Source organism: Elaeis guineensis, chromosome 14, assembly GCF_000442705.2.
Source record: "Elaeis guineensis isolate ETL-2024a chromosome 14, EG11, whole genome shotgun sequence".
NCBI classification, from domain to species: Eukaryota; Viridiplantae; Streptophyta; class Magnoliopsida; order Arecales; family Arecaceae; genus Elaeis; species Elaeis guineensis.
In genome coordinates, this window is record NC_026006.2 from 17,433,371 (window position 1) to 17,505,459 (window position 72,089).

Sequence of the window (72,089 nt, forward strand, 5' to 3'; positions counted from 1 at the left end):
AGGACAACCAACGCATGTAGCATACAACAACTTATACTTAATATCGCTATCATCCTAATAATAGCATATCATTTGGTCGCGAACCAGTTTAAGGACTACGTGATAAATCCTCCTCTATCGATCAAAGTAGTTCTAAGGACTTCATCACAATATAGAAGTTCGTTAGAAGATATAACTTTATGATAAAAGATATCAAATAATTTTTATTATTTATCAATTCATATACATTTATAATGAGCACAATCGTCAAATGATTGGCTTTAAGACATAATTTCCAACAACTCCCACCTGGACTAAAGTCAATCAGTATAGTATCATATATCCATCTTTGATTTATCATATCAAAACTCCTAGATACTGAGACTTTAGTAAATGGGTTGGTCAAGTTCTCCTTTCTGTCAACGTCACCTTAACAAATTTTCTGAATAAGGCGGTAGCAATGCAGAATGCTTGGTAAGCTAATGGGACTTCGACTCTTTGACATGAGCTATGGCTCCATGCTGTGCAATATAGCAGGACCATCATCGAAGGATGCCACTCCTAGCTTGCCAATGAACCTGTACAATCACATAGCTTTCTTGCAAGCATCGAATGCTGTAATACATTCTACCTCGTAATTTGAATTTGGCTATATTTTTCTGCTTGGAACCTTTCTAGCAGATTGCTCCATTATTTAAGGTAAGAATATATTCTGATACATTCTTACTATTATTATATCTAACTAAAAATTGGAGTCATACTCTAAGTTTTAAGTCAGATTCTCCATAACCGAATCACCGATCCTTAGTATTTCTCAAATACTTAAGGATGACCTTCTAGTGTTCTCATCCAGATCTTGCAAGTATCCACTCACTATCCTAGTGAATATATCATATCTGATCTCATACATGGTGTACATGATAGAATAAATTCTACTCATAAACACCCTATATATGTTGAACTGAAAAAACTTAAGCAGCCTCTTAAATCTATCTCTATAAATCTTCATCAGTAGGATGAGAGATGTTTTTCTCAAAGTCATTTATGGAGAATAATAATAACAACGAAACCTTTATTCCCTGTAATGTAAGAAATGTCATTCTCGATTAAGAGAATTTTATTCACATATAAGATAAGAAATACACTCATAGAATTATTAACCCATTTGTATTTGCAGGATTCTCTTCATTCTCAACGAAGCCATGCATTTTGATCACTTATCAAAATGTACATTTCAACTCCAAAATATTTAGCATTGTTACAAGAGAAAATATCTCATTATGGTCAATACCATAATGTTGACAATATCCTTAAGTAACCAGACGAACTTTGTAGATCTCCACCTTCTTATCTGTGCTACTCTGATCCTATTGGAGATCTACTTACACTCTATAGGCATTATCCCTTCGAGTGGATCAATGAGTGTCCATACACCGTTGACCTTCATGCACTCCATTTCGGACCTATGGCTCCAAGCCATTAATCAGAGTCGAACTTCTGCATGACATCCATGTAGGTGATCAAATCTTTATTGTTCTCATCGAGTTCAACAGGACTACATTTCGAAACTAGATACGAAAGTATCTATCCGACAGATGTGGTACTCTACCAGATCTCCTTAATGGTGCCTCTACAATGGGTTTCAAGTTTGATTTGATCAAATTTGATTCTATGGGTTCACTAGATTACGTCGGTTCTTCTACCTATCGAACTTCATAAGTTCGATAGTAAAGACATCAGTACCTTCATCAAGGTACTTTTTTTTTGAAAGAAATACCGAACAACACTTGTTCTTTAGTATGGTAAAAGTTATATCCCCTAGATCCTTTAGGATTATCCTACAAAATAAAATATATATAGGACTGGGATCCAAGCTAATTGATCTGTAAATACTCGACATAAACTAAACACTCCCAAACCCTAAGGTAAGAAAATATCGGCTTATGCCTAATCCATATCTCATATGGAGTCTTTGCGATTGATTAGTTCAAAATCTAGTTCAGAACATGATAAATAGTCTTAAGAACATAATCTTAAAAAGAGACTGACAGACTTTTAAACTCCATCATGGATCGAACTATGTCTAACAAAATCGATTCCAACAAGAGAGAATCCTATTCTTTTCTAGATATGTTAAAACTTACTAGAAATGCATTCTCCTCTTTGGTTTGATCGAAAAATTTCAATGCTCTTTCAAGTTTGCTTCTTTACCTTATTATAAAATTATTTAAATATTTTAAATAATCTAAATTTATGATAAATATGTTCGTAGATCCAATACATCAGTATGTATTAGATTTAGAACATCATTGGCTCATTCATCTTTTCCAGTAAAAAGTAACTTGATCATCTTACTAAAGAGATAAGATTAACAGATTGACAATGATTTACAATCATTGACTTCGAGAATTATCTCCTGTTGATCCTATTCTTGTTTAATGATCGAGTCTAAATTATCAAAGATAGGCTTTCATGACATTATCTACTTTAAGAAATTTGTTTGATTGTGTACAATACACTAACAAGCTGTGACTATTCATAAATATCATTTCTTAATTTTTCACATAATTTTGACATCATTCATAATGATATTACAAAATTATTAGATAGTAGTGACAATCACTAAAATGATTTTGTTGGAATTGAAAATAAGCTTGATGATTCCTAAAATCAGGATTGGAATATGACTTCCAACTCCAATGTTCAGGAACCTCTTGTTGTTTTCAAATTTTTCTATAAACCTGAAGTCATTGCAACAGATATCCAATATCTAGGTAGTAGTATCATAGATAGAGAAATCACAATGTGTTATCATATAAGTACCTTGTTCAGCAATCCTTTGCTGATTTCTTAGCTTATTCGGGGCAAAGGACTCTGCCAGACTAGGTTAATTTTAGACTCTTTTGTCAGTTCATATTCATTAGCCCAAGCACGACTCTTTGCACCTTCTTTTTCTTTTTCTTTCTTAAAAAATTATTGCCACACTGAAGACATATCTTTAGAGGTGCGAAAGAACTCCTTCAATATTTGAAAGATTTTCTTCCACTGCGCATCATCGAATTTACAACTAAATTTATATTTTTTGCTGCTCTCAAAAATATCACATGGTGATATGATCATTTGGCCACTTCTGATCAGTACCTTTGATCGCATCATATGTATTGGATGTGAGAACTTCAGGTGCTGGATCCATAATCATATGTAGGATCATTTCATGCTCTAGAACTATTCCAACATTCGATACCAATTATCAAAGTTGGATCCTATAAATCAGTCACTATCCAACAGTGAATGGACATCTAGCAATAGACATCTAGCCATAACTGATAGGTTTATGAATTGATTAAGCCAAAAGACTTGGACTTTAGTCTAAAGGTTCTCTCACTATTTTAGTCGAATTGGTAGCATCTACTTTCAATCCGAGAAATTACCTTAATTCTTTAGCAGATACTAAAATCTACATAGACTGCATACAAGCTCGAGGTTGGCTCGATCAACCCATATGCATCTATGGGTAGGTTTCCAACCAATTATTTCTTCAAATAATTTTTAGTAATTAATTTTATCTCAAATTTTATTTTAATAGGCGATGGGCCTCCACTGAAAGTTTTGATTAGGTCAAACAATTAACATGAACCTACTCAGTATTTCTAACAATGAATGATCAAGTTCGAGGATGGCTCAATCAATCCAACCATCATCAGATAGTACAATAGAGTTATTATATGATAAATAATAATTCCATCATTCAGAGAGAACATTAAACAGATGTGCCTGCAATGTCAATTAGAAATAATGAACCCATTATCATTCACCTTAATGGAAGGCTATAATTTAGTTATCCCCATAATTAGCTCATTTTATAGATCTAATAATTTGAAAGATTTGATAATTAGTTTCAAGAAGAGATGAGAAAAGATCAACCAGTAAACTACAATCCTCCCACTGACTTCACTAAGTCATTGAATTGGATCAGAGTCATACTAGTTGAAATGGTACTTAGATCAATCACACTGATCAACCTTAATGGTATGGGTCAACTTGAATCACTTAGCATTCTAATCAAGACATAATTCATCAAATTAGTCAGGTAAATGAGATCGGTAGGAGGATCTGCTAAGCTGGCCTTAGACACCATCGAAATGGCCAAATAAGCTGCTCCTAATTAAAAACCATCGATCGAAATGTCAAACTTATCTTAGATACTAATTGGTTAATTAGTTTCAATTTGACCAATCTAATGATTTGAGTTCAACCACTGAGCCATAATTAAGGTCTATTTGATCTAATCAAAGATATGGACTTGACCATCTACAACTATTGTATTAGTTCTAAAATTATTCTGATTTAATCTAATTCAATATTTAGTTAGATTTAATCAATTTCTTTAGTTAGTCCATTAACTCTTTGATTCTAACCTTAGATCTAATCCAATTAAGAGGATCTGATTTAAGCTAACCCATGCCCCATGCTTTATGCAATGTCATTAGATCTTAATTACAATTCTAGATCTAATCAATCCAATACTTAATTCTTAATTAAATTTTTGCATCAACTTAATTTTAGATTTAGGTTTGAAATAATTTCAATCTTTTTATTTTGTAAATAATTTATAATAAATATTATGCAAAAATTTTTTATTCTAAAACTAGATTGACTCAATCAATATTGAGCCGGCTACATAAAGAGACTGAGTTAACTCAGTTCAAAATTAGATCAGCTCAGTAATTATGTGACATGATTCAAGAAGTTTCAGATCTCAAAATTCTTGTATAACAATAAAATCAATCATAACACTTTTAGATCATATCTAAAATTTTTATGATTCGAGATTTTATTTTCTCATAATTAAAATAATTTTAATCACATAGATTAGATATCTTATTTTTCATACAACTTTATATCACATACAACAAACCTAGAGTTTCAAGATCTAGGATTTTGCAGAAAAGTAAGTTCTTTCTTTCACATTCTTCTTCATGGGATCTAATCACATGACATCCCTACATGCCATTAGAGCACCCCATCGAATGAAAAAAGAGGGCTTTCAAACTCTTCTTATTCCTATGACTGGACGATCTGGTGATCAACCCAATCCAAGTACTTATTAATCGGATCATCTAATCTAATCACATATCATATATGTATGAATTTAGATCTAATATAAATTATATCAGATTTGATTATAATTTTAGATCATATCTAAATCAGATCATAAACATCACATGCATGACATAAAATCAAATTTTATCAAGGATCAGCACAAACTAGGACAATCTTTTCACTATAAGGGGTAAACCTTACTGTAGGACAACCTTATATCAATTTGTGTGATCTATTATTAATTAAATTTATATCTAAATATCATATATCAGATTTAAATAAAATTAAATTTTAGATTTAATATGCACATAAATTATGTCATAATGAATCTAGGCTCTGATACCACTTTTGAGATGCGTAGGCGATTTCATGCATGTATTTTAAATTTTTTTTGAAAAAATTATAGTAGAAGATAACTAAATTAATCAAATTAATTTAATATATATATGATCTAATCATCAAATTAATCTATTCTAAAATTTATGACATGTTATGTTGCATATAAAATCTGAAAGATACTGAAGATAAAATCAGCATGCATGCATGTGAGCAGTAGATCACATCTACTTCTAATATGAGTTCAGAACTCGATACCTGAGTGCAGATTGACGATCACCACTATTGAGAGACATGGTGAAGAAGATCTTTACTGATTACTTATAGCCGTACATGCGTTCGATCTCTACGAAAAATCTACTTGAAGTCCTGATCTGATCGATCTTCTTGGGAGTGCTAGCTCGTACGAAGACCTTCTTCTTGGCTGATCTGGATCTTTTTTTTAAATCTTTAAAATTATTTTAAAGATTAAAGATAAACTTTTAGAGGAGATTAAGAGATAAAAGAAAGATGGAGAAGAAAATAATTTTTTTCTAATTTATTCTCTCTTTCCAAACCCTTGGAACCAAAAATTTAAAATTTAGATTTTTACGCACACCCCAAGATAGAGGACCCTCTTTTCTATTTTTTACACCATGAATCATGCCCAAACATCCACCATATGAAGAGCTCTTTTTTGATATCTCACACATATAAAAGAAACCACAAAAACCCCTTTTATAGGCATGTAAGGAGGTAGGGTGAAGAGTCCTAGTGATCCTGGACTCTTACAAGATTCTACCTCCTTTCATAATTTCACATCCCAAAACATACCAAAAAAATATGGGATGCCCCTTCTCACTCTTTAAAATATCACACATATAAGGAAAAAAAAATTTATTGACATGGAGAGGTTGATCTGGATGAGAACAGATTCTTCTGATAAAGAATATTTTAAAATCTAATTTTAGAATATTTTTTTTATCAAAACTAAATCAGATTTGGATGTGAGATAGAGAAGGAAAAAGACTCTTTGGTGTGAAAGAAACTCACACAAAATAATTTTGTGCAAGGAGATATATGGCATGCAAATTGGATTGGTGCAAGGGAGAAGAGTCCTATTCCAATAAGGACTCTTAATTTCTTTATTTGAATCCAAACCAAATCACATCTGATTTAGCCTAAATAAAATATATAAAATCTAATCCAATTAGGTTCATAAATTTTTAATCAAATCTCAATCAAATTAAAAATTGATTGAATTAAAGTTCTAATCAAATCAGGGATAATTCTTCCTTAACGATTAAGTCATCTCATAACCTAATCGGGTCAAGCCTAATTGAATCGAATTCAATTAGATTTTATTTAATCCTCTTTACTCAATCAAATTGATCTTATCAGTAATCTAATTATTAATTAAGTTTTTATTAATTCACTAACACTTAGTGAATTAATTTATTATAACTTTTACATAAGGTTAACCATCAATCGAATTGATGATTAAGTCCTTGAACGATTCTCAATCATTGATTAGCTACATGATCAGTCAGAAATTTCTTTTGAGTGTGACCCCATAAGTTCAAACCTAAGTTGGTAGCACAGGAATACCTTTCTGAATCAATTGATGTAACCATCTAGCAATAATGACCCGACGTCCGGATAGGTCGAATGACGGCGAAGTAACATTCAAGAACATATTGGCGTATGGTTATCGTATAATTCATCCTTTTGACCCTAATGCTCGAGGATGACCTAAGATTTAATTGTCAATCCTAAATAAGTATCCACATTGTATTTCAATCTTTTTTAAATCTATTACATGGATTACTCGGATCCAGATTTTGCTAAATTGAAATACACTGATGCATGTCTTCTACTAATTCGAAGAGGTCAATTCTATCTTAACTCATGCACCGACTTGACAAGTACTTGACACATCAAAAAAAATTTTATTACTCAATTAAAAACTCATTCAATCTGGCACCAAAGTATAGTGAGTTGCTTGTAAGTCACCATGGTGATCTCAAGTCGAAGGGACACTTATACCCATACCCTTCGTGAGCTACCCTTGACAGCAGAATGCTCCACAATTGGTCACATTCAGTGATAATGTATCCCTACATCTCACTTGAATGCTATACCAATATCTCCATACTATTTGATTATGAGGACAACCAACACATATGGCACACAACAACCTACACTTGATATCGCTATTATCCTAGTAATAGCGTATCGTTTGGTCGCAAACTAGTTTAAAGACTATACGATAAATTCTTCTTTATCGATCAAAATAGTCCTAAGAACTTTATCACAATATAAGAGTTCGTTAGAAGATGTAATCTTGTAATAAAAAATATCAAATAATTTTTATTATTTATCAATTCATTTATATTTATAATTAGCACAATCGTCAAACGATGGCTTTAGGATATAATTTCCAACATGGACTTGAGCATTGCCATAGGAGAGAATATCTCATCATAGTTAATATCATAATGTTGACGATATCTATTGACAATTAGACAAACTTTATATGTCTCTATCTTAACTATTCGCTTCTCTTTTTCTTTTGAAAACCCATTTGCACCTTATGGGTTTAATCCCTTCGGGTGGTTCAACAAGTGTCCATACACATTAATCTACATAGACTCCATTTTGAATTTCATAGCATTTAGCTATTTTTCAAAGTCAGGCCTTTACATAGCATCCATATAGGTAATTAGATCCTCGTCGTTCTCATCTAGTTTGATATTATTGGAAAATATGTCCCAAAGCCAATTGATAGCTTGTTGATAATTGTGCTTATTTTTGTATATAAATTTTTATTAATAAAAATTATTTAATATTTTTATTACAAATTATCCATCTTTGAACTTCTATGTTGTAATGAAGTTCTTAGGACTATAATTGATCGACAAAAGAGGATTTATCATTTAGTCCTTAAAAGTGCTCGTGACCAAAAGATATATTATTAATATGACCATAGTAATATCGAGTATAGGTCATTCTATGCCATATAAGTTGATTGTCCTCTTAATCAAAGCATATAGAGATACTGTTATGACATACAGATAGAATATAGGAGTACATTCATATCGAACGTGACCATATGTCGAGCACTCTGCTGTCAAGAGTAGCTCATGAAGGGTATGGGTATATGTATCCCTCCGACCTGAGATCACCATAGTGACTTATAAATAACTCACTGTACTTCATATCAGACCATCTGAGTTTCTAATTTAGTGATGAAAGAATACTGGATGCAATCAAGTACTTATCAAATCAGTGTGTGAGTCAAGATGGAATTGACCTCTCTGAATTAATAGGAGATATGCATCAGTGTATTTCAATTTAGTAAAACCTTGATCAAGATAATCCATGAGATAGATTTGAAAGATTGAAATATAATCTGATCGACTAAATTAGGATTGACAGTTGTTGGTGCAAAAATTTGCCTGCATAGGAGAAGCTGGAGTCGAGGGAATCGCGGTCGCCGTCGGGACCTGCAAAAGAAGTCTAAACCAGAGTTGGGGTTGCTCCGGCAAGATCCTCCGATGCTCAAGTCAGTTCTCTGCCTCAACAAGAATGGAGTACTCAAACAAAAATTTTAGCAGAGTTTTGAGATAGAAATTAGAGCTTAGAGAATAACGTATCTGGGGTCCCTTTTTATAGGCAGAGGGAGCAACAGACTGATGGCGACGTTTGTAACCGCCTAGTAGTGGGCTGCTCGGAGCCAGGAAGAGTTTATTATGAAGAGTAATGGGGGGAGTCGTGGCTGTCACCATGGCTCGCCACGTGGAGTCAGTTGCGGAGAGTGGAGCGGCGTCCGTTGTCGCGATTCGTCAGGGAGTGGTGGAGCTGCGCAGAATCCATCGTAGGAGATGGAGCAGAATCGTGGACATTATTGTGGCCAGCCAGGGAGTGATGGAGCCATGCGAAATCTGTTGCAGGAAGTGGAGCAGAGTCATGGCCGTTACTGCAGCCAGCCAGGGAGTCTAGGCCTGTCGGTCGAAGCTCGGTTGACGCACCTGGCGGAGAGAGGCAGCTATCCCTCTGAAAGGAGCTCGAATGTTGCTGGTGGGCCATTTACCATTGGGTGCCTTGAGCGTTAGCACTATAGGCAAGGGCTATTTGCTGTAGGAGCCCAGTCAGAGGCTTTCTATAGATGAAGTTCGATTTCTGTAGGAGTTCGGACGAAGGCTTCCTGCAGTCAGAGTTGGGGATGAAGTCTGGCTCCCGTAGGAGTCCGGACGAAGTCTTCTAGTAGAAGTCGGGGACAAAGTCCGGCTCCCGTAGGAGTCCAGACGAAGTCTTCCAATAGAAGTCGGGGATGAAGTCTGGCTTCCGTAGGAGTCCGGACGAAGTCTTTCAGTAGTCGAAATCAGAGATGAAGTTCGGCTCCTGTAGGAGTCCGGATGAAGTCTTCCAGTAGTCGAAGTCGGGGATGAAGTCTGGCTCCCATAGGAGTCCGGACGAAGTCTTCCAGTAGAAGTCGGGGATGAAGTCCGACTCCCGTAGGAGTTCGGATGAAGTCTTCCAGTAGAAGTCGGGGACGAAGTTCGGCTCCCGTAGGAGTCCGGACGAAGTCTTTCAGTAGTCGAAGTCGAGGACGAAGTCTGGCTCCTGTAGGAGTCCGGATGAAGTCTTCCAGTAGAAGTCGGGGACGAAGTCCGGCTCCCGTAGGAGTCCGGACGAAGTCTTCCAGTAGAAGTTGGAGACGAAGTCCGGCTCCTGTAGGAGTCCGGACAAAGTCTTCCAGTAGAAGTCGGGGATGAAGTCTGGCTCCCGTAGGAGTTCGGATGAAGTTCACCTGCAGTTGAAGTCGGGGATGAAGTCCGGCTCCCGTAGGAGTCCGTCTATCATGAATAATCTGATCGACGCTGGTGGGGGTTTATCCATCAGCAGAATTCAGGAATGCTGCAGAGGCTCGACCGCCAGAGAGGTTTAGAAAGATGCCGCCGAAGGTCGGAAGTTGGCAGAATCCCCAGAGGGTCACTCCTGGTGAACTTCGGCTGTTAGAGTATTTTGTACCCAACACCAGTCCCCCTACTTTCGAGTTTGAGTTTTGAATGGAGGAAGTATAAAGAAATTTCACAGCCGAAGTTGTCCCCTTGAATCCTGTGCACGATTGCCCTCAGATATTTTGGTATTTAATGCACGCATGCCGGAGCCTTTTTCCAATCGGGGTGATCCGAAGGGTCCATTTGGAATTCCCACCGGAGCGTAGTCCCAAGCGCCACACCATAATGGTCCTGCCAGCGGTTAGCCCTACGCCGTGGTGAGTGGGACATGTGGCGGGCACTGGTGGACTTAGGGATATCTACCACCATAACTGTGCCAGGCCCCGTCGCTTATTTAAGCCCCCCTCCTTCCCTCCAAGGGCTTCACTCCACTTGAGAATCGACACCTCTCTTCTGCCTGAGAGTTTAGCCACCCCCATCGGCGCCCTTTTTGACTCCAAGCGCTCTTCGCACCAGTTTTTACCATCCCCACCGGCTCCCTGCCGCCTTCAGCCTTCCGAGCCCCTTCGGGGGGTTCTCCCACCAAGGCTTCTGCCCCGGAGGCCAACCTCGAGAGGATGCCACGGACCAAGAAGAGTATGAGGGGAAAAACAGTGGCCTGCGAATTCTCTGGCTGTCGAACTATCACTGAGGGTTCCCATCGCCTCAAAGGGGGCTCGAGGGAGAATTCCTTCAACAATAGAGATTTAATAATGGGGACAACCAGTGAGCGCATTCCGCCCGAGAATTTTGGAGTAGTTGAACGGGGTGACACCGGTCAAGGGGGCGGAGTTGTCGTCACAAGCTGTGGTGGGATTTTTGATGTCGTCGGGGCTGAGGGACCAGAAGCGGTCGGTGCTGATGGTGGGGTAGTAGAACTTGTTGCGGGGACGGTGGAAGTAGCACATGCCAACCTTGTCGGAGTACCTAGGATGGTGGTTGTCGTGGAGCACACGGTGGTGGTGCATGGCTCCGGTGCCATCGCAGCCTTCGGGGTGCCTCCGGTTCTTCTTGATGTAGGTCGTCGTCGCCGCTGCCGTTGCCGTCGCTGCCCCTTGAATTCTATCCCCTCCTTTTCCCCCTAGGGCTGGGGTTTCGACGATGGAGCGGAATGAGGCGGGGGGAGAGAGCTAAGGGATTTATCACACGCACTGAAAAATACTGCCGAGAAGGATGGAATCGGAAGGAGAAGTTGGGAGCTTGAAGTGGTCTCCAACGTGTTCCTTTTGAGCCTTGTAGTAATTTTTTTTTTTGACATCATTCGGAGGTCGCTGGTCGTTGCCGCGTCGGCTCACTTTTCCAGCCATCCTTCTTCTTCAGCCTTAATGGCTCTGTAATGCATATTTAATAAATAACATGAGAAAGGAATCTTCCGCTACCTCTTTTACTCATGTGTTGAATTGTCGCTTGCCGAGCTTCTTTCGACTTTTGCCTTGCTTGAGATTGATGCCATTCGGAGGTACCCGATTGCCGTCACATTGACCCATCCTTTCATCCATGGCCGCAGATTTGTCCGGGGCCGCTCGGGTTTGACGCCCCCTCTCAGAGTTCGAGCTCGGAGGTTCGAGCTTCTCGTCACCCTGAGGAAGTCGTCTTATCTTGGGCTTGCGTTGAGGGCTTTCTTGAAGGCTGGGGTTTTTGATAAGAACCCTAATCCTTGCTGGGATGAGGTTCCCTGCATCTTTGATGCCGTTTGTTTTTCATTCATCGCTGACGTAGTCTGTCGCTTTCCTTTTTAACTCCCCTCCCCTTTCTCCTTTTTCTTTTTCGAGTGGGGGTTTTCCCTCTGATCTTGGTGGGGTTGCGGGAGCACGAAGGGGCCGCTGGGAAGGTCCCCTTTTTTCCATCCGGTCTTGAATGATCAGACCTTAATTGGTGTCAGGACAGGGTTCTTCCCTTATTTCTGATGTAATTGGTTTTAGCTCAGGTTAGGACGAGGTCCTCCTCTTATCGCTAACGGGGCTATGGGGGCACATATGGGCATTGTGGGGCCTCTCCCCCCATTCGGTCTAAGTGTGACCGGGTCCTCGACCTTGCTCAAGTTAGGATGAGGTTCTCCTCTTGTCCCTAACAGGGCTATGGGGGCACATATGGACGCTGTTTGGCCTCTCCCCCCATCCGATCTAAGGAGAACCAGGCCTTCGACTTTGCTCAAGTTAGGGCGAGGTTCTCTTCCTGTCCCTAATATGGCTGTGGGGGCACATATGGGCGCTGTTTGGCCTCTCCCCCCATCCGGTCTAAGGAGAATCGGGCTTTCGACTTTGCTCAAGTTAGGGCGAGGTTCTCCTCCTGTCCCTAATAGGGCTGTGGGGGCACATATGGGCGTTGCTTGGCCTCTCCCTCCATCCGATCTAAGGAGAATCAGGCCTTCGACTTTGCTCAAGTTAGGACGAGGTTCTCCTCCTGTCCCTAACAGGGCTGTGGGGGCACATATGGACGTTGCTTGGCCTCTCCCCCCATCCAGTCTAAGGAGAACCGGGCCTTCGACTTTGCTCAAGTTAGGGCGAGGTTCTCCTCCTGTCCCTAACATAGCTGTGGGGGCACATATGAGCATTGCAGGGCCTCTCCCCCCATCCGGTCTAAGGAGAACCGGACCTTCGATTTTGTCGAGATGAAGTTCTCCTCCTGCTTCTGACACGGTTTGTTTTGACTGTCCTATCGATATAGGCTTGTGCCAAGAGAGGAGACATGTAAATATGCAACTTTTATTTAAAATAAAGTTATCGGTAATACATTCGTAAGTTTTTCGAGCTCCATGGTCATGGGAGGTCTGCTCCTCTGAGCTCCTTGAGATAATAAGTTCTGGGCTAGACTACTTTTTTGACTTCGTACGGGCTTTCCCAATTTGGGGCGAGCTTCCCTCGATCCTGAGGTTGCGAGACAGTGGCTCGTCGAAGCACTAGATCTCCTGCTCTAAAGACTTTATTCTTGACCCGAAAATTGTAATAGCATGTGACTTTCTGTCTGTAGGCTGCCATCCGAACTTGAGCTACCTCTCACTTTTCTTTCAGTAAGTCGAGGTTGGCTTTAAGACCTTGCGAATTGTGATGTTCGTTGAACGCTACGACTCGTGACGATGGGAGTTTAAGCTCAATTGGGATAACAGCCTCCGTTCCGAAGGCTAGAGCGAAGGGGGTCTCCCCCGTGGGCAGTCTTTGGGTAGTTCGGTACGTCCACAGCACATGATAAAATTCGTCTGCCCAAGTTCCCTTCGCCTTTTCGAGCCTTGTCTTGATCCCTTGCAGCAGGGTTCTGTTGGTCACTTCAGCTTCATCGTTCGTCTGAGGATGGGCTACTGATGTAAAGTTGTGGGAAATGTTTAGATCTTCATAGAATTCGACGAATCTTACTCCCGCGAACTGCCACCCATTATCAGTGATTAGGGTTCTTGGCAGGCCGAACCTGCAAACGATTGACTTCCAGACGAAATCTTGCACTTTAGCTTCTGTGATTTTCGCCAGTGGTTCGGCTTCGACCCACTTGGTGAAGTAGTCAATCACTACCAGGAGGAACTTCCTCTACACCGATGCCACGGGAAAGGGTCCAAGGATATCCATCCCCCATTGCGCAAAAGGCCATGGGGCACTCAAGGGTGTAAGCTCAGTGGCAGGCTGTCTCTGGATGTTGGCATATCTCTGACATCGGTCACACTTTCTGACGTATTCAATCGAGTCATGATGCATTATCGGTCAGTAATATCCTTGGCGGAGCAACTTGTGGGATAAAGATATAGCCCCCAGATGACTTCCGTAGATTCCTTCATGCACCTCCCACAAGGCATATTCAGCTTCCGAAGGCCGGAGGTATTTTAGAAGGGGCAAAGAGTATGATCTCTTGTACAACTTGTCCTCATAAAGGATGTATCGGGAGGCTTGATTTCTAAGCTTTCGAGCTTCTTTTGCATCATGAGGGAGAACTCCGTCCCTGAGATATGCCATCAGTGGGTCGATCCAACTGGGCTCGTGATCAATTTCCATCACGGGCCATGATTCTTCCATACTTGGGCACTTCAAAACTTCAAAGAGGACACCCTTAGGCAATTCAGCCGGAGCCAGTGTAGCCAGCTTGGAGAGAAGATCGGCCCTGGTATTTTCCATTCTTGGAATCTGCCTAATGTGGAAGCTACTAAAGGTGGGGATGAGCTCCTTTATTTTTTCAAGATACTTAGCCGTGCTGTCCTCCCGCGCTTCGTAGTTTTCGTTGACTTGTCCCACTATCAATTGGGAGTCGCTGTGAACTTGGAGCCGATCTACTCCCAATTCTTTGGCGATCCTCAACCCTGCGATCAGAGCTTCATATTCAGCTCCATTATTTATTGTGGGGAACTCAAAACGCAGAGCGTACTCTGTGACGATCCCCTCTGGACTGATCAAGACTAGGCCCGCGCCTGCGCCCGACATGTTGGAAGACCCATCCACGTAGAGGGCCCAAAAGCAACCAGGGAGGTCGGCCTCTTCTTCAGGGGAGTTCGATCGGGGCTCGGGGTCGTCCATTTCACCCTGTTCCGGTTCGGCCTCCTCCGAGATAGTGCACTCTACTATAAAATCTGCCAATATCTGGGCTTTTACCACCGATCTGGGTAGATAGTTGATGTCGAATTCGGTGATCTCAATCGTCCATTTCGCCATCCTCCCGGAGGCATCTGCCCGGTGCAGAATCACCTTGATCGGCTGGTCGGTGAGTAACGTTACGGTGTGCCCTTGGAAGTAGGGTCAGAGCCTCCGGGCTGCAATCAACAGGGCATAAGTTAGTTTCTCTAATTTAGTATACTTGGTTTCGGCGTCTCTCAATGCGCGACTGACGTAGTAGATAGACCGTTGAATTTTTGCCTCTTCCTTAACAAGGACTGCTGCGAGAGCCATAGGGGAGACCGTCAGGTACAAAAATAGCTCCTCTCCAGGCTCGGGCTTCGCCAACAACGGAGGCGAGCCGAGGTAGCTTCTTAGCTCTTCGAATGCCTGTTGGCACTCAGGGGTCCAACAGAAGTTCTTCGGCCGCTTGAGGGTTTGGAAGAAGGGTAAGCATTGTTCGGCCGACCTCGCGACGAAGCAATTCAGGGCTGCTACCCTCCCTGTAAGGCGTTGAACCTCTTTTATCGACTTCGGGGTGGCCATTTCTTGGATGGTGCAAATTTTCTCTGGATTGGCTTCAATCCCACACCCCGACACCATGAAGCCTAGGAACTTCCTCGAGGTCACTCCGAAAGCATATTTGGTCAGGTTCAGCTTCATCTTATATTTCTGGAGGGCGTCGAAGGTCTCCTCGAGGTCGGCGACGTGGTTCATGAAAGATTTGCTTTTCACGAGCATGTCGTCCACGTAGACCTCCATGTTGCAGCCGATCTGCTCCTTGAAGATTTTGTTCACCAGCCGCTGATAGGTCGCACCTGCATTTTTGAGGCCAAAAGGCATGACCCTGTAATAGTAAAGGCCACGGTTAGTAATGAAAGCGGTCTTTTCTTCATCTTCCGACGCCATCCTGATTTGGTTATAGCCAGAGAATGCATCCATGAAGGTGAGAAGCTCATGGCCCGAGGTCGCATCCACCAGTTGATCAATTCTGGGCAGAGGGTAGCTATTCTTTGGGCAGGCTTTATTCAGCTTTTTGAAGTCTATACACATCCTCCACTTGTCGTTTGCCTTTTTGACTAGGACAACGTTGGAAATCCAGTCGGGATAATTGACTTCCCTAATGAACCCAGCTTTCAGGAGTTTATCCACTTCCTCGGCTATCGCTTTCTACCTCTCCGGTGCATGACCTTGGATTTTTTCTTTCGTCAGTCGATGCTTTGGATCGACGGCCAGACAGTGCTCCATGACTTCCGTGTCAATCCCCGACATGTCTGTTGGGACCCAAGTGAAAATATCTGCATTTTTTCATAGAAAATCGATGAGATCTGCCCGCACCTCTTCCCCCAGGTTGGAGCCGATCTTCACCACATGCTCCACATTCCCGTCGTTCAAAGGGATTGAAACCAGTTCTTCGATTGGGCCACCCCTCTCCTCAGTGAGGTCGTCGCGGGCGTCCAGCCCATCAACTGGGCAGAGGTCGGATTGGTCACTTCCTTGCAAGGCTATGTTGTAGCAGTGTCTGGCCAGGGCCTGGTCCCCCCTGACCTCTCCGACCCCCTGGTTGGTAGGAAATTTTAATTTCAAGTGGTAGGTTGACACGACGGCCCGAAGAGTGTTGAGGCCAGATCGACCGAGGATCGCATTGTAGGCCGACGGTGCCTTCACCATCAGAAAATTCATCAGAGCCCTGGATTGTCTTGGATATCGACCCGCAGCTACAGTCAAAGTTATTACTCCCTCCACCGGGACAGCATTGCCGGTAAACCCTACTAGAGGGGAGCTAATCGGCCCCAAATAGCCATCAAGGGTGGATATTCTTGAGAAGACATCATAAAATAAAATGTCGGCCGAACTTTCATTATCGACAAGGATGCGGCGGACATCGTAATTAGCTATATTCAAGGAAACTACAACCGCATCGTTATGAGAAAATTGAACTCCCCGAGCATCTTCTTTAGTGAAAGTTATGGATTCCTCAATCTTTTGCCGCTTGGGAGGTCCGGCCAATACGTCGGTCGCTCTCCGTCGGGATTCTTCTGAGATGGTGTCGGTGAAATCCGTCGGAGGTCGATTGTCTAACCGCTCCATGCTGGCGGCCATTGTCGGAGGAGGAGGAGCCTGAAAAATTGGAGGCGAGGCCGGAGCCTGAGATCTGACCGCGGAGGCCGTGGGTCATCGTGTGGATGCTTCGCGGGAAGGTATCGGGCGAAGATCTAGTGGGGGAAGGAGGAGAGGATGTCGAAAAAGATGATCGGAGGTGGTCCCATTGAGCACTCCTTTAAGAACAAGGGTACTGCAAAGACACGGCCCTCCTTCTAGCGCCAATCTTGTTGGTGCAAAAATCCGCCTGCGTCGGAGAAGCTGGAGTCGAAGGAATCGCGGTCGCCGCCGGGACCTACAAAAGAAGTCTAAACCAGAGTTGGGGTTGCTCCGACAAGACCCTCCGATGCTCAAGTCAATTCTCTGCCTCAACAAGAATGGAGTGCTTGAACAAAAATTTTAGTAAAGTTTTGAGATAGAAATTAGAGCTTAGAGAATAACGTATCTGGGGTCCCTTTTTATAGGCAGAGGGAGCAACGAACTAATGGCGACGTTTGTAACCGCCTAGTAGTGGACCGCTCGGGGCCAGGAAGAGTTTATTATGAAGAGTAATAGGGGGAGTCATGGCTGTCACCATGGCTCGCCACGTGGAGTCAGTTGCAGAGAGTGGAGCGGCGTCCGTTGTCACGATTCATCATGGAGTGGTGGAGCCACGCAGAATCCATCGCAAGAGGTGGAGCAGAATCGTGGCCATTATTGCGGCCAGCCAGGGAGTGATGGAGCCGCACAAAATCTGTTGTAGAAAGTGGTGCAGAGTCGTGGCCGTTACTGTAGCCAGCCAGGGAGTCCATGCGTGTCGGCCAAAGCTCGGTTGATGCGCCTAGCGGAGAGAGGCGGCTATCCCTCTGAAAAGAGCTTGGATGTTGCTGGCGGGCCGTTTACCATTAGGTGCCTTGAGCGTTAGCACTATAGGCAAGGGCTATTTGCTGTAGGAGCCCAGTCAGAGGCTTTCTATAGACGAAGTTCGATTTTTGCAGGAGTCCGGACGAAGGCTTCCTGCAGTCGGAGTCGGGGATGAAGTCCGACTCTCGTAGGAGTCCGGACAAAGTCTTCCAGTAGAAGTTGGGGACGAAGTCTGGCTCCCGTAGGAGTCCGAACGAAGTCTTCCAATAGAAGTCGGGGATGAAGTCCGGCTCCCGTAGGAGTCCGGACGAAGTCTTCCAGTAGAAGTCGGGGATGAAGTCCGACTCCCATAGGAGTCCGGACGAAGTCTTCCAGTAGAAGTCGGGGACGAACTCTGGCTCCCGTAGGAGTCCGGATGAAGTCTTCCAGTAGTCAAAGTCGGGGATGAAGTCCGGCTCCCGTAGGAGTCCGGACGAAGTCTTCCAGTAGTCGAAGTCGGGGATGAAGTCTGGCTCCCGTAGAAGTCCGGACGAAGTCTTCCAGTAGAAGTCGGGGATGAAGTCCGGCTCCCATAGGAGTCCGGGCGAAGTCTTCCAGTAGAAGTCGGGGATGAAGTCCGACTCCCGTAGGAGTCCGGATGAAGTCTTTCAGTAGTCGAAGTCGGGGATGAAGTTCGGCTCCCGTAGGAGTCCGGACGAAGTCTTCCAGTAGTCGAAGTCGGGGACAAAGTCCGGCTCCCATAGGAGTCTGGACGAAGTCTTCCAGTAGAAGTCGAGGATGAAGTCCGGCTCCCGTAGGAGTCCAGACGAAGTCTTCCAGTAGAAGTCAGGGACGAAGTCCGGCTCCCATAGGAGTCCGGACGAAGTCTTCCAGTAGAAGTCGGGGACGAAGTCCGGCTCCCGTAGAAGTCCGGACGAAGTCTTCCAGTAGAAGTCAGGGATGAAGTTCGGCTCCCGTAGGAGTCCAGACGAAGTTCACCTACAGTTGAAGTCGGGGACGAAGTCTGGCTCCCGTAGGAGTTCGTCTGTCATGAAGAATCTGGTCAACGCTGGTGTGGGTTTATCCATCGGCAGAACTCGAGAATGCTGTGGAGGCTCGACCGCCAGAGAGGTTCGAAAAGATGCCACCGAAGGTCGGAAGTTGGCAGAATCTCCGGAGGGTCACTCCTGATGCGAACTTCGGCTGTTGGGGTATTTTGTACCCAACAACAGTTAAATCCTAGGTCATCTTGAGCATTAGGGTCAAAGGGATGAATTATATGATAACCATACGCTAGTAGGTTCTAGAATGTTTCTTTGCAATACTTCAATCTATCCGATCATTGGGTCACCATTATTAGATGATTACATCGATTGGTATAGTAAGTTGTTCCTATGCTATCAGCTTAGGTTTAAACCTATGAGGTCACATGTATTAAAAAATTTGATCAGATCTGATGGCTGAAGAGTCCAATTAGATTGTAACTCTGGTGAGGAGTCCTACTGGGATTGAAACTCTAAAGGATAGTCCCACTGGGACTGAGACTCTACTATCAATAGAGAATTAATTAGTAATTGACTCAATTTGATTAAGTAAAGAGCTTTGGATCAGATCTAATTGAATTAGATTTAGTTCGAGTCAGATTGAGTTTGATATGATCAATCCTGATTACAAAAAAAAATTGATCTTGATTCGATCAGGGTTTAGAATCAGTCAATTTCTATTTAAGTTAGAAATTTATTGAGATATTGTACATGATCGAACAGATTGAGAAACTAAGCAAGGTCGGCTTCTCTTTGCATGAATAGCTGGAGAAGGATGCGATCATGAACTCCCTATCCAAATCTTATCTATCATTTCTCAGTCATTTTAGAATGACAAAGCCTGTAGTCAACTACCACGGTCTGTTGGGATTGTTATAAACTTTTGAGAAAGATCACCAACTCCATAAGGAGACGGTGAATGTAGTGGGAGGATCTTCTTCGGGTAGTCGTCATCCCTTTAAGAAAGAGAAAAAGAAGAAAAATAAAAAGATGTAAAGTGCTAGGAGTCAGACCCAGAAGCTCAAGTTTAAGGTCAATCAGAGTCAGGAAGAGTGCTTCTACTGCAAGAAGAAAGATCACTGAAAGAGAAATTGTCCTCAGTATAAAGCTTTCCTTGACTTGAACAGACTAAAGAAGAAGCAACAATCGATTGCTGGACAAGATACTTATGTGATAACACCTTGTAACTTCTCTCTTTTTGATACAATGACCTGGATATTGGATACCGGAAGTCTCATTAATATTTGCAATTCATTGCAGGATCTTCAAGTCAGTGAGAGATTTGGAGACGGTGAGAGATTTTTGAATATTGGAGATAAAAGATCAGTTTCAATTCTAGCTTTAGAAATTATTAAGCTTGTATTCGAGTCTCATTCTATTGTTCTTAATGAATGTCATTATTGTCTTAGTTTTTTTCTGAATGTTATTTCTATAGGCCTTTTGGCCAAATCGAATTATGAAATATTGATAAAAAAAAATTATAATATCATTTTGAATGGTGTTACAATATTGCATGGATAGTTGAATAGTAGAATCTATGTTGTATCTAGACCTAATGTAATGTACATATTAAATAAATGTCCTAGGATTGTTGATGTCACAGATGCCTACTTTTGATATTGTAGGTTAGGTCATATCAATAAAAAGAGGATGAACAGGTTAACTCAAGAAGGGATTTTTGATAAAGACGATTATAAATTGTTACCTACCTGTAAGTCTTGTTTACTTGAAAAGATGACCAAGTCACCTTTTAATGGAAAAGATGAATGAGCCAGTGATGTTCTGGGTCTAGTACATACTGATGTATGTGGACCCATAAGCACAAGTGCCAGAAGAGAGTATCACTATTTTATTACGTTCATAGATGACCTATTGAGATATTGGTACGTCTACTTGATGAAACACAAGTCTGAATCATTTGAAATGTTCAAACGGTTCTGTAATGAAATAGAAAAATAAACTGAAAAGGATATTAAAACTTTTCGATCAGATCAAGGAGCAGAATATCTTTCTAGTGAATTTCTGACATATCTTGAGGAGAATGGAATTCTTTCTCAATGGATACCTCCTGGAACACCACAACATAATGGTGTATTAGAAAAAAAAATCGAATCCTGTTGGACATGGTTCGATCCATGATGGACTTTTCTACTCTACCGATATCTTTTTGGGGATATGCACTCGAGTCGGCCTATTATGTGCTTAATAGAATTTCTAGTAAGTCTGTAAGTAAAACATCATATGAGATATGGACTGGTTGTAAGCCAACACTCTCCATCTTAGGATTTGGGGATATTCAGCTTATGTCAAATGTTTGAAAATAGACAAACTTGAAGTCAAGGATGATAGATATAATTTTATTAGGTATCCCAAGAAAACTAAGGGGTATTACTTCTACTTTGCTAATGAACAAAAGATATTTTCAGTCTTAGGATAGTCTTTTGAAAATAGAATTATTTAGAAAAGGGATTAATGCCTCTAAGGTTGAACTTGAAAAAGTTCAATAGGTAGAACTGATACAATCTAGTGAACCCACAGAATCAAATTTGATGATGTCAAACCTCGAACCTATTATAGAAGCACCATTAAGGAGATACGATAGAGTATCGCATCGATCGAATAGATATTATGGTTTCTTGATCTGGGACAGAGATCTTGTTGAACTCGATGAGGACAATGAGGATCTGATCACCTATATGGATGCAATGCAGAGGTCCAACTCTAATAAATGGCTTGAAGCTATGAAATTTGAAATGGAGTTCATGAAGGTCAATGATGTGTGGATATTAGTTGACCCACCTGAAGGGATTAAACCCATAGGATGTAAGTGGATCTTCAAAAGGAAGAGGGGCGCAGACGGAAAGGTAGAGACCTATAAAATCTATTTGGTTGCCAAGGGTTATTGTCAGTATTATAGTATTAACTATGATGAGATATTTTCTCTTATGATAATGCTCAAATCTATTCAGATTATGCTTACGATAGTGGTATACATGGACTATGAAATCTGACAAGTGGATGTGAAAATAATTTTTCTAAATGGAGAGCTGTATGAGGAGGTGTATATGATACAATCTGAAGATTTTACATCCTTAGATGAGTCCAAGGTGTGCAAGCTTCAAAGATGCATCTATGGATTAAAGCAGGCATCTAGGAGTTGGAACATACATTTTGATAAGGTTATCAGAATGTATGGTTTCATTAGGAATGGAGAAGAACCCTACATTTATAAATGGATAAATGACTCTGTGGTTGTATTCCTTATTCTATATGTGGATGATATTCTCTTAATCGAGAATGACATCCCTATATTACAAGGGATAAAAGTCTGGTTATCATCTTAGTTCTCGATGAAGGACTTGGGAGAAGCATTCTACATCCTTAGGATGAAGATCTATAGAAATAGATCGAAAAAGTTACTTAAATTATCCCAGTTCACGTACATTGATATCGTGCTGAAGTAGTTCAGCATGGAGAATTTCAAGAAAGGCTATCTTCTGATAGGCCATGGGATTTCTCTCTTGAAAAAAGATTATCCGATAACTTCTTGAGAGAGAGAGAGCGTATGAGTAGAATTTCATATGCTTCGGTAGTAGATTCTATAATGTATGCCATGATATGTACGAGACTAGATGTGACATACTCACTAGAGATAGTGAGCAGATACCAGTCTGATCCAGGAGAGAACCACTGGAAGGTCGTAAAGACCATCTTTAAGTATTTGAAAAATACTAAGGACCAATGGCTTGTATATGATGAAACTAACTTGAAACTAGTGAGGTTTACAGACTTCAGCTTTCAGTCAGATCATGATGATAGCAAGAGTTTGTCGGATTATATTTTTATCCTGAATGATGGAGCGATCTGCTAGAAAAGTTCCAAGCAGCATACCGTGGCTGACTCCATTTGTGAAGTGAAGTATATCACAGCATTCGATGCTGTGAAGGAAGCTATATGGTTATGGAAGTTCATCGACGAGCTCAGAGTGGCATCCTCTATTGATGGTCCATCTTGTTATACTATGACAACACTGAAGCCATTGCTCAAGCCAAGGAGCTGAGACCCATCAACGTGCTAAGCATATTCTGTGCCACTATCACCTTATACGGTAGATCATAGATCGAGATGACGTCGACCTTCAGAAGATCGATGGAAAAAAAATCTGGTTGACCCATTTACTAAAGCTTTCGGGATCAAGGAGTTCGATGATCACAAATCGAAGATGGATATACGATACTATACTGATTGGCTTTAGTCTAAGTGAGAGTTGTTGGAAAATATATTTCAAAATTAATTATTAGCTTGTTTGACGATTGTGCTCATTTTTGTATATAAATTTTCATTAATAAAAGTTATTTGATATTTTCATTACAAATTGTTCATCTTTGAACTCCTGTATTGTAATGAATGAAAGAAGAGTACCTTATAAGTCAAATGCAAATATGTTATGATGAAATTTTTCTTTATAATTTTTCAACTCATGTAATGATATTTATTATTTGATAATAAAATGAGGTATTGATTCATCATTTTAACTACATCTTATTATGTCTAAGATTATGATGAACTCCAAAGATTAAGATAATGGTTTTAGGAGACATAAATGGGTCATGCTAGTGAGACCTAAAATCCTAAAATCTTAATTTTAAATATTTTTGATTATAAGAGCATTGAGTCGGAGATCAATATTCTGGATAGATTGGGACATCCTATGTATGCTCGATAGAGAGGATGGTGGATCTCACTAGCCACTTGTGTATATGAGACACTAATACAAGGATGTGGGTGCTCCTTTGGAAATGAGTTCACTAAATTGACTCGATGAAAGTGATCCTTAGATGGTTCTCTAAGTGAAAGTTATGCAAGTAATTTTTAGACCTGAGATCATCATGGAACCTTATGCACATGAACTCATATTTTTGTTCATACCCAAGCATGGCATTAAGATATATATGGGGTATTCTGGATATGGTGAAGTGTGTATGAAGGTTGTGAGTAGGTCAACATGAAATTGATTACTCTTAGTAAGAGGAGATCGCATCCTATGTATTATTATTCCTAGATGACTCAGAAAAAATCTTTTGGCTAAAAGCAGGAAGGAGATTAGAAAGAGTTTTTAATGCTTCATCATTGGAGTCATCATTGGTTAATTGAGAATCAATATGAATATATGTTTGAGTTTGATATAATTTCATACTTATGAACATATTCAGGATGTAAGGATGATCGAAGGATTGAATTACACGGTAACTTACCACTGAAAGATATATTTGATATTTTTAATAAATTTTATATCTTCTGGATAGTCATGATATGTTGCTAGACATCAATCTTGACTTGTAAGTTTGATCGAATTAAAAAGTTTAATTTGATAGCCAATTGATAAGAGTCCTTTTGCTTGAAGGAACTCTTATCTCTGATAATCAGATCTGATAAGACTTTTTTATGGGGTGTGCCCCTCTTTTTTGGCATCCCTCTGGTGGTTATAAAAAGACCTAGGCTCTGGGTATCCGAGGCATTTAGATCAAGTTTTCATTTTCTCTTCCGTAGCTCTCCCTTCTTTCTTACAATCCATCTTAGTTTTAGGACAAAACTTTGAGATTTAAGAAAGCCTTATCTAGTCCTAACAAAAATTGGAAATATTCTAAAAAAGAGGAATCAAAAGTCCAGAAGAAGTTCTAAGAGAGTTGAGTCAGGTTCTTGAAAAAATATGACCGGTACGAGGCTAGTCGAGTTCTAGGGGCTAGAACTCTTGAAACAAGATGAAGGAGGAGTGCTGTCATTAGTTCAATTTTCGTATGGATTACTGTTGGAGGGCGAACATTTGGACATCTTATGAAAATTGGATTAGCGCTACAGGTATTCTTCTTATCTTAGTTTACATTTATTGTACTTTGATTGATATAGTCAAGAGTTTCTAAGCATTAGAATTTTCGGTGCATCAGGTGTTTTGAATAAAAATTTTAAACACCTGATCCTTCCACTGCACCATCGAAACCTAACAGTGGTATCAGAGCCTACCTTGATCTATATAATCAAAGGTTAAATTATTATCTTGATTGTGATCAAGCATGAATTTTTGGTTTGGTTCAAGTTGGGTCAAGGGTTGAACCCAATTGAACATCCAAACTCTAGCATGTCTTAGAGATATATTTTAAATATAAAATACATGATGTATGTATAGAATCTTTCTTAGTAACTTAGTACTCTAATTGAGGTTCATCACTAAACCATCTGATCATAAGTGCAGGTAGGGTTCAAAGATCCTTTCTTCTTCTTTCATGGGGTACTCTTATGGCGTGTAGGGGTGCCACTGTAATGTCTCAAAAAGAAGAATAGTGAAAAGAGTCTTCTATATTCATGCATGTTATTAAGTACTTCATATGCATAAGATGCTATGTTATAATCATGTTGTATGATTATGATTTCATATCTTAGAGATATGATTAGATGCTATGATTAGTTGTGATGATTGTTAAGATACAACTATAATAGAGCATCATTATGATTGATTGAATTAGGATGTGCATGAGACCATTAAAGCCCTCATAAAGATCATATTAAGTCATAGTATTGTGAACCAGTAGCTGATCTATTTTTTGATTTGATTAATCAATTGGTATCTAAGGAGTGTTTCAAGTACGATGGTTATTTAATTGATTCTATTTGCTGGCCTGATCAATTTTTATTGGTGTCTAAAAAAAATAACGGAGAGACCCCCACCAATCTGAATATTTTTTTAGCCAATTGGATTAGTTCAAATCTTGAATGAAGATTGCTCAGTGTTTTGAACACTACATATATCTTCCTTCATGCCAAGTCAATATTCTATCAAAAACCATAGTAGGTTTGTTATGATATCCACAAAGCTTGCTATGGAGATTGATGTGGATTTGTCTTAGTGCATATTTTATGCTTTACAGTATATTTTGGATATGTTATCTTATTGTGATATCCACAAGAACAGTATTTTTCAGATATGGCTGTATAAAAATGAAGGGTCTAACTTAACTACAAAATACTTTAGTTTGTTATGATATCCACAAGACTATGAGTATTTTTAAAGATAAAGTTTATGTTGAGAATTGTATGAGATACAATTGGATAGATTTTCTACCTTTGAACTCATTGAGGTTTGTTCAAGGCTTCATTGAGGGATTAAGATCTCAATCCCAATAAAAAATCAGATTATGATTTCTCATTTGCCATAGGAGAGGGCTATGGTATCTGATAAAATAATGAGAGATATAACTAGTTAAAAGATCTCATCTAGTTATGCATGTCAAACATGAGTGGTCTACTTATATTATTGTTCTTCATTTATATAGATTTAATCTGCATTATGGCTTCTTTATTTTTACCGCATAATATCATAGATAAAAATATGTTGACCGATCCAAACTATGTAGATTGATTGAGGAACTTGTAAATTAGGTTTGTATCGGAGAAGAACTCCGATATTCTGGATATTTCTGATCTAGATCAGTCAGTAATAATGAGAAGGCAAAAAATATCCCTTTGAATATTATCTGTTCATTTTGTGATAAATTTGGATATTGGGAGAATAATTGCAAGAATTATCTTGCAAGATTGAAGTAGGGTGCTAGTACAGTATCAAAAGGTATGTATATGATGCAGTCCTATTTTTTATTAAGTTGTTTAGATTTTGATACTTGGGTATTGGATACCATCTGTGGATCATATATTTGTAATTCATTACAATGATTACAGAATATCGAAAGTCTGAAAAGAGGTGACCTTGAGCTTTATGGCGCAAGTAGAGAGTCCATTAGCACAAAGACTGTGGGAACCTGTATTCTTGATTTACCTTCGAATAAAATTTTAGAATTGAAAAGTTATTATTACATACCAAAAATCATTAGAAACATTATTTTTATACCTTTGTTATTAAAACAAGGTTATAAAATAAGGCTGATGAAAAATGAATGCTCCATTTTCTTTTTTAATAAATTTTATGACAATAGTTATATTGATAACAATCTTTTAATTCTTGTACTCAATAAAAATATTTTTTATATTAAAAAAATATTAAAAAAAAGAGAAGATGTAAATATCACATATCTCTGGCATTACTGCCTTGGTCATATTAGTGAGTCAAAGATAAATAAGTTATACAAAGAAAAATTTTTTGACCCATATGATTATGAATCATTGGAAACTGGTGAATGTTGTCTCATGGGTAAGATGACCAAGACTCTATTTTCTAGATATGGAGAGAGGGCAAATGAGTTGTTAGCCGTAGTACATACAAATGTATGTGGACCAATGACAACTCAGGTCAGAGGAGGATACTCCGATTTTATCACCTTTACAAATGATCTATCAAGGTTCAGATATGTGTATCTTATGAAATATAAATCTGAAACCTTTGATAAGTTCAAAGAGTATCAAAGAATGGTCAAGAAACAAACCAAAAAAAGTATCAAGATTCTTAGATCTAATCGAGGAGGAAAATACTTATCCAATGAATTTTTTGATCATCTTAAAAGTAAAGGTATTCTCTCTAAATGAATTCCTCTTTATACACCCCAGTTAAATGGTGTAGTAGAAAGAAAGAATCATACTTGAATGGATATGGTACGATCTATGATGTGTTTCACTGATCTTCCAATATCTTTCTAGAGATATGCCCTAAATACTGCCGCATATATTTTAAACAAGATGCCTTTAAAGTCTGTTGCAAGCACTCCATATGAGATATGAAAGGGAAGGAAGCCTAATCTTAAACATCTTAAAATTTGGAGCTGTCCCGCTTATGTTAAAAATATTTTTGGACATAAACTTAGTGCTAGATCAGTCAAGTGTAGGTTTGTAGGGTATCTTAAGAAAACTAATGAATACAACTTCTACCATCCTACTGAACAAAAGGTATTTGTTAATAAGCACGCCACTTTCTTGATAAATGAATTCATCCAAGAAAGAGGCAGTGGGAGAAATATTAAACTTATGGAAGTTCAAAATCTACAAACCAATCTAGAAATACCTATGGTTGAACTACAAGAAGATCCTCAATCAGAAGTACCCAAGGATGAGATACATCCACAATATACACCTCTTCTTCAAAGGTCAAATAGAGTGCGTCAAGCACCTTTGAGATATGATTTTGTCATTGAAAATGATAATTCGATCAACATCATTCAAGATAATAATTCACTGACTTATTTGGAAGCTATCATGAGTAGAGACTCAGACAGATGGTTAGAAGTCATGAAACCTGAGATGGACTTGATGTACACCAATCAAGTGTGGATCTTGGTTGATGCGTTTGAGGGTGTAACCCCAATAGGGTGCAAGTGGGTCTTCAAGAAGAAGATCGGAGTAGATAGCCAAATCTATAAAGTTAGGTTGGTGGAGAAAGATTTCAGATAAAGATAAAAAATTGATTATGATGAAATCTTCTCACCAGTGGTTATGCTCAAGTCCATCCAGATTTTGCTTGCTATAAAGGGATACTACGACTATGAGATCTGATAGATAGACATCAAGACCACTTTCCTCAATGGTAATCTAGAAAAAGAGATCTATATGACTCAGCCAGAGGGATTTATCTCAAGTGAGAGGGTAAATCAAGTATGCAAGCTAAAAAAATTCATCTATGGATAGAAGCAGACTTCAAGGAGCTAGAACATCCAATTTGATATGACAGTCAAAGAGTTTGGCTTTATCAAACATAAAGATTAATCAAGTATATATAAGAAGATAAGTGGGAGTGCTATTGTCTTCTTGATTCTGTATGTCGATGACATATTGCTCATTGAGAATGATATCCCAGTGATGCAATCGATCAAGACTTGACTATCGAATAAATTTTTCATAAAAGACTTGGGTGAAGCATCCTATATACTGGGTATAAAGATCTATAGAGATAAATCTAAAAGGATGTTAGGCTTATCCCAATCATGGTACATAGATCTCATATTAAAGAGATTTAATATGGAGGTAAGTAAGAGAGATTATCTGCCTACAAATCATGGTATACGACTCTCTAAGAAAATATGTCTTAAGACACTAGAAGAAAGGAACAAGATGAATGAAATCCCTATACTTCGACTGTGGGATCAATTATGTATGTCATGCTATGTACCAGGCCTGATGTAGCTTATGCTTTAGGTGTAGCTAGCAGATTTCAGGCTGATCTAGAAAAGGATTATTACAAAGCTATGAAAAATATTCTAAAGTACCTAAGAAGGACTAAAGATATTTTTCTCATATATGAAAAAGGATCAGAGTTGAAACTAAAGAAATATACAGATTCTAATTTTCAATCTGATCCAGATGATAGCAAGTCAATATCAGGATATCCTAAATGGTGGGATAGTGAGTTGAAAAAGTTTCAAGTAGCTGACAATAGCTGACTCAACCATTGAAGTGAGTACATCGCTACTAGTAAAGCCGCTAAGAAAGCTGTCTGGATGAAGAAATTCATCATGAAATTAGGAGTCATTCTTAAGATTGAAAGATCGGTGGCACTCTATTATGATAATACTAGGATCGTTATTCAAGCTAAAGAATCTAGATCTCATCAAAGATCCAAGCACATCCTTAGATGCTTCCATCTAGTTCGAAAAATTATAGAGAGACAAGATGTTGTCCTTAAACGAGTAGACATAAAGAACAATATAGCAGATCCATTCACTAAGACCATACCACGATAGCTATTTGATCACCATCTTGATTGTATGGGATTGAAATACAAAGATGATTGACTTTAGTGCAAGTAGAAGATTGAAAGAAGAGTGCCCCATAAGCCATACGTAAGTGTGTTGCGATGAAATTTTTTTTCATAATTTTTCAACTCATGTAATGATATTTATTATTTGATAATAAAATGAGGTATTGATTCATCATTTTAGCTACATCTTATTATATCTAAGATTATGATGAATCCCAAAGATTAGGGCAATAGTTTTAGGAGACATGAATGGGTCATGCTAGTGAGACCTAAAATCCTCAAATCTTAATCTTAAATATTTTTGATCGTTGGAGCATTGAGTCAGAGATCAATATTTTGGATAGACTGGCATATCCTATGTATACTCGATGGAGAGGGTGGCAGATCTCACTAGCCATTTGTGTATGGGACACTAATGCAAAGATGTGGATGCGCATTTAAAAATGAGTTCACTAAATTGACTTGATGAAAGAGAACATCTTATGGAAGCCTTACTTACATATCAAAGATGATTCTCTAAGTGAGAGTTGTGCAAGTGATCCTTAGACTTGAGATCACCATGGAACCTTGTACACATGAACTCATATTTTAGTTCATATCCAGGCATGGCATTAAGATATGTATGGGGTGTTATGGATATGGTAGAGTGTGTATGAAGGTTGTGAGTAGGTCAATATGGAATCAATCACTCCTAGTAAGAGGAGATCGCATTCTGTGTATTCTTATTCTTAGATGACTCGAGAAAAATCTTTTGGTCAAAAGTAGAAAAAAGATTAGAAAAAATTTTTAATACTTTATTATCAGAGTCATCATTGGTTAATTAAAAATCGATATGAATATATATTTAAGTTTGATATAATTTCATACTCATGAACATATTTAGAGTACAGAAATGATCGAAAGATTGAATTATATGGTAACTTACCATTGAAGGATATATTTGATATTTCTATCAAATTTTATATCTTTTGAATAGTCATGATACGTTGCTAGATATTAATCTTGACTTGTAGGTTTGATCAAATTAAAGAGTTTAATTCGATCATCAATTAGAAAGAATTTTAATTGTTGAACTCGGATTAGCTCGATTGAACCTAAATCGGTTAGATTGAAATCTAATCAAATTTAGTCAACTTGCACTCGAATCTACTGTTGGCTAGATATGAAACCCGATGGGTTATACACATATAAAAATTAGCCAAGTACCTTTTTAATAAGGTTGATTGAAATTTTGGATTCAATCAAGGATCCCGGTAATCATGTTAGTACGTGTGGAAATCCTAACTCCTTTGGAGATCAATTTGGTCTCATTCCTTACTAATAACTAGCCTAATTTGGTGAACATTTGGGTCAGGTCATGCCACTTGGAAGCAGCCCAAAATGGGGCACCACATCCCATGTCAACGCCAAAAATCAAAGAGTCCAGGTTGTGAAGAACTCTTGGCGCAAATCAGAATTGGCATGCGTGTGTTGGTGTGAGCAGAAGAAAGAATCCTTCTGGCATGGGATTAAGATGTGTGTGGCAGCCCACATCACCCTCCATCCATCTTAAAGTATGAGATGGATTTTTTCTGGATTATTTGCAGTAGAGAAAAATTGAAAACAAGAAGGGTCTCTCGCGCGTGCATGTTAAAGCGTCATGTTTCCTCTCATTTCAGAGAGTCTTTCTCCTAATCAAACTCATTCAAATTGGAATGATTTTTTTTTTTGATAATGTTCCACATTTGATTAGCTATTTTTGATGATTTATCTAAAATTTTTTATATTTATCAGAAGGCCAAATGGATGCTAGAAACCTCCTCACGTGTGCACTTGCGGTGATCAAAACTCACATGAAGAGGTGCGAGGCTAACATCCTTTCAAGAGATTTTTATCACCTTATTAAGTTTTTTGGAATTAAAAATAAGTACCCTATTCATATATATTTTTGTAGATTTTTTTAATTTGAGAAAGGATACAAAAACATCCCTTCTCTGGTCATGCATGCAGATGAGGGTGCTGATCGACGTATCGATGATAAAAGTCTTTCTGCTTAAAGAAACTCTTATCTCTGATAATCAGATCAGATAAGATATTTTTATGGGGCATGTCCCTCCCTTTTGGCATCCCTCTAGTGGCTATAAAAAGGCCTGGGCTTTGGGTGTTCGAGGCATTCAGATCAACTTTTCATTTTTCTCTCTGTAGCTCTCCCTTTTTTCTTACAACTCATCTTAGTTTTAGGAAAAGACTTTAAGATTTAAGACAAAACCTTATCTAGTCCTAACAATGGTTGGAAAGGTTCTAAAGAAGAGGAATCAAAAGTCCAGAGGAAGTTCTAAGAAAGTCGAGTCAGATTCTTGGAGAAACCTGACCTATACGAGGCTAGTCGAGTTCTAGGAGCTAGAACTCTTGAAGCAAGGTGAAGGAGGAGCACTGTCTTTGGTTCAATTTTTATGTGGATCACCATTGGAGGGTGGACACTTAGATACCTCGCAAAAATTAGATTAGCACTACAGATATTTTTCTTATCCTAGTTTACATTTATTGTGCTTTGATTTATATAGTCAAGGGTTTCTAGGTATTAGGATTTTCGGTGCATCAAATATTTTGAATAAAAATTTTAAATATTTAACCCTTTCACTGTACTATCAAAATCCAGTAATGAAGTCCTTAAGACTATAATTAATCGATAAAGAAAAATTTATCATTTAGTGCTTAAAAGTATTCGCGACCAAAGGATATGCTATTAATAGGATGATAGCAATATCAAGTATAGATCATTGTGTGCCATATGAGTTGGTTGTCCTCTTAACTAAAAAGTATGAAGATACTATTATGACATGCAGATAGAATGTAGAAGTACATTCACATCGAATGTGACCATGTGCCAAGCACTTTGCTGTCAAGAGTAGCTCGTGAAAGATATGGGTATAAGTGTCCCTCCGACTTAAGACCATCACAATGACTTGCAAGTAACTCACTGTACTTTAGTATCGAACTATCTAAATTTTTAATTCAATGATAAAAAGATATTGGATGCAGTCAAATACTTATCAAGTTGGTGTGTGAGTCAAGATGAAATTGACCCCTTTGAATTAGTAGGAGATATGCATCAGTGTATTTCAATTTAGTAAAATTTTAGTCAGAATAATCCATGAGATAAATTTTAAAGGTTAAAATATAATGTGATCGACTAAATTAAGATTGACTGTTAAATCTTAGGTCACTTTGAGTATTAGGATCAAAAGAATGAATTATACGATAACCATACGTCAGTAGGTTCTAGAATGTTGCTTTGCAATACTTCAACCTATCCGATCATCGGGTCACCATTGCTAGATGGTTACATTAATTGATATAGAAAGTTATTCCTATACTACTAACATAGGTTCGAACTTATGAGGTCACACGTATTAGAAGATTTGATCAAATCTGATGGCTAAAGAGTCCAATTGGATTGTGACTCTGATGAGGAGTTCTATAGGGACTGGAACTCTGGAGAAGAGTCTCACTGGGACTGAAACTCTACTATCAATAGAAAATTAATTAGTAATTGACTCAATTTGATTGAGTAAAGAGCTTTGGATTAGGTCTAATTGAATTAGATTCAGTTCAACTCAGATTGGATTTGATATGATCAATCCTGATTACAAAAAAAATTTGATCTTGATTTCATTAGGATTTGGAATCAGCCAATTCGTAATTGGGTTAAAAGTTTATTGAAATATTTAGATTTTTAATTAGATTAAGTTCATTTCTATCAGTGGATTCAATTCAAATTTAATTTGGATTAGAATCATATTAGAAATAAAGAGTCTAAGTTGACTAGGACTCTATCCTTATCTCCTTGCGCCATACTTGGACCCATGCCCTTATCTCCACACCAAATAGGATTTGGCTTAACCTTTTTGATGTCAAAGTAGTAGACCCAATAAGAGTGGGCAGCAATGATTGATGACTTATAATTCTATCTTTTGTCAAATTCGAATGCAATTAGAATTAAAGATAAGATGAAAATTAAAAAAAAAAATTCATACAGAGAAGATTGTTGGTGCCATAATATTTTTTTTTTATTTTTCTTGAAAAATTATTAGGCATGTGAGACACCAGATTCCTTCTCCAAGCCATAGAGCTCTTTTTAGAATTTTTTAAGGATACCAAAAGTGGTTTTGGCATGGACTCTTGGCGCCCTCCCTTGGATGAAAACCCTAATCCTTGCCTATAAAAAGGGGTCCCTTCTTCTTGATGTCATACATCAATTTTCTTACTAGTTTTTATTTTTTTAGAGCTCTTCTTCTCCTTCTCTCTTTCTCCTCCAGATTTCTTCATCCTTTGGAGCATCCAAGATGCTTGAAGAAAAAAGAAGAGATCAACCATCGAAGTTGCTTGCAAGCTGGCACCTTCAAGCTCCTGATCTGCATCAATCTTCGTATGAATTTTTTTGTCAAGGCCAGATGACTTCGTGTAGTTGTGAGCAATCTGAGGAACATCTTCTCCAGGTGTTGAACCAGCAAAGATCAAGATCTCATTGGTTTGGTAATTATTTCTAGCCTATCTTGATCATATCGTTAGATCTAATAGTTAGATCTTGAATTTCAGCATCGATGAGATCGATGTGAGTTTTTATTTTTAGATCTAAAGTGTATCATATTTTATATACTTTATCATGGCATGGTAGTCTAGATTAGATCTTATACATATGATTTAGATTAAATTATTTAATCTTTCTCTTTCACTGCATAAAATTTTTAAAATTGCATGCATAGCACTACCTATATTTCCTTCATGGATCACCATCCTGGATCAAGAAACCATAGCATTTGTCTGGTTGATGTGGTACTCTATCAGATTTTCTTAATGGTGCCTCTATAACAAGCTCCAGATTTGATTCCTTAATCAAATGTGGTTCTATATTTTTGCTTAAAGATGTCTGGTTTTTTTACCTCATGAACTTCACCAAGTTCGATCTTAGTGATATCAGTTCTTTCTCTAAGAAATTCTCTTTTCAAAAAGAATATCCTATTATTGATGAACACCTTTTATTCTTCAGCAAGATAGAAATAGTATTTTTTTTATTTTCTTTGGATACTCTACAAATAAATACTTATCAAATCTGGATCCAAGCTTATCTGTCTTTAAATATTTGATATAAGTCAGACATCTCTAAATCCTAAGATATGAGAGTACTGGCTTATGTCCTATCCATATCTTATATAAAATTTTATTGACATACTTGCTTGGTATTGAAAAATGTATCCTAAAGTTAATTGTTTGATGATTGTGCTAATTATAAATATATATGAATTGATCAATAATAAAAGTTATTTGATCTTTTTCATCACAAAGTTACATCTTCTAACGAACTCTTATATTATGATGAAGTCTTTAGGACTATTTGATCGATAAAGGAGGATTTATTGTGTAGTCTTTAAATTAGTTCATGACCAAATGATATGCTATTACTAAGATGATAGCGATATCAAGTGTAGGTCATTGTGTGCCATATACATTGGTTGTCTTCGTAATCAAATGGTATGGAGATACTGGTATGGCATGCATGTGAAATATAGAAGTACATCATCATTGAACATGATCAACTGTGGAGTACTCTACTGTTAAGAGTAGCTCGTGAAGGGTATGAATATAAGTGTCCCTCCGACCTGAGATCACCATGGTGACTTACAAGTAACTTACTATACTTTGATATCGAACTAACTAAGTTTTTAATTTAATGATGAAAAATTTTTAAGTACAGTCAAGTACTTATCAAGTTGGTGCATGAGTCAAGATGAGATTGACCCCTCCAAATTAATAGGAGTTAATGTATTAATATATTTCAATTTAGCAAAATTTAGACCCAAATAATCTATGTGATGATTTGAAAAAGATTGAAATACAATGTGGATGACTTATCTAGGATTGACAGTTAAATTTTAGATTATCCTCGAGTATTAGGGTCAAAGGGATGAATTGTATGGTAACCATACGCTAATAAGTTCTTGAATGTTGCTTCACCTTCATTTGACCTATCTGGACGTCGGATCACCATTGCTAGATGGTTACATCGATTGGTTCAGAAAGTTATTTTTATGCTATCGACTTAGGTTGAACCTATGGGATCACACTCAAAACAAGTTTTTGACTGATCATATGATTAATCAACGATTAAGAATCATTTAAGGGCTTAATCATCAGTTTGATTGATGGTTAACCTTATGCAAAAGTTGTAACAAATTAATTCACCAAGTATTAATAAATTAATAAAAAATTAATTAATAATTTGATTACTAATTAGCTCAATTTGATTGAGTAAAGAGAATTAAATAAAATATAATTGAATTAGATTCAATTAGGTTTGACCCGATTAGATTATGAGATGACCTTATCGCTAAGGGAGAATTATCCCTGATTTGATCAGAATTTTGATTCAATCAATTCTTAATTTAATTAAAATTTGATTAAAAATTTATGAAGCTAATTAGATTAGGTTTTATATATTTTATTTAGGCTAAACCAAATGTGATTTGATTTGGATTCAAATAAGGAATTAAGAGTCCTTATTGGAATAGAACTCTTCTCCCTTGCGCCAACCCACTTTGCACGCCATATATCTCTATGCACAAATAGTTTTTGTATAAGATTTTTTTCATACCAAAGAGTTCTTATCCCTCTCTATCTCACATCCAAATTTGATTTAGTTTTGATAGAAAAAAAGTTTTAAAATTAGATTTCAAAATATTTCTTATCAAAAGAATCTGTTCTTATCCAAATCAACTTCTCCATTTCAACTTATTTTTTTCTCCTTATATGTGTGATATTTTGAGGAGATTTTTTATAAAAAATTAGTTAAAGAATTAATTTATCATAAAAAAATATGGAAAGAGGCATCCCATATTTTTTTGGCATGTTTTGGCATAAATTTTTGAGTAAGGGTGACAACACATTAAGAGTCCATGATCTCTAGGACTCTTCACCCCACCTCCTTACATGTTGAAATAAAAGGAGTTTTATTTTATTCTTATACATGTAAGAGACCTGAGAGAGAGGCCTTCATGTTAGGAGGGGTCTTGGGCATGGTTTCATGGTGTTAAAAAAGAGGAGAGTCCTCTTCTCTTAGGATGTGCGCAAAAATCAGGTTGCTAGGGTTTTGGTCCTCAGGGTTTGGGAAGAGAGAAAAATAAGAAAAAAATTATTTTCTTCTCTATCTTTTTTTTACCTCTTCATCTTCTCTAGAAGTTCATCTTCAATCTTTAAAAAAGTTCTAGAGATTTAAAGAAAAGATCCAGATCAGTCAAGAAGAAGGTCTTCACGCGAGCTAGCACTTTTGAAAAGATCGATCAGATCAAAGCTTTGAGTGGATTTTTCATAGAGGTCGGACACATATGCGGCTATGAGCAACTAGAAATGATCTCCTTCACCATATCTCTCAGCAATGATGATCATCAATCCATGCAAAGATATCAAATTTTGAACTCAAATTAGAAGTAGATGTGATCTACTGCTCACATGCATGCATGCTGATTTTATCTTCAGTATTTTTTAGATTTTATATGCAACATATCATATCTTAGATCCTAGAGTAGATTAATTTGATAATTAAATCATATGTATATTAGATTAATTTGATTAATTTAATTATTTTTTATTATAATTTATTCTAAAAAAATTCAAAATACATGCATGAAATCGTCTACGTTAACCAACAGTGGTATCAGAGTCAAAGTTCGTTATGACATAATTTATGTACATATTAAATATAAATTTTAATTTTATTTAAATTTAATATATAATATTTTGATCTAAATTTAATTGATGGTTGATCGTGCAAACTGACATAAGGTTATCCTGCTGTAAAGTTTATCCCTTACAATGAAAAGGTTGTCCTAGTTTATGCTGATCGTTGATAAAATTTGATTTTATGTTATGCATGTGATATTTATGATCTGATTTAGACATGATCTAAGATTATAATTAGATCTGATATAATTTAGATTAGATCTAAATTCATACATATATGATATGTGATTAGATTAGATAATCCGATTAGTAAATACTTGGATTGAGTTGATCACCAGGCCGTTCAGTCATAGGAGCAAGAAGAGTTTAAAAATTCTCTCTTCCCATTCGATGGGTACTCTTATGGTGTATAGAGGTGTCATGTGATTAAATCCCATGAAGAAGAATGTGAAAGAAAAAACTTATTTTTTTATAAAATTCTAGATTTTGAAACCCTAGGTTTGTTGTATGTGATACAAAGTTGTATGAAATGTAAGACATCTAATTTATATGATTAAAATTATTTTAATTATAAAAAAATAAAATCTCAAATCATAAAAATTTTAGATATAATGTAAAAAATATTTATGATTAATTTTATTTTAGTATTATGCAAGATTTTTTTCAGATCTGAAACTCTTTGAGAAATGCTTGCACAATTACTGAGCTGACCCAGTTTTGAACTGAATTTATCTAGTCTCCTTGTGTAGCCAGCTTAATGATGATTGAGTCAATCCAATTTTAGAATAAAAAATCTTTACATAAAATTTATTGTAAATTATTTATAAAATAAAAAAATTAAAATTATTTTAAACCTAAACCTAAACCCATGTTAATGCTGAAACTTAATTGAGAATTAAGTGTAGAATCAATTAAATCTAAAATTATGAATTAAAGATCTAATGATATTGCATAAAATATGGGGGTATGGGTTAGCTCAAATCAGATCCTCTTAATTGGGTTAGACCTAAGATTAGAATCAAAGAGTTAATAGACTAACTAAAAAAATTGATTAAATCTAACCAAATATTGAATTAGATTAAATCAGAGTTTCTTTAGAACCAATACAATAGTTATAGATGGTCAAGTCCATATCTTTGATTAGACTAAATAGACCTTGATTATGGCTCAGTAGTTGAACCTGAATCATTAGATTGGTCAACTCAAAACTAATTAACCAAGTGATATCTAAGGTAAGTCTGACATTCCGACTAATGATTTTTAATTGAAAGCGATTTATCTGGTCATTTCGATGGTGTCTAAGACAAGCTTAGTAGACTCTCCCATCGATCTCACTTAGCTGACTAATTTGATGAATTATGACTTGATTAGATCGCTAAGTGATTAAAGTTGATCCATGCCATTAAGGTTGATCAGTGTGACTGATCTAGGTGTCAGTTCAACCAGCAAGATCTTAATCCAATTCAATGACTTGATGAAATCAGTGGGAGGATTGTGGTTTATTAATTGATCTCTTCTTCTTTTTTAATTCATAAATTAAATCTTCTAAATTATTAAATTTCTAAAATGAGTTAGTTATGGACATAACTAGATTATAGCCTCTCATTAAGTTGGATGATAATGGATCCATTAGTATGATGATCATTGGAGGCCCAAAGGTTTGGTGTTCATCTGCTATTGAAATTATCATTCAATAATACGATGACTTAGTTGAGTCTCTCTGTCAAGTGGTCAGATTAATCGATCAAAATCAATCCTAATTATTTGGTAGTTAGATTCGTAAATATGATAATGTTAATGGTTGGACCTAACTAGGGCTTGCAGAGAAGACCAAAGTTAACTAAAAAATTACCAGAAGCTAAATCAATTACTAAAAATTATTTGAAAAAATAGTTGGTTAAGAACCTACCCATAGATGTATATAGATGAGCCGGCTAAAGTCGGGCTCATGTGCAGTCTGTGTGGATTCTAGTACCTGCTAAAGAATTAGAGTAATTCCTCAGATTGGAGGTAGAGGCTACCAATTCGACTAAAATAGTGGGAGAACTTTTAAACTAAAGTCCAAGTCTTTAGGCTTAATCAATTCATAAACATAGAGATCTTATATTTTCTTTTCAGTTATGGCTAGATGTCTGTTGCTCCATTCACTGTTTGATAGTGACTTATTTATAGGATCCAACTTTGATAGATGGTATCGAAAGTTATAAATAGTTCTAAAGCATGAATGGATCTTATATATAATTACAGATCCAATACCTGATGTTTCCATATCCAACACACATGATGCGATCAAAGATACTTATCAGAAGTGGCCAAATGATCAAATCACCATATGGTGTCATTGAGAGCAACGAAGAACATGAATTTAGTTATAAATTTGATGATGCTCAGTGGGAGAAAATCTTTTAAATATTGAAGGAGTTCTTTTGCAACTCTTAAGATATGTCTTCAGTAGGGCAACAATCCTTTGAGAAAAGAAAAGAAGATGTAAAAGAGTCATGCTTGGGCTAATGAGTTCAAACTGACAAAAGAGTCTAAAGTTAACTTGGTTTGGTAGAGTCCCTTGATCCAAACAGACTAAGGAAAAGAAATCAGCAAAGAGTTACTGGACAAAGTACTTATATGATAACACCTTGTAATTTTTCTATCTATGACACTACTGCCTCGGTATTAGATATTGAAAGCCCATGCAAATTATTGCAACAACTTCAGATTAGTAGAAAGATTAGAAACAGCAAGAGATTTCTGAACGTTGGAGATGGAAGTCATGTTTCAATCCTGATTTTAAAAATCATCGAGCTTATTTTCAATTCTACCAATATCATTTTAGTGATTGTCACTATTGTCTAATGATTTTTATGATATCATTATGAATAATGTTAAAATCATGTGGACAACTGAGAAATGATATTTACGAATAATCATAGCTTGTTAGTATATAGTACACAACAATCAAACTCCTAAAGTAGATTATATCCTAGAAACCTATCTTTGGCAGTTTAGGCTCAGTCATTAAGTAAGAATAGGATCAATAGAATAATTCTCGAAGTCAATGATTGTGAATTATTATCAACCTCTCAATCCTATCTCTTTAGTAAGATGACCAAGTCACCTTTTGTTGAAAAAAATAAATGAGCCAATGATGTTCTAAGTCTAATAGATACTAATGTATTGGATCTACAAACATATTTATCATAAATTTGAATTATTTAAAATATTTAAATAATTTCATAATAAGGTAGAGAAATAAATTAAAAAGAGCATTGAAATTTTTCGATCAGACCAAAGAAGAGATACCTTTTTGATGAATTTTTGATATATCTAGAAGAAAATAAGATTCTCTCTTATTGGAATCGATTTTGTTAGATATAGTTCGATCCATGATGGGATTTACAAATCTGTCAGTTTTATTTTAGGATTATGCTCTCGAGACTACTTGTTATATTTTGAACTAGATTCTAAACTAATCAGTTGCAATAACTCCATATGAGATGTGGATTAGGCATAAGCCGATACTTTCTTACCTTAAGATTTGAGAGTATTTAGTTTATGTCGAGCATTTATAGATCGATTAATTTGGATCTCGATCCAATATATATTATTTTGTAGGATAATCTTAAAGAATCTAGGGGATATAACTTCTACCTTACTAAAGAACAAAAGTTGTTCGGTATTCTTTTTAAGAAAAAGGGTTTCTTAGTGAAGGTACTGATGCTTTTAATATAAAACTTATGAAGTTCGACAGATAGAAGATCGACACAATCTAGTGAACCCATAGAATTAGATTTAATTAGATCAAACCTAAAATTTATTGTAAAAGCACCATTAACAAGATCCGATAGAGTACCGTATTTGTCGGATAGTTACTTCAATTTCTAATTTTTAGACATGATCCTATTGAACTTGATGAGAACAATAAGGATCTAATTGCCTATATGGATGCCATGTAGAGGACCGACTCCATTTAGTGGTTTGGAGCCATAAAGTCTGAAATAGAATCTATGAAAGTCAACAGTGTATGGACATTCGTTGATCCACTCGAAGGGGTAAAACCCATATAGATCTCCAATAAGATCAGAGTAGCACAGACGAGAATGTGGAGACCTACAAAGCTCATCTAGTTGCCTAAAGATATTATCAATATTATGGTATTAACCATAATGAGATATTTTCTCTCATGGTAATGCTAAATATTTTAAAGTTGGAACATGTAATTTGATAAGTGATCAAAATGCATGGCTTCACTGAGAATGAAGAAAAATCCTGCAAATACAAATGGGTTAATAGTTCTATGAGTGTATTTCTTGTTTTGTATATAAATAATTTTTTTTAATCAAGAATAACATTCCTTACATTATAGAGAATAAAAGTTTTACTATTATCATAGTTCTCTATAAAAGATTTTGGAAAAAGTATCCCTCATCCTAGGGATGAAGATCTATAGAGATAGATCTAAGAGGCTGCTTGAGTTTTCTCAGTCCAACGTACATAGAGTATTTATAAGTAGAATTTGTTCTATCATGTACACCATGTATGAGATTGGATATGGTATACTCACTAGGGTAGTGAGTGGCTACTTGCAAGATCTTGATGAGAATCACTGGAAGGTCATCCTTAGGTATTTGAGAAATACTAAGGACTGATAACTCGGTTATAGAGAATTTAACTTAAAATTTATAAAATTTGATTCTAATTTTTAGTTAAATATAATAATAGGAAGAATGTATCGGAATACATCCTTATCTTAAATAATGAAGTAATCTCTTGAAAAAGTTTCAAGCAGAGCAATATAGCTAAATTCAAATTGCGAGGTAGAATGTATTGCAGCATTCGATGCTTGTAAGGAAGCTATGTGATTGTACAGATTCACTGACAAGCTAGGAGTGGCACCCTTCGATGATGGTCTTGCTGTATTGTACAGCATCGAAGCCATAGCTCATGCCAAGAAGCCAAAGTCCCATTAGCTTACTAGGTATTTTACATCGCTACCACCTTATTTGAAAAATCTATTAAGATGACATCAATCTTTAGAAGATCGATGGAAAGGAGAACTTGACCAACCCATTTACTAAAACCTCGGTATCTAGGAGTTTTGAGATTATAAATCAAAGATAGGTATATAACACTATATTGATTGGCTTTAGTCTAAGTGGGAGTTGTTAGAAAATATGTCCTAAAGCCAATCGTTTGACAATTGTGCTAATTATAAATGTATATGAATTGATCAATAATAAAAGTTATTTGATCTTTTTCATCAAAAAGTTACATCTTTGAACAAACTCCTATATTGTGATGAAGTCCTTAGGACTACTTTGATCGATAAAGGAGGATTTATCATGTAGTCTTTAAATTGGTTCGCGACCAAACGATACATATTACTAGGATGATAGCGATATCAAGTGTAGGTCATTGTATGCCATATGTATTGGTGGTCCTCATAACCAAATAGTGTGAAGACACTGGTATGACATGCAGATGAGATGTAGAAGTACATCATCACTGAACGTGACCAACTGCAGAGCACTCTGCTGTCAAGGGTAGCTCGCGAAGGGTATGGGTATAAGTGTTCCTCCGATCTGAGATCACCACGGTGACTTGCAAGTAACTCATTATACTTTGATGCTAGACTAACTGAGTTTCTAATTCAATGATGAAAGATTTCTGGATGCAGTCAAGTACTTGTCAAGTTTGTGCATGAGTCAAGATGGGATTGACCCCTCCGAATTAGTAAGAGTTAATGTATCAATATATTTCAATTTAGCAAAACCTGGACCCGAATAACCCATATGATGGATTTAAAAAAGATTAAAATATAATATGGATGACTTATCTATGATTGATAGTTAAATTCTAGATCGTTCTCAAGCATTAGGGTCAAAGGGATGAATTATACGGTAACCATACGCCAATAGGTTCTTGAATGTTGCTTCGCCTTCATTCGACCTATTTGGATGTCGGGTCATCATTGCTAGATGGTTACATCGATTAATTCAAAAAATTATTTTTATACTACTGACTTAGGTTCGAACCTATGGGGTCACACTCACAAGAAGTTTCTGATTGATCATGTGACTGATCAATGATTAGAATCGTTCAAGGGCTTCATCATCAATTCGATTGATGGTTAATCTTATGCAAAAATTATAATAAATTAATTCATCAAGTATTAATGAATTAATAAAGAATTAATTAGCAATTAGATTACTGATTAGCTCAATTTGATTGAGTAAAGAGGATTAAATAAAGTCTAATTGAATTAGATTCAATTAGGTTTGATCTGTTTAGGTTATGAGATGACCTAATCGCTAAGAAAGAATTATCTCTGATTTGTTCAGGATTTTGACTCAATCAATTTTTAATTTGATTAAAATTTGATTAAAAATTTATAAAATTAATTAGTTGGATTTCATATATTTTATTTGAGCTATATCAGATGTAATTTGGTTTGGATTCAAATAAGAAAATTAAGAGTCCTTATTAGAATAGGACTCCTCTCCCTTGCGCCAACCCACTTTGCATGCCATCTATCTCCATACACAAATAGTTTTTGCATGAGATTTTTTCATGCCAAAGAGTTCTTCTCCCTCTTTATCTCACGTCCAAATGTGATTTAGTTTTGATAAAAGAAAGATTTTAAAATTAAATTTTAAAATATTTCTTATCAAGAGAATCTGTTCTTATCCAAATCAACCTCCCCACGCCAACTAATTTTTTTCTCCTCATATATGCGACATTTTGAGGAGATTTTTTATGAAAAATCAATTGGAGAATGTACCCATGTAAGCATACCTAGAGGGTACATGATTTAGTTTTTTTGAGATCAGGACAATCCTGAGGTCTCTGAGTCAGTCTTTCTAATTAGTTCCAATCAAATGATTGATTTCAAAGATGTGGGCTAGAGGGTTCGAAGTTGACATTGTTTAACTGCAATAGTAAAAATTTAAATTAGACTTTTATACTTTAATATTATATTTACTTCTAGAGACTTTAAGATACAAACAATGACTCCCACTAATTTATCAGATTCTTTCACTCTCCAGGAAGAAGATGAAAACCCTAACGTGACAAAGAATTCCTAATGGGTGTTGCGGTCCCACCAATGCCATGCACCTCACCTAATAGTTATTGCTAACATACACACCGATGCATAGGCAACTCTTTGTCTAGATACTTCTCAAAGTATTTTGCAATGACTTGATCTCTAAGTCATGTGGGCTCACCTAACAGTTATTGACCACACTCTTTAGTTAAGCCCGACCCACCACTCACAAGCAGATGCAAGGCCGTCATTGAGTTTCTTACCTAACAATTATTAAGCCCAACCCCATCCTTATCCTGGAGTAACTCTTTGCTAATAGAGTAGTTGTGTGTTCTTGATACAACTGAACCACTGTGACCAGTCAAGAACAATCAACACCAATAGCACGCCCGCACATCTACAATAGTGGAAGACCTATGGACTTAATTTTTATGAAGAAGTTTAGGTTTAGATCTCATCTAATCAATCATCATATGACTGATCTAATTGACATGGGCTAAACCAAATTACTAAGCAACCTTATTCAAGATCCAATCTTCTAAATTGGCCAAGTAAGTAGAGATCGGTGGGGATCCCTCGTCGCTTTCCTTAGACATCAATAAATTAGCCAAGTAAGTGAATGAAATCAATTAAATAACTACGTCTCAATTACTTATATTAGACACTAATAGGTTAATTGGTCCAAATAGATTAACTCAAGCGAATCGAGTTCAAACCCATGAGCCAAATTAGGTCCTTAGGTTAATCAATTCTATATATGGGATTCAAACGATTTGATCAACAATAATTGTATGATCATTTAACTTAATTGATCTAGCTCTAATCAATACTTGATTTAATTTAATCAATTACTTAATTGAATTAGACCCATATGACTCAAATCAAAAACCTTAGATGCAATCCTATTACATGGCCTAATTTTGATTTTTTCATAACCAAAACCCTCATACACAAACATAAATTTCAAATTCTAAAATTAAATTTTAGATCTAAATTCTTTACATATAAGATAAATTTTAAATTATAAAAATAATTTTCAGATTTAACATACAAACATATATATCATATATACATGTAAAATTCAGATCTAAATAAAATCTAGATCTACAACATGATATCATATATCTCATATACTAATCATGGATCATATTAAAAGTAACTTTATGATCTAAATATACAATCACATATCTCATATATAAATCATGAATCAGATCAAATAAAATTTTAGATTTATGCATGCATCTACATATCATGTGAACATGAACTAGAAATCGTTCTAGATCAAAATTCAGATCTATGCATGCTTTCACATATCAACTATATATTTTAAAATTAAACTTAAAATTAAATTATAAATTTAAATACTCATCTATATATCTCATGTATCAAGAAAAAATCAGATTTTAAAATTTTTTTCAAAATATATATGTCAATTTTCAGCATATGAAATCCGTGATTCTGATACCATTGTTAAAATTTGAGATTTGAGGTATGCATGTGTATTTCAAAATTTTATTTTCTAAAAATTATAGTAAAATATAATATTAAAATACTTTTAAACTAAATCATGTATGCATAAAAATATAAAACCATAAGGATCTAGTTCATATGCTAAAATTGACATATGCTGAAATTCAGATTGTGATCAAATCGCATACCTGTTTTACAATCTCTTTCTTCAAATCTGGATTTGAAAGAGAAAAAATTTTCTTCTAGCCACATAAATATATGGTCTCTATGGATATCTACTCAGGATCAGTCTGAAATAGCCCTCTTTAAGTTGAATTATTTTCTCTAAGAAAATTCAGCCAGTTGAATCTGAACGAAGTCTGGATCATGATCAACTCTTGATCTTCTTTTTCTTTTCTTCTCTTATCTTTCTCCCTTGCTTTATGCTGCTACCAAACACTAGGAACCAACAAAGGAGGGGACGCCCAACAGCTTGGGCATGGAAGAACTTGGGATGCCCCAAAAGGTGGGGCATGTGGGATGCCAAGGGAGAAGAGAGGGAGAGAGGAAGAGAGGGCATGGAGAGTCTCCAAAGGTGGCGTGGGGCTGCTAGTTGGATGCTCTAGGGACCTTAGGGGAGGTTCCTTTAAATAGGTAAAAAGATTGAATCCTATTTAATCATATAATACAAGTCCTACTTGCATTAGGTTTTCTTATAACTTAAGTTATTTGAGTTCCCTTAGGAAATCTATTAGGCACCAACTCTTGGAGCCCTTGCACCCATTATTTCATATCCTAAAATACACCCAAAGGACACCCCATATGAAATCAAAAGGTCCTCTAATCATGGGACACATCCAACTTGATCAAATCAAGGTGGCACCCAAGAATAACTATCAAGAAAATTAATTAGAGACTTACACCCTAAATTCAATTGATCCAAAATCTTAGACACCCAACAATTGAAGTCCAGTGAATCTAATTCATTTAGATTATTAGTGGATAATTAAGTTTGAATTATCTTATTAAATAAAAAATCTAAATAAAAAAAAAAATTGGATCCAACCATGTGCTAGCAAGGTTACCTTGAACCCAATTGGGTTTTTCTAAATCCAATTGACACTTTATAAGCTCAATTTCTTATTTCAGACCTAATTTCTTTATTGTATGACCCCATAAATTTAATTCTTTCTGATAGTGAGATATATAATAATCTCTATCAAAGTATCATTGAAACTCTTTTCAAAAGATCAGAACAATTCTACTCTAACTCATTAAGGATTGTCGATCCAGAACAACCCTAGTGAGCTCTCACAATCCACCAGTGATATCTAGCAGTATGTAGTGGCAACCCATTAGAATCAAAATAAACCTCAAGATGTAGTTAACGTATGATTCAGTCACTCTATCATGAGTCCCGACTAGATGGCAGGTCATGGATAAATCGTCAAACCTCAACATTAGTCATATGATAGATTCGATCAGCTCAAATCCAATTATGATTTCTATGAAAACTTCTTTCCATCAATCATACTATGTGGCCATAGATTCTCAGACTTAGCTTCTCAAATCTTATAGAGCTACTCCTTTCTATCAAGATCGATAGATTCTATCTTGATGCGCATCCTACTCCTACAGTGGATCAACTATCACCAACATCCACTACAAGGGCTCATTGAGATCCATTTTTATATATCAATCAAACTCCAACAGTCTCACTACGAGCAGTAGTACAATCTCAAGTTAAAAGATCAGTTGCATAACTACAGTATCGAGATAATTACTAATGATTGAATAAAAATCTAAGTGATCTCTCATATGGTCACACTCAGTACTAGTTGTTCTCTAACAACTATCTACACTCGTCGCTCAGTGTCTCTACACTATAGATCAGAGACTCATCTATCTTGAAGAAAGTGATCTGTGTATTAATCTATCCAGATCAATCACCATCCTCATGATGATACTATGATCAGAAGTATTTAAGAATTAAATACATATCTCTAATTCTTAACTCTTTGAAAATATATATCGAAAGCTAATTCTATGGACGATTCAAGGGCACATCACACTTGAATGAAGTATAAACTTATTCTTTTATTGATCATATCAATGTATTAAGTACAAAATTATGTCCTAGCTTTATTACAATATGTCAGCCATATTGGCTTCTAGGACATACATTTAACAATCTCTCACTTGGACTAAAGTCAATTGGCCACTAATCTAAGTCCCATCTTTTTAAGGTGGACTTCTATTTTTAGTTGGCTCAGTTGCTTTGTCAGCGGGTCTGTTACATTGTCCACAGAGTCTACTCTTCGATCCTCGACATGTTTCTTTTCAAGGTAGTCGCGTATGATATGATACCACCACTTTATGTGCTTTGATTTCTGATGAGACCTCGGCTCCTTAGCAAGTGCTATGGCTCCATTATTGTTGTAGTAGAGTGGTATGGCATCCGATATCATAACCTCAAGTTTTGTGATGAACTTCTTGAACCAAAAGCCTTCCTTTACAGCATCCGAAGCAGCGACATACTCAGCCTCTGTAGTCGATCCGCTATGATGGATTGCTTGAAATTCTTTCAGCTTGCTGCACCACCATTGCAAACGAATACATATCCTGACGTAGACTTTCTATCATCAGGATCAGATATGAAGTCTGAATAATATACCCCTCGACTCACAACTTAGAACCTCCTTCAAAGATCAAGAACAGATCCTTAGTCCTTCTTAAGTGCTTAAAGATGTTCTTCACAGCTATCCAGTACTCTTCGTCTGGATTCGACTGATACCTGCTCGTGACACTCATAGCAAGAGTTGTATCAAATCGAGTATACAATATGACATACATGAGGCTTCCTATAGCCGAGGCATAAGAAAACCTACTCATGCGCTGTACTTCCTTAGATGTGATCAGACATATCATCTTAGAAAGATTAATACCATGCCTAATAGACAAAAGTTCTCTTTTATAGTCTTCCATGCTAAATCTCTTCAGCACCTTCTCTATGTACAGCTTTTGTGATAGGCCTAGTATCTATTTAGATCTATCCCTATAGACCTTAATTCTGAGAATATATGATGCTTCCCCTAAGTCTTTCATGGAGAATTTTTTGGACAACCATTATTTGATCATGGTCAGCATGGAAATATTATTCCTAATGAGGAGAATATCATCCACGAACAATACGAGGAATGTAATTATACTTCCACTGATCTTTTTGTATATACATGATTCCTCTTCATTTTTGATGAAATCAAATGATTTGATCGCTTCATCAAAATGATGATTCTAACTCCGAGAAGCTTGCTTTAATTTGTATATAGACCTTTGCAGCTTGCGGACTCTGTGATCACCATCACCAGATGTGAAATTCAAAAGCTACTCTATATAGATATCTTCCTCAAGATATCCATTCAAAAAAATAATTTTCATATCCATCTGTCAAATTTCATAATCATCATAAGCTACAACAGCAAGTAGAGTACGAATAAATTTCAGCATGGTTGCGGGCGAGAAGATTTTTTGATAGTCAATGCCCTCGCGTTGACTATAACCTTTAGCCACAAGCCTAGCTTTATAAGTCTCTACCTTACCATCAACATCTATTTTCTTTTTATAGATCTATTTACACCCAATGGGTACAATATCGTTAGGTGGATCCACTAAAGTCCATACTTGGTTCGAGTGTATCGAGTCAATTTTTGACTTCATAGCATCTAACAATTTTTCGAAATCGATGTCAGACATCACCTCGTCAAAGGTATTAGGATCATCACCATGACCCCTATCTCCCATAAGGAACATTTTCTTTACTTCCTCCATAAGCATACCCATGTACCTTTCAGAAAGTCAGGAGATCCTACTAGATCTATGAGGTTGTAGAGGAATGTCAACTACTGGCTCATGAATAATGAGTTCCTGAGGATCTATAGCTCTTTGCTCTTAGAGACCTTCTCTTCGAGCTCAACTAATCTCCCACTGCTACCATCCTGAGTAAACTATTTTTCTAAAAATATGGCATTTTGACTCACAATCACATTGTGATCTTATGAAAAGTAGTAGTATCTGATGGATTCTTTTAGATATCCTATAAAATGAGCTATAATAGATCTATCCTCTAACTTATCAGCCATCTATCTCTTGACATAGGTCGAACATCCCCAAGCCTTAAGATAACCTAGACTCAGCTTCTTACCATACCATATCTCATACAGTTTGGTGGAAATAGACTTTGATGGAATCCTATTCAACAGGTGAATGATAATTAATAAGGCATGTCCCCAAAGATATAAGGGTAAATCAGTGAAGCTCATCATAGACTTGACCATATCCAATAGGGTCCTATTCCTCCTTTCAGATATCCTGTTGAGCTGAGATATTCTAAGAGGAGTTCATTGAGAGACTATACCGTTGTCCTTAAGATATCTCAAAAATTTTTGACTAAGATATTCACCCCCTCGATCAGATCCAAGAACCTTAATAGGTTTGCCTATTTATTTTTCTACTTCATGTCTAAATTCTTTGAACTTTTCAAAGGCTTCAGATTTGTATTTCATCAGATACACATACCTATACCTAAACAGATCATCGGTAAAGATAATAAAGTAGGCATAACCACCTTTGACCTACATATCAAATGGCCCAAATACAGCGGTGTGTACCAGGGTAAGTAACTCAGTGCCCCTTTCCCTATGTCTTACAAAGGATAACTTGGTTATTTTTTATCGAAGACAAGATTCACAAGCTGGATACGACTCTAGATTAAGAGAGCCAAGGATCCCATCCTTCCAGTCTGTTTATCATATCCTCTCCAATATGACCTAGTCTATGGTGCCACAAGTACTTCTGGTTAATATCATCTCTGGATCTCTTTTGACCTACAACACTCACTATTTGCTCGTTTAAGTTCACATTCACATCAACATGCAAGTAATAAAGACTGTCAATTAAAAAATTTCATACAACTAATTTATTTTATAAATAAATAGAATAAAAAATTTTTTAAAACTAATTTTAAAATTTTTTTATGCTAGTACAGACACGAAAATTAAATTCTGACTAGCTATAGGAACATAATAACAGTCTTTTAAATCTAATCTAAAATCAGATGATAATCAAAGAGAATAAATGCCAACGATCTCTGCAGTAATTTTTACTCTATTATCAATCCGAAGGATCATGTCACCTTCTCTCAACATCTTACTTTCTATTAGACCCTACAGTAAGGTACATATATGAGCACTCGAACCAGAGTCCAATACCCAACTAGAAGTAGAAGAAATCGTAAGGTTAGATTCAATTATGAGCATACCTTCAAAAGGTTTGTCACTCTTTTTGGTCTTTAGACTCTCCAGGTATAGTGGATAGTTTCTCCTCCAATGGCCTTCAGCATCACAATGAAAATACTTTTCCTTTGCTTCAACCTTCTTAGGAACATCCTTCTTTGGCTTGCTCTCTTTCTTTTGCTTCTTAGCAAATTTTATCTTCTTCTTTTCAGTAGACTTTTTCTTGAAAAAATTCCACTCCATAGTGAGAACAATGCTCCTTGAACTCTTCAAGGTTCCTTGCGTAGTGACCAACATATTGACCAATTCAGGTATACTGCAATCAAGCTTGTTCATATAAAAATTTATAATAAATTGACTATATAAACTCGTAAGGGATTAAAGAATTAGATACATCTGCAAATCCTTTTGTATTTCAAGTCCGAGCTTCCCAAGCTCCTCAATATCCTTGATCACTGTCATATAGTGCTTATGGACAGACTACCCTTCGTGCATCTTCAGATTGAAGAGTCTCTTGGGCAGCGAGTTTAGTATTCCATCTTTCCCAAGCTATTCATGCAAGGAAAAGCCGAGCTTGCTCAATCGTTCCATCAGCTCGATCATATACAATACATGATCAGTGATAGAGGCACCATCCCGCATTTTGGCGTTGAAGATGGCACAACTAGTCTTGTGCCTCTCGACATCATCGAATGTGCCAAAGGCATCCTCCAACACTTGAAGCATGTCCTTTGGCTGAGCCGTCCGAATCTGTGACTGAACTCGTCGCTTATGGCAGCCAGCATGATACAGCACACCATGGTTCGATCACTGAGCCACTTCTGGTAAGTGTCTCTGATTGTTCCACGTGCATTGACAGTTGGCTCCTCAGGTGCAGGATCCATTATCACATATAGGATCCGTTCATGCTCCAGGACTATCTTCAACTTTCGATACCAGCTATCGAAGTTGGGTCCCACCAACTTATCATTGTCCAACAATGATCGGAGCGATAGGGAAGTGGCCATATTTGCACAAAGGAGAACCATAACCTAATTAGTAATTGATTCATTAAACTTAAAGATTTGGACTTTAATCAAAAGGTTTCTCCCACTATTTTATTCGAATTGGTAGCCTCTACCTCCAATTCGAGGAATTACCCTAATTCCTTAGTGGATACTAGAATCCACTTAGACTGCACACAAGCCCAACTTTGGTTGGCCAACCCATGTACATCTAAGGGTAGGTTCATAACCAATTATTTCTCTAAATAATTTCTAGTAATTTTAATTTTGCCCCAGAGACCTAATCAGTAGGCTTTGGCCTCCACTGTAAGGATCCAGTTAGGTCCAACCATTAACATGATCATACTTGGTGTATCTAACCAATGAATGATTAAGCCCAACTTTGGTTGGCTCACCTAACCACCATTAGAGAGACACTTCCAAGTCGTCATATGATGAGTGATAATTTCATTAGTCAACAAGCACCAGGCCTTTGGGTCTGCAATGATTATTGAGTTAATGGACTCATTATCAAACACCTTAATGGGAGGCTATGACTCAGTTATCTCCATAACTTTATCATTTTAAGGATCTAATAATTTTAGAAGATTTAAATAATATAGAGGATGAGGTCAGATGAACCAGCTTATCATGATCCTCCCACTGACTTCACCAAGTCAGCTTAAGGGAGACCATTAAAAGGGCTGGTCTAGGAGTACCTACATCAGTCACACTGATTTACCTAGCTGACATGGGTCAGCACGAATAGTCAAGTGATCCGATCAAAACATAATTTCACCAAGAGGCCAGGTAAGTTCGATCAGTGGGAGGGTCTGCCAAAGCTTTGCCTTAGACACCATCAAAAATAGCCAGGTAAGCGGGCTCCCAATTAAAAACCACCGGTCTGGTTTACCTTAGACACCAACTGATTTAATTAGTTTCGATTAGATCAACCTAACAGTTCGTGCTAGACCGCTTAGCCAAGAATCAAGTCCATTTGGTTCTCGTTAAAGATATAGACTTGACCCACTACAACTATTGTAATTGATCTAGAGAATCTTTGACCTAATCTAAGACAACAATTGATTAGATTTAGTCAATTCTCTAATTAAGTCCATCTTTAATCTAACCATAGGTCTAACCCAATTAATGGACCTAATTCCTACTAACCCATTAACCCAATGTGTTATGGTTTGTGTCTTAGGTTCTTCAATTCACAATCCTAGAACCTAATCAAACAACTTCTTAATTCTTAATTAAGTTTTGGGCTGAGGGTTGGGTTCGGCTTTTCAAAAAATAATTTTCATATTTATAAAATAATTTTACAATATGATTCTACCAACCATATTGCATGTTTGATTCATAATCAAGATACAAGTGAAATAAATATGAAACTACTTTAGATCTAATCTAAACAGGTTCATGTAATTGAAACAATTTCAACTTTAAACAATTTCTTTGCACAAAAATTATTAACAAAGAGATTTTATTTCAGATTTAAATATTTTTTAAATCTAATAAATTATAAATTTAATCTAGATCATATCTAATAAATTTATGATTAAAGATAGATTTACACAAACTAGGATAACCTTTGCACTGTAAGGGGTAAACCTTACAGCAGGACAACCTTGCAGTTTGTGATTGATCTAAAATTTTAATTTTAGATTTAATAATTAGATTATAAATTAAATCTAATCAAAAAAATAATCTAAGTATGTATAAATAATTATGTAATAAAGAACTTGGCTCTGATACCAATTGAAGGAACCAGATCTAGGGTTTCAGGGTTAGATCTTGAAACTTTTTCAAGATCATACAGTGGAAGACTAAAATAAATCAAAATTTATTTTCTAAAACTAGAGAATTCTTAGATCTAAGATCCTATTACATAATTATTATATAGCATTAAATCAAAAATTAAAATATATAAATATAGCATAAACTACATGTTGATCATATCAACATGTTTCTATACTACATCTAATGTATGTATTAAACAATAGATCAGATCTATTACCTTGCAAGTTAGATGCTCTAACCTAGCTGATCCGGGCTTAAGGATGATGTTGCAAGCCGCACACATGTCCGACCTCTAGGAGTTGTCCACACGAGTCCACGAATCTCGATCAGAAGTCCTGCTTCAGGAAATCAGCACAGTATGCTAGTACTGCGCTGATCCTTCTTTGATGGTTGATCAGGTGCCTCCTTCTTCTTGATTTGGACTCTTCCAAAGATGGAAAGTAAAAGAAGAAGTTTCAGATCTGAGACACTCTCAGGAAACTCAAGATGGAGGGAGGAAAGATATGAAAACAAAAAACCCTAGAAGAAGACCCTCTTCTTCTTCACATTTTTCTCTCTAGACACCCTAACTTGCATCTTTTATATCTCCATGACCCAAAGGTATTTTTCTCTTATTTTTGGATGGCACAAATGTATCTAAAATCTCTATCTTCTCTTAAAATTTCACAAAGAAATTCATTTTATACAGAGAGATATGATAGAGTCTTTGTCTAGGTCAAATACCTAGTCAAGGCTTATCCAAACATGGCAAGTTAAGGGGCGCCCAACTCTTCAGCACTTCCTCCATATTTTCATGCATGGATCACCAGAAAAGGGTACACAATGTATACCCTAAAATCCATGAAAATTTTAAAAAAAAATTGGATAAATTCGATGCAAAATTGAAAGAGTTTTGGATTTCTAAAATTCTATCTCATAGAATTCGAAATCCAAACTTATTCCTTTTTGATTTGATCCAAACCACCTTCCATGTAAGAAAGAAGAGAGGAGACCTTTTGTGAATGTGGGAGAGACCTGGGAGAGGGCTTTTATCACACAAAATAAGTGGAGATTGGCGTTGAATAAGAGAGAGGGCGTGGGGAAGGCTTATGTGGCGCAAGGTGGAATCCTAGTCTTACTAGGATTCTATCTTATGACTTATTTTAATTTGGTTTTCCAAACCAAATCAAACCAAAATTAGATCAACCTAATTAAAATAGGTCTTAACCCAATTAAAAACCTAATTTAATCAGATTAAATTAGATTTAAATCTGATTTAATCTTCTAATCAAATTAGAAATTAGATTAACCCAAGTCCTAGTTGAACTAGGACTAGTTTTTCCTTGCACTTGGCTTATCCAATAAACCAATTGGACTTGATCCAATCAAGCCCAAACTAAATTTAATTAAATCATATTTAATTAGACTTAATCTCAGCCCATTGGCTTAATCAAATTAAGCCAATTAGTAATCGAATTGCTAATCGATCCTCCTGCAATACTTGCACTGGGTTAAATGTCAATCGTATTGATCATTTAACCCTAGAACGATTCTTAATCATTGATCAACCATCCGATTGGATCATGAACTCTAATGTGTATGACCTCATAGGTCCAAACCTAAGTTGGTAGTATAGAAATAAATTTCTATACCAATTGAAGTGACCATCTAGCAATGGTACCCGACGATCGGATAGGTCGAATGCGTAGAACAACATCCTTAGAACCCATGTGGATATAGTTTTCATATAATTCATCCCCTTGACCAAAATGATCATAGGACACCCCAGAGTTCAACTGTCAACTCTGATCAGGTTGTCCACATTGTATTTCAAAATATCAAATCCATCTGATGGATTACCCTGACCAAGGTTTTGCTAAATTGAAATACAGCGACTCATTCTTCTTCAACTCTTGGAGTGGTCAATCCCATCTCGATCACACTCTGACTTCGCAAGTACTTGACTGTGCCCAGAAGCTTTCCATCCCTGAATTAGAAATTCAGTTAGTCCAGTACCAAAGCACAGTGAGTTGCTTGCAAGTCACTGAGGCGATCTCAGGTCTAAGGGACACTTATACCTATATCCCATCAGAGACATTCTCGACAGCAGAATACTCTGGAATTGATCACGTTCAATGATGATGTACCCTTACATCTCACCTGTATGTCATACCAGTGTCTCCACACTCCTTGGTTAAGAGGACAACCAACCCATATGGCCTACAGCGACCTATGCTCGATAGAAGCTGTCGTCCTTATTAACAGCCTATCATTTGGTCGTGAACAGTTTTAAGGAATAATCGATAAATCCTCTCTTTATCGATCTTAAATAGTCCTAAGGACTTCATCATAACAACGGAGTTCATTAGAAGATGAAAGCTTAAGATGAAAATGCTAAATATATTTTATTTATTAACAAATCAATTACAATACTTGATTGCTCAATCGTCAACAGCTTGACGATTGGCTTTTTGGGACACATTTCCCAACACAATGGTGGAGGACCTATGGACTTAATATTTATGAAAAAGTTTAGATTTAGGTCTCATCTAATCAGTCATCATATGATCAATCTAATTAACATGGGCTAAACCAAATCGTTAAGCAATCTTATTCAAAACCCAATCTTTCAAATTGGCCAGGTAAGTAGAGATCAATAGGGGTCCTCCGTTACTTTTCTTAGACATCAATAAATTGATTAGGTAAGTGAATGAAATCAATTAAATAACTATATCTCAATTACTTATCTTAGACATTAAAAGGTCAATTAGTCCAAATAGATTAACTCAAGCAAATCGAGCTCAAACCAACGAGCCAAATTAGATCCTTAGGTTAATCGATTCTACATATGAGATTCAAATGATTTGATCAACAATAATTGTTTGATCATTTAACTTAATTGATATAGCTTTAATCAATACTTAACTCAATTTAATCAATTACTTAATCGAATTAGACCCATATGACTCAAATCAAAAATCTTAGATGCAATCCTATTACATGATCTAATTTTAATTTTTTCATAACCAAAATTATCATGCACAAACATAAATTTTAGATTCTAAAATTAAATTTTAGATCTAAATTCTTTATATATAAGATAAGTTTTAAATCATAAAAATAATTTTTAGATTTAACATACAAACATATATCTCATATATGCATGTAAAATTCAGATCTACAACATGATATCATATATCTTATATACTAATCATGGATCATATTAAAAGTAACTTTATGATCTAAATATGCAATCACATATCTCATATATGAATCATGAACTAGATCAAATAAAATTTCAGATTTATGCATGCATCTACATATCATGTGAACATGAACTAGAAACTGTTCTAGATCAAAATTCAGATCTATGTATGCTTTCACATATCAACTATATATTCTAAAATCAAATTTAAAATTAAATTTTAAATTCAAAGACTTATCTATACATCTCATGTATCAAGGATAAATCAAATTTTAAAATCTTTTTCAAAATATATATGTCAATTTTCAGCATATGAAATCCGTGGCTCTGATATCACTGTTGGAATTTGAGGTTTGGGACATGCATATATGTTTTAAAATTTTATTTTCTAAATACCATAGTAAAATATAAGATTAAAATACTTTTAACTTGAATCATGTATGCATAAAAATATAAAACTATAAAAATCTAGTTCATGTGCTAAAATTGTCATATGCTGAAATTCAGATTGTGATCAAATCGCATACCTATTTTGCAATCCCTTTCTTCAAATCTGGATCTGAAAGAGAAAATATTTTCTTCTAGCTGCACAAATATCCGATTTCTATGGGTATCTACTCAGAATCAGTCGAGAACAGTCCTCTTCAAGTTGAATTTTTTTCTCTAAAAAAATTTAACCAGCTGAATCTGAATGAAGCCTGGATCACGATCAACTCCTGATCCCTTTCTTTGATCTTCTTCTTCTCTTATCTTTCTCTCTTGCTTTGTGCTGCTACCAAACACTAGGAACTAGTAAAGGAAGGGACGCCCAACAGCTTGGGCGTGGAAGAACTTGGGACACCCCAAAAGGTAGGGCATGTGGAATGCCAAGGGAGAAGAGAGGGAGAAAGGAAGAGAGGGCGTGGGGAGTCTCCAAAGATGGTGTGGGCTGCTAGTTAGATGGTCTAAAGATTTTAGGAGAGATCCCTTTAAATAGACAAAAAGATTGAATCCTATTCAATCATATAGTACAAGTCCTACTTGCATTAGTTTTCCTTATAATTTAAGTTATTTGAGTTTCCTTAGGAAACCTATTAGGCACCAACTCTTGGAGCCCTTACACTCATTATTTTATACCTTAAAATACACTCAAGGGATGCCCTATATGAAATCAAAAGTCCCTCTAATCATGAGACACATCCAATTTGATCAAATCAAGGTGGCGCCTAAGAATAACTATCAAAAAAATTAATTAGGGACTTGCACCCTAAATTTAATTGATCCAAAATCTTAGACATCCAACAATTGGAGTCTAATAAATCTAATTTATTTAGGTTATTAGCAGATAATTAAGTTTAAATTATCTTATCAAATAAAAAATCCAAACGTAAAAAAAAAATTGGGTCCAACTATGTGCTAGCAAGATTACCTTGAATCCAATTAGGTTTCTCTAAATCTAATTAATACTTCATAAGCTCAATTACTTATTCTAGATCTAATCTCTTTGTTGTGTGATCCGATAGGTTCAATTCTATCCGATAGTGAGATATACAATGATCTCTATCAAAGTATTATTGAAACTCTTTTCAATGAATTAAAATAATTTCACTCTAACTCATCAAAGATTATCAATCTAAAACAATCCTAGTGAGCTCTCACAATCCACCAGTGATACCTAGTAGTATGTAGTGACAACTCAGTAGAATCAAAATAAACCTCAAGATGTAGTTAACGTGTGATTCAGTCTCTCTATCATGAGTTTCGACTAGATGACAGGTCATGGATAAATCATCAAATCTCAACATCAGTCATATGATAGATTTGGTCGGCTCAAGTCCAATTATGATTTTTATGAAAACTCCTTTCCATCAATCACACTACTGTGCCTATAGATTCTCAGACTTAGCTTTTCAAATCTCATAGGACTACTCCTTTCTATTAAGACTAATAGATCCCATCTTGATACGCATCCTACTCCTATAGTAGATCAATTATCGCCAACATCCCCTACAAGGGCTCATTGAGATCCATGTTTATGTGTCAATCAAACTCTAGCAGCCTCACTGTAAGCAGTAGTATAATCTCATATTAAAGAACTAGTCGCACAACTACAGCATTGAGACAATCACTGATGATTGAATAGAAATTCAAGTGATCTCTCATATGATCACACTCAGTACTAGTTGTTCTCTAATAACTGTCCACACTCATCATTCAATATATCTATACTGTAGACTAGAGACTCATCTATCCTGAAAGAAGTGATCTGTGTATTGGTCTATCTGGATCAATCATCATCCTCATGATGATACTATAATCGAAAGTATTTAAAAATTAAATATATATTTTTAATTCTCAACTCTTTAAAAATATGTATCGAAAGCTAATTCTATAGATAATTTAAGGGCACACACATTTGAATGAAATATGAACTTATCCTTTTATTGATCATATCAATGTATTAAGTATAAAATTGTATCCTAGATTTATTACAATGTATCCGCCATATTGGCTTCTTAGACATACATCTAATAGATTTGATGATTAGATCATACACTTATTAGATTAATTTGATTAATTTAATTATCTTTCATCATAATTTATTCAAAAAAGTTTTGAAATATATGCATGAAATTGCCTACGTTAACCAACAGTGACACTATTGAAAATGTAGGCAATTTTATGCATGTATTTTAAAATTTTTTTGAATAAATTATAGTAGAAGATAATTAGATTAATCAAATTAATCTAATATATATATGGTCTAATCATTAAATCAACTTACTCTAGGATCTATGACATGATATGTTGCATATAATATCTGAAAAATACTGAAGATAAAATCAGCATACATGCATGTGAGCAGTAATCACATCTACTTCTAATCTGAGTTCAGAACTCGATACCTGAGCATGAATCAATGATTACCACTATTGAGAGATATGGTGAAGGAGATCCTTGCTTGTTGCTCGCAGCCACACACATGTTCAGTCTCTATGAAAAGTTCACTCAAAGTTTTGATCTAATCGATCTTCTCAAGAGTGCTAGCTTGCGCAAAGACCTTCTTCTTGACTGATCTGAATTTCTTCTTCAAATCTCTAAAATTTTTTTAGAGATTGAAGAAGATCATCTGGAGGAGATGAGGATATAAAAGAAGAAAAGAGAAAAAATAATTTTTTCTCATATTTTTCTCTCTCCCAAACCCTAAGAACTAAAACCTAGAATTCAATTTTTGTGCTAACCCAAAGAGAGAGGACTCTCCTCCTCTTTTCATACCATGGAACCATGCCCCAAAACTTCCTCACATAGAGAACTCCTCTACTATCTTATAGGCACAAAAAAAATAAATATAATCCTTTTTATTGGCATGTAAGGAGGTAGGGTGAAGAGTCTAAGAGATCATGGACTCTTGATGTGTTGTCGCCCCTACTCAAAAATTTATGCCAAAATATACCAAAAAAAATGGGATACCCCATCTCATATTTTTCTATGGTAAATCAGTTCTCCAACTAATCTCGCATGAAAAATATCTTCAAAATATCGCACATATAAGGAGAAAAAGATAAGTTGGCGTGGAGAGGTTTGGATAAGAATAGACTCTCTTGATAGAAATAGTATCCTTTTATTTTCTTTGGGTACCCTACAAATAAACACTTAGCAAACCTGGGTCCAAACTTATCTGTCTTTAAATGTTTGACATAAGCCGGACATCTCTAAATCCTAAGGTATGAGAGTATTGACTTATGTCCTATCCATATCTCATATGGAGTTTTATTGACAGACTTGCTTGGAACCTTATTCAGTACATAGCAAGCAGTTTCTAGAACATATTCTCAGAAAAAGATTGGCAGAGTAGCAAAGTCCATCATGGATCAAACTATGTCTAACAGTGTTCGATTCCTCTTTTCTGACCCCTAGTATGTTGTAGTGTCTCCAGAGGAGTCTATTGAGAGAGAATCTCATTCTTCTCTAGATATGTCAGAAATTTACTGGTAAGATATTCTCCTCCTTAGTCTGACCAAAGAATTTTAATACTTTTTTTAGTTTATTTTTCTACTTCACTTGAAATTGTTTGAACATTTCAAATGATTCAGACTTATGTTTCACAAGATAGACATACCCATACCTCGATAAGTCGTCAGTGAAAGTAATGAAGTAGTTAAATCCACCCCTGGTACTTATGTTCATGGGTCCACATACATCGCTATGTACTGGACTCAGAACATAAGTAGCTCACTCGCCTTTTTCTTTAAAATGTGACTTTATCATCTTACCAGGAAGATAGGATTCGTAGGTCTATAATGATTCACAAGCATCAATGTCGAGGATTTCCTCTTTAGTTAATCTATCTATCATGTTCTTATTCATATGACTTAACCGACAATGCCAAAGATAAGCATTGCTGACATTATCTACTTTAAGGTGTTTATTAGAAGTGTATATTACACTAACAGGCTGTGATAGAAGGTATATGTCATATTTTAATTATCTACGTATAATTATAGTACCATTCATAATGATATTACAAAAATTATCTTTTATTAAAAAGTTAAAACCAACTCGACTAAAAAGCCTACAAAGATGATGTTTATCAAAAAGAAAGGATAATAATGATAATCATCTAACATGACAATCTTAGACTCAAAAACAAGCTGAATGGTTCCTAGAGCTAGAATTGGAACAAGACTTCTATCTCCAACGTTCAAGAACCATTCGCCATCTCTAAGTTTTCTACTGACCTGAAGTTCCTACAATGAATTGTAAATATTAATTAAACTTTTGATATCTAATATCTAGGTAGTAGTATCATACAAAGAGAAATTGCAAAGAGTTATCATACAAATACTTTGTCTAGCAACAGATTGTTGTTTTCTCTTGTTCGACTTGTTGGGATCAAGGGTGGCAAGATAATGAGGATAATTTCTCTTTCGGTACCCTAACTTCTTGCAGAAGAAGCATTCTGTCTGACTTTTGTCAACCTTTGACTTCTTGCTCTGATTGGACTTAGGAGCCCCAGCATGATTCTTCTTCACCTTTTTCTTTCCTTTCTTAGAAGAACGGCGACCTACAGAAGACCCACCTACTATATTCATCGGCTCTTTTTGGAGCTGGTGATCCTTCTCAAAGGTCTGCGGTAATCCTAGCAAACCATGGTAGTGTATTGCGGGCTTAGTCATTCTATAATGACTAAGAAAAGATAGATAAGACTTAGAAAACCAGTTGAGGATAGCATCTTTGCCTAACTATTCATTCAATAGAAAGTCAAGTTTTCTAAGCCACTCGATTTGCTCGATCATGTACAATACATGATCAGTGACCGATGTCCCTTCTCGCATATGGACATTGAAGACAGCACAGAAGATTTTATATCTTTCAACATCCTCAGGGGTGTCAAAAGACTCATTCAACTTTTGAATGATCTCCTCAGGCTGTGCATCTTCGAACTGATGACTAAGCTCGTCGTTCATAGCTACCCTCATAACACAACGTATCATTATGCAGTCATTGAGCCACTTCTAGTAAGTGTCTCTTACCGCACCATGCGTATTGACTACAGGCTTCTTAGGTGCCGGATCTGTTATCACATATAGGATCCTTTCGTGCTCAAGAACTATATTCAACTCGCGATACTAGCTATCGAAGTTGGGTCCGATGAGCTTGTCACTGTCCAACAGCGAATGGAGCGATAAAGTATTAGTGATTTTTGAAAAAAAAATCCAAAATTATATTAGTATATAAATTATTTAATTCTAAAGATTTGAACTTTAGTCTAAAGGTCCTCTCATTATTTTATACGAATTGATAGCCTCTATCTCCAATTCGAAGAATCTGATTCGTTTGTGGGTACTAAAATCCACACAGACTGCACACAGGCCCATGTGGCTCGGCCAACTCATGTGCATATATAGGTTGGTTCTTAACCAATTATTTTTTTAAATAATTTTTAATAATTATTTTACCCCAGACCTCTCTTCAGCAGGCATGTGGTGCCTCCACTGAAAATTCTTATTAGATCCAACCATTAATATGCACATACTCAATGCATCTAACTAACAGATGTTAGGCTTAAATGTGGCTCAACCAACCTAACCATCCATCAGAAAGTCACAACTAAATCATCATATCATGAATGATAATTCCAATACCCAAATAAACACCAGGTGTGTGGCACCTCCAATGATTATCTAAACTATTGGATTCATTATCATCGACATTAATGGGAGGCTATGAATCTGCTATCCCTATAACTTTTTCATTTTAAAAATCTAATAATTTAGAATATTTAATTAATTAGTTTAATATCAAGAGAAGAGGTTAACTAATATTTCGATTATCCTTCCACTGACTTCACCAAGTCATTGTATTAGGACAAAAAATGAGCTGGTTCAAGAATACCTGAATTAGTCACACTGATTAACCTTAATAGCATGGGTCAACTCGAATCAATCAGTGATCTAATTAAAAATATAATCTACTAAGTTGGTCAGATAAGTAAGATCAATGGGAGGATAGCCAATGCTTACCTTAGACACCATATAGGGCAGATAATTATGTCCCCAATTAAAAACCATCAGTTGTATTACAGAACTTACCTTAGATACTAATTGGTTGATAGTTTTGATTTGGTCAGCCAAAAGACTCAAACTCGGCCACTGAGGCACAATTAGATCTATTTGGTATGGTCAAAATATGGACTTGATTAAGCTACAACTATTGAGATTAATCTAGAAAAATTTTGATCTAATCTAATTCAACTCTTGATTAGATTTAATATATTTCTCTATTTAGTCTATATTTATTTCTAACCCTAGGTTTAACCCTATAGATAACCTGATTCAAGCTAACACATAGCTCCTTTACTTTATGAGGTGTCTTAAGATCTTCAATTCTCAAATCAAGATCTTTTGATTTTCATATCTTAATTCTCAATTAAGTATATGTAATCATGTGTTGAAATAATTTCAAATATAAAGCTATTTTATAAAAATTTTCATGCAAAGCTTTACATCATATGTCATTAATTTTAGATTATGAAACTAATTTTTAGATCTAAATAAATCATAAATTTTTTAGATCTAATCTAAACTAATTTATGATTAAAATAATTTTAGAGTTTTTTTTTCATTATTTTTCTTCATGAGATATAATCACATCGGCACCCCTATACATCATAAGAGAACTCATCAATTAGGCAAGAGAGAGATTTTAATTTTTGCTCAGTCTTATGATCAGATGGCCATGGTGATCAACTCAATCCAAGGACTTCGCTACTAAGACAAATCTACACAACATATCTTACATGCAAAATATGTGTAGAATAAAATAATTATAGATTCTTATCTAATCTAATTAGATCATGATACTACAACATTAAATTTTTAGATCTAAACCATAATTATATCATCACATGAATCATTATTTTCAGATCTGAAAAACTAAGAAATCTATTCAAAAATTATGTATGATTGTATAAAAAAAAAATTAATTTGAGATATGATCAAACATATACAGATATGTTGCTCAAATCAGATTTGAAACTTTATCAAACAGATTCAAATCTAAGCCTGATTGAAACATCAATTCTATAATTGAAATACATCTACAAAAATTTATCAAAAATAGATTTAAATCTATATATAATCAGGTTGTAAATCAGAACAAAAAGTCTATACAAAAATTTTTGCTAAAATAGATTTTTAACAAACTATTTTTGATCTGATAAGCTAGTCAAAATCAGACCAAAAAAATATAAAAAATATCAGATTAAAATAAGATTTAATCACATTAAAAAATTTTAGTTCAAAACTAGATTAGAAAAATTTAGAATAAACTAGAACTTCAACTATGCAATTATGACATGAGAACCTACTCTGATACTAATTGAAGAAAACATGCAATCCGCATCATATGGCCAGGAAGGAAAAATTGAATAGATTAGAATTAAAAAAAATTTCAAAATATTTATAAAAATATACCTTGATATGCAACAGAAAAAAATTAAGGTTGAAAGAATTCTTGAAATTGGTTGCTTTGTGAGTTTCGGATGTCCAGACCCTTTACTTTGCTCGCACGCCAAGCAACGTAGGAGAGAGAGATGAAGATTTCTTTAGAAGGAAAGAAGAAAAGGGCTTTGAGATCTGATCTCGAAGTAAGGAAGGAGTCTACATTGCACATCACCAAAGGAGAGGGAAGACGCCCAAGAGAAGGTGACACCTAAGAGAGGGGGATGCCTAAGGGGACACACCTAGATCCATGCTTGATTGATTTCTCTCTTCTCCACACCCCTCCTTAAATAGACAAGAAGTCTTAGATCAAATCAAATATCTTTATGGATTAAGAATAGGACCTTTCTAGTTTGAATCAAATCCAAACACCCTAAACCATGAGGATTCCAAAGGGAAGTAGGAGAGGCGCCAACTTGCGCCTCTCTCTCTTATGCCACATGTCCAAGGGGAGGGGCCAATTTTTAGCATCCTCTCCTCCATCTTGGTTAACCAAATAGGTCAGAAAATATCAAAAAAATATGGCTAAGTGCACCAAAATCAATTTGGTTCAGATTTGGGTTCAATTCGAATCTAATTTGAACCAAATTTGAAAAGATTGCTCATCCTAATCTATTTAAGATTTAGGTCCCAGTCCAACTTAGATAATTAACCCAATTTAGCCTTAATAAAATCAAATTTGGTTAAATTTAGATCTAATCTAAAGTAATTAAGGTTTGAATCCAATCTCTCATAATTTTTTGAATCATAGATTAGATCAAATTCATCCTCAAAATTAAACCTGTGCCTTATATACAGTGCTAGCTAAACATAGTTAGTGTTTAATTTTATATGACATATAACTTAATTCTTAATTAAGTTAATCTATATGTTCAGTCAAGTCTCATACTTTCAAATTGAATGCATAAGTATTTGGTCAATTCTTTTCTATGTCATTTAACTTGGTGCATAACTCCCTAGGTTCGGACACTAAGCCAGTAGTATAGAAACTCTTCCTGTACTAATTGAAGTAACCATCTAACAATGATATCCAACATCCAGATATGTTAAATAATTGTAAAGCAATATTCAAGAGCCTAGGCATATGGTTACCACATAATTTATCCTCTTGATCCTAATATTCAGGATGATCTAGGATTTCACTGTCAACTATGGATGAGTCATCCACATTGTTTCTCAATCTTTTTCAAATCCTGTGATAGATCATAAGGATTATCCTGATCAAGATTTTATTAGATTGAAATATAGTGATGTATTAACTCCTGTAATCTGGAGTGGTCAATTTCATCTTGACTTACACATCGACTTCATAAGTACTTAACTGTACCCAGTAGCCTTCCATCACTATATTAGAAATATAAATAGTCTGGTACTAAAATATAGTGAGTTGCTTGCAAGTCACCGTGGTGATCTCAGATCAGAGGGACACTTATGCCTATATCCTTCATGAGCTGTCCTTGACAGTAGAACCTCTGCAGGTGAGTCACTATTCGGAGATGATGTACTCCTACATCTCAGCTGTATGCCATACTAGTGTCTCCACAGTCCTTGATTAAGAGGACAACCAACTCATATGGCACACAATAATCTATATTCAGTAAATGTTATTGTCTTTGTTAATAATGTATCATTTGGTTGCGATCAAGTTTAAGAATTATTTGATAAATTTTTTTTTATCAATTATATTATAGTTCTAAGGACTTCATCATAATACAAGAGTTTAAAGGAAGATACACATTTATGATAAACTTACCAAAAATAATTTTTATTCATTAATAATTTATATATAAATTATAAAGAGTACAATCATCTACAGATAGAGAATTGACTTTAGGATATATTTTTCAACAACTCATACCACTATGAATACCTTGGATGATCACCAGGCTGAGCATGAAAGAATTCATGGTACGAAGTTCAAAGCTTTGGAGGTGACTTATCAACATCTTGATGCTTATACTACTAAGCTTCTAAAACCCATGGAGAAAACTGATGAGAGTGAAGAAGTGAGGGTGTTGATGCATGATGATTATGATAAGGTGTGTTGCCCAGCAAGACAACCTAAGTGGGGGGGTGTGAATTGAGTTTTCAAAAATTTAAACAAGATATGTGCAGATTTTTGAAAATAATGAGAGATAAGTGAGTGCAAAAAATTATGCAATCAAGCAAGAAAGAATATATGAGATATAGAAGGAAAGATTGAATGTAAATAAAACACAAACATCATAATTTTTATAGTGATTCGATGCCTCCAGCACCTGTCCACTCCCCAAGATTCTCTTAGAAGTTTCACTATAATCTATCCAAGATTATAGTCGAATAGTTTTTCTAAGCTCACTATCCAAAACTCAGTTGGTTTTGCATGGGATCACCAACCAAAATCTAACACAAGCCAATCCTTGACTTACAATCTAATTTCAAGACTTGGATGAGCCTATCCCTTAGCTTCAATCCCTAATTGAAACTAGTTTTAGTAGAATAGAAGAAAATAAATTAATAAAGTTACAAAAAGCTCCTTTAATGAGCAAATGATTGTCGATGACGCTTGTGGAATCTCTTTTGAGGAAGCTTTTTCGATTGAAGGAGGTATCTTCTTACTAAAAAGGCTCTCTTGATTTGATTATTTTGGTGGTTGAGAAGTGAAAGCTCTCTATTCAATGCTTCTTAGTCTTTTCTTATTATTTTTTATTTTTCTTCTTGATTCTCATTTTCTTGTCTTGTCAATCAGTTGTTAAAAGTATAAAAGCATTGTTTGTAAGTCTGTAGAACCATTTTTGACTATTGAAATCTAAAATAGAGCTGTTGGAGAGTAATCAAAAAAGTTTTGAAAATTCTACAGAACTAGCCATTATAGCTCGAGTCGACTTGGATTAGACTCGAGTCGACTCGAATGGCCTTCAAGTCTACTTTTTTAAAAACACACCTCTCTGTCTTTTCCTATAACTTTGACTCAAAGAACTTGAGTCAACTCGACTTGTTGCTCGATGATTCAATTTTTTGTTCTGGATAATTTCATGCCATTTCTGATCTGAGTCAACTCGGATAAAATTTGAATTGACTCAAGAGCGTACTGGCTAAAATATTTACATGTCAGAACTTTCTTTACTTCTGATTTTCAACTTGAGTCGACTCGAATTTTGCTTGAGTTGACTCAAATTGCCCTCAGCTAAATAAAAATCTATTTTAATCCCAATCTTTTGAAGATCTTTTTCACTTCCAACTCAAAGTTTTTTCACTCCATTTAAGCTTCCAAAATCTCTTCTTTTGAATTTATTTGAGCCTTTAAAATCAATTTTTTGATACCTACTAATTTTCTTGAAACATCAACTTAATGAAACCATTAAAAAAATCATAAGCTCAAACATTTTGCTATTCATCAAAATCAATTCCTGATGTCAACAATCTTCTCTTTTTTGAAGATGACAAAACTTTGAGTATATGAGCAATTGATTTACAAATATAGTGCAAGAATCAAAATTAAGCTCAAGCAAGTTTGAAGATGTTGTCATAAGATAGGGATATAAACCCTTTTTTATTTTGGATCTTGCTCTCCCTTAGTTTATGCCTATATTGTTAAGTTTAGATTTATCTCTTCTTCAATAGTACGAGAAAATATCATGGCAATATCATGATTTAAACAATAGTTACATGATTTACAAATGTCAAAGCAATATATAAGTATCAGGAAGAGTATCATAGTTTCAAGATTGCATAGGAATTACCAATATAATAGTTTCTTCCCATAAGCATCACAGCATCTTATAGCTTGGTTTGCAGATAATCATATTGATTTTTTCATATATTTTTATCTTCTTACTTTTAATTAATTAGATTTTTTACATCATCTTAGTTTTATACTTTGCGGCTCATATACTTTCTCCTCCTTTTTGTCATCATACAAGACAGAATGTAAATAATGGTATGCGATAAATCGAAAGTAGAATTTATTAGATAAAATAAGAGTTTTGGATTGCATCAGATACAAAATAAATGTACTGCACAAAATAGTAGACATAGTATACCAAGATACAACCAACTCAAAATATGTCCATACATCAGAAATCTAAAACATCAGTGTCTAATACATCAGAAATCTAATACATCAGTGCCTAATATATCAAAAATCAAATTAAACATCCATAAGTCACTAGCTCTGATCTGTATCAAAAGGAATGTCTAAAAACTCGGATGAGCTAGTCTTAAAGGTTGAGGGTCCAGCTCGTCGGCTCCTGGTCCTACTGCATGGACCAATCGCACTCGAAGCTGGAAAATCTATACCAGCCCTAGTGTAGACTCTGAATGGAGGTCAGGCCTGGCTGGTAGAAGGCTGAGTGGGAGGATGAGGTGTGAATTGAGACTGGGGCTGAGTAGGCTGAGGCATAGAGGCTCTAGCTGTTGCTGGTACTGCTCTAGGGCCTATCCACTCAATCATGCCTAATAAACTGTCCATGGAAGATAAGATAGAAAGGATACCCTCCTGCTGAGCTTGCTCGAGTCCTTTGATAGCTGACTACATCTCTATGCTCTTGGACTCAAGGCTTGTTGGAATTTCATATGGTGCTTGTATATGTAGATTTCAAAATCTTTTTGAAGAACAATGCAATAGAATAATAGATTAAAACCACTTGTAATCTAGAACATGCATATATATGATCAAAGCACCTAAAGATCTAGTTTATATGTTAAAAATAATACATATTATTTTTTAATCTAAAAATAAAAGTATGTGATCGGATCACATACCTGTTGGGGATGTCTAGTCAGGACACCACCTCCATAGGATTTTTTGATATCATGCATCACAGCAGGAAGAAAGAAGAAACAAAATAGAAATATAATCAAATATATAGATTAGCCAAAAGGCTCACCTCCACGGGGCATGCAAGCTTCACTATGAAAAAAAAAATTACAAGAGGAGATCACACCCTTAATCTTTGTACACCCAATCTCTCTCTCAATAAGAAGCTCTTCCTCATAAAAATTCTCTCTTTAGGAAGACCCCATGAACTTCTAAAGCGATCGCTGTCTGCTGCCTGGCAGTCTGTCTGAAACTTCTGCTTCTGCTCTCTGTCGGTGCCCTTTCGGTCTACTACTACTACTCAGTCTGTATCTCAGGACCTCTATCGAACCGCACCCCATCATGACCTCTGTTCACTACCACAGGCTTTTAAAGACCTGAATCTGAGCCTTAATTAGATATGCACTCCGATCATCACCTGAACACACCTCTGAACCATCAAATCTCGATTGCCTCATCCCTGGGCCATTCGATCATTCCTCATCGCATGCTGCACACCCCTTGATCATGCTGATCAAGCATCCAGCCATTAGATAAAATCCACAGCATCCTAGGAGCTATTGGATCATGCAACAGGCCACCCGATCCATGCGAAACATCCTGGATCATGAGAAACCCATATGAAACCACCTTTCGATCCATGTGGACCATGAAAACCTAGGAAAAATGCCCGATCGATCCATCCGTGCGTGGACCGCATGGGCTATGCCTGCGTGCATCTGCCTGAGCCTAGGCCGTGCTTGTCTGGGCTTGGGCTGCGCACCGCATGCGCCCATGTGTCCGTGCACTGGCCTACATGCTGTTGTGCATGCTCACTCTACCACGGCCTCCACCGACCGACCACCGACCTCCGCTACCTCATAGATCATGTAACCTGCTTCGAATTTCTCTCGAGCATATCTTCTCTATTTAGACTCTGTTTGGACTGATCTTGGGCTCGTTGGACTCCATTCACCATCGCAGACCTCACTATAGCTCAATGTGGACCGAATCTCAAGATATCAAATCCTATCAATCTCTATCTCAACTCAACATTTGGCCTTCTCCTAACTCTAAGAGCTTTTGGATCTCCTCGCCCCCATACCCTGGGACAATCACCTGCTGATCATGGATGGGCAAACATGGAAGTCAAGCCAGGTCGCTCAATCCCATCTCTGTCATATGCTGTACTTCTCTTGATTTGAGATCTGCTCGAAATATCCTCCTGTGGTAAAAAGAATCTTACCCTACGATATCACTCTTATCCTCCTAAGTCTCGCATCTCATGCCTGATCCACCTCCACCTGGAGCACCACCTCATTTTGGACTCCTTATGGCTCCTAAAGCTCCTCCTCGCACTGGGCTCTCCGTCAGATAGTAATATCCTCTCGTCCTCTTCTTCTCCTCTAGAATAATCTTATCACTGTACATAACTTTCAGAATTCCTCCATCAGCTACCGTCCTATAGCCTCTCGAATCCAGTCTGCTTAATGAGATAAGATTTTATCTGAAATCATGTATATATCGAACCTCTCCCAATCTCCTTACTACACCATCATGTGTCTTCCAACTGACTATCCCGATGCCTCTAGTTGCACAGCTCGATCCATTTGACAGATAAACAGTGCCCTCACTGCTTTCCAAGGAGTCAAACTGCTCCTCTCTGTAATAAACATGATAGGTGCATGCAAAATCTAAAATCTACTACTGAGAAGAAGTAGATAGCTCATCAGATATCTCTAGGATATCATCTTTTAACTTACTACTGGCTGTCGTAGCAGTAACCCTCATTCGATCCCTAAGTTGAAAGCAATCTCTGGCTAGATGTCCCAACTCATCACATCGGTAATATCTGATCTTGCTCAAGTCCCTCATCCTGGACATAGATTGCCCTCATTGCGATCTCTTTTTGCTTCATCTGCTGCCTCCTGCTCCTCCAAAAACTGCCAAAGCTGAGTTGCTGCCTGAGCTTGAAGCTAGGTTCTCCCTTCTAAGAACCTCGTTCTGAAAAATCGCTGTAGTGACCTCATCTATTTTGATGGTGCTCTTTCTCACTAGAAGAGCAGTCACTAAAGACTCATATAAAGGGAGAAACGATGCTAGCAAGATCAGTGTCCTGATCTTCTTCTCAACTTTCTTACCAATGTTAAGGGGATCGGTGAGGATCTTCTGGAAGTGGCTGCGATGCTCCTACACGCTCTGTCCCTCAATTATCCATAGCTGGTAGAACTGCCTC